Raw genomic sequence first — 70,823 nt, 5'->3', positions numbered from 1 at the left:
CTTTTATATAAATCTAATCTTTATTTCCTATGCATTTTACATCATTGTATGTGTGCTTCCATACTATGATCAGATGGAACATCAGAATCAGTGCAATTGGCATTCAGTTACAATGTAATTTACAAAATAGTCACCCAGAGATACACCAAACAAGATATAGCTGGTCGACTTTCTCTTTCAGTTTATCTTTGGATCACTTGATGATTACCTGTTCTGTTCATTCCCTCTGTGGCACCTAGCATTGGCCACTGTCAAAAGATAGGATACTGGGCTAGATGGACCTTTGGTCTGACCCAATATGGCCGTTCTTATGGTGTTCTGACAGACAGAGCAGTTAAAAAAGTCTCTCTCTGCCTCTCATTGCCCATCCCCTACCTCCAGGTTTCAGCAATACATGAAAGTATTTTGCTCGTCTTCTTAATAAATATATAGAACCTTACCTGTTCCATTTCTACCAGTTTTCAGGCATTGTCCCAAATACAAAGAACAAATTATCAGGCTTGCAAACTGTCAGAGTACTGCCTCTCTCCTTTGTCTGCAGTTCCCTGCAGAGAGCACACAGATTGGAATAATTGATAGCTCATTTGACCTTTGAAATAAAAATGCTATTTCCAGACCCAGATCAGTGTGACTCTCAACCCTCTACTAAAGGTATCCTTGATTCCCTGTGGCAAAAAATTCAGATGCATAGTGAGAACTTAAATTTTGATTTCACTAAGCCTGTATGAGATAGCAGAACCATTTTATGTACAGAAATTATTTCAGGAAAATAGCTTGCTGTTGAGATCTTATGCAATTTCCCTTTCCCTTCCCTTTTGTAGGGAACAGTAGGTGGGCCTAACTAAGGGGGGTGGGCCTAACTAAGTTGGTTAGGTAGTTAATTCTTGTCACTAATCTCTTACATGTAACCCTAAATATCACATAAACATCACTACAGTACAATTAAGTTGCTGCACTTGTCAAAAAATCTCATTTGTTTTTAAGCTGTGTATTTATATCAATAAATTGTGCAGATACTATACTATGGAAATAAGCAATTCCTATGCTAATAGCCAAAATATTTAAAATATAAATCAGATTTATACTATTGACATCTGGGTTTTTTCCTGCTAATTTATCATTTTAAAGATTTGTTGAACGAAGTTACCTTTAACTAAGACCCTTTGTCACATGCAGCACTAGACTAGCAGCAGGAATCCATAGCTTGTACACTGTTCCAGCCCTGAGCCCACCCCTCTTCATTCCCACCCCACTTCAATATCTTATTTTAATATTCATTTCAGTTTACTTTGGGCTATTTTTTCAATATGCTGCAGCATTATTTTTTTAAAATAAAAATTGAAGCAGAAGCACCAGATGGGGTCTGTAATGGAGTTCTAGGGTTTATATGAGGAAGTGGGTCGGGCACAGTGTTATTCAGCTGATTATGTGGCCATTTTGATGTGGTCAACCAGTCAGATCGCAAACCAAAAGATTTTACAGGTGCAAGAAGCCACCTTTGCTCTTCCTCCAGCACCAGTCTCAAATTGAGGGCAACTTTGCTGGAGCAGAGGATTTGGCCTATTATTCATCTGAGCTTTCAGAAAGCTTTTGTCAAAGGGCCAGATTTTTAAAGGTATTTAAGCACCTAAAGGTGCAGATTGGTTCCCAGTGGGATTTTCAAAAATGCTTAAGTGCCTTTGAAATCAATGGTGCTTTTGAAAATCCCATTTGGTGTCTAGCTGCATTTCAGGTGCCTAAATACCTTTAAAAATGTGCCCCCAAAGTCTTTCACAAGAGACTAGTAAGGGAAAAGTCTGAATAGAACTCGCTCGTTCAGGTTTCATTTGCATGACTTCTCCATGGTCATAAACCTGTTAGTTCTCTGGCTATTCATAATAAACAGAAAAATAATCTTAAAACTCAGCTTTCTTCTTTGAGTAGCGTTGCTGTGGCTGCTCCAATGTAGGTGTCGGTTCGTCCTTCTGCCACAGATCGGAGCTTTTCAGTAGCAGTGCTCGGTCGGGATGTGCATGTGCAGTAGTCGTCTCACAGTGCCGGTGGTGCCTCATGTAGCACGCGCATGACCGATCCTTCTGTTTCTTTTTAACCTTCCTTGTCTGCAGACGGCTGCCTCTTTGTTTTTTTTCTCCATAGAAAGAGTTAGATTAGTTGCAATTTAGTAAATTGTGTTTAATTAGCGATACCACCTACCAGCAAACGAGCTGACAGAAAGTACTTTGTCCCAGCTAAGGGGATGGACTTTCTCTTCTCTCATCCACAACCCAAGTCCCTAGTTCTGGAAGTCGCCAATCAACATGGCAAACAACCTTAATTCCAGTCCACTCCACGAGACAAAGAACACAAACGTTTAGACCTTCTCAGTAGAAAGTTATACTCATTGGCTACGCTCCAATTCAGAGTAGCCAATTACTCCGCCCTTGTCATAAATATAAAGGGAAGGGTAACTACCTTCCTGTATACAGTACTATAAAATCCATCCTGGCCAGAGGCACAAAATCCTTTTACCTGTAAAGGGTTAAGAAGCTCAGGTCACCTGGCTAGCACCTGACAAAAAGTACCAATAAGGGGACAAGATACTTTCAAATATGGGGTTGGGGCAAGGCGCTTTTTTTTTTTTTTCTGTTCTGGGTCTGTCTGTTCTGTGTGCTTGCTGGAGACAGATCAAAAGAAGCAGGCAATCCAACTCCATTAGAATTAGTAAGTACTAGCAAGGGAATGCGTTAGCTTATCTTTGTTTTGGCTTGTGTTTTTCCCTGTGCTGAGAGGGAAGGTGTATTCCTGGTTTAGTTTTTTTGTGACTTTAAAATTTTGCCCAGAGGGAAATCCTCTGTGTTCTTGAATCTGAGTACCCTGTAAAGTATTTTACATCCTGATTTTACAGAGATGATTTTTACCTTTATTTTTTTAACAAAATCCGTCTTTTAAAAACCTGACTGATTTTTCCATTGTTACAAGACCCAGGGGTTTGGGTCTTTGATCATTTTGTAACCAATTGGTTAGGATATTATTCTCAAACCTCCCCAGGAAAGGGGGTGGAAGGGCTTGGAGGATTTTGGGGGGAAGAGGAACTCCAAGTGGTCCTTTTCCCTGATTCTTTGTCTAAATCACTTGGTGGTGGCAGCATACTGTTCAAGGACAAGGTGGATTTTGTGCCTTGGGAAAGTTTTTAACCTAAGCTGGTAAAAATAAGCTTAGGGGGTCTTGCATGCAGGTCCCCACATCTGTACCCCAGAGTTCAGAGTGGGGAGGGAACCCTGACAGTCCTTCTAGCCAAGTACAATTTTGATAACTACAGTAAGCTGCAAGAATTCATTGAGGTCTTACTGGAGGAAAAACGCCCTCAATTCAATGCTATCATGATGGAGGGGCAACTAATTGCCCGTACAGCCTTACAGGTTTCAATGGACATACCAGACAGTGCTGTGAGAACGATGGCCACAGCTGTCATAATTCATAGATTCATAGATACTAAGATCAGAAGGGACCATTCTGATCATCTAGTCCGACCTCCTGCACAGCGCAGGCCACAGAATCTCACCCACCCACTCCTACGAAAAACCTCACCTATGTCTGAGCTATTGAAGTCCCAAATCATGGTTTAAAGACTTCAAGGAGCAGAGAAGCCTCCCTCAAGTCACCCGTGCCCCATGCTACAGAGGAAGGCGAAAAACCTCCAGGGCCTCTCCAATCTGCCCTGGAGGAAAATTCCTTCCCGACCCCAAATATGGCAATCAGCTAAACCCTGAGCATATGGGCAAGATTCACCTGCCAGATACTACAGAAAATTCTTTCCTGGGTAACTCAGATCCCATCCATCTAATATCCCATCTCAGGGGATTAGGCCTATTTACCCTGAATATTTAAAGATCAATTAATTACCAAAATCACATTATCCCATCATACCATCTCCTCCATAAACTTATCGAGTAGACTCTTAAAGCCAGATCTTTTGCCCCCACTGCTTCCCTTGGAAGGCTATTTCAAAACTTCACGCCTCTGATAGTTAGAAACTTTCGTCTAATTTCAAGTCTAAACTTCCTGGTGGCCAGTTTATACCCATTTGTTCTTGTGTCCACATTGGTGCTGAGCTTAAATAATTCCTCTCCCTCTCCTGTATTTATCCCTCTGATATATTTAGAGAGAGCAATCATATCTCCCCTCAACCTTCTTTTAGTTAGGCTAAACAAGCCAAGCTCCTTAAGTCTCCTTTCATAAGACAAGTTTTCCATTCCTCGGATCATCCTAGTAGCCCTTCTCTGTACCTGCTCCAGTTTGAATTCATCCTTTTTAAACATGGGAGACCAGAACTGCACACAGTGAGGTCTAGGTGAGGTCTCACCAGTGCCTTGTATAACGGTACTAAAACCTCCTTATCCCTACTGGAAATGCCTCTCCTGATGCATCCCAAAACCGCATTAGCTTTTTTCACAGCCATATCACATTGGCAGCTCATAGTCATCCTATGATCAACCAATACTCCAAGGTCCTTCTCCTCTTCCGTTACTTCTAATTGATGCGTCCCCAACTTATAACTAAAATTCTTGTTATTAATCCCTAAATGCATAACCTTACACTTCTCACTATTAAATTTCATCCTATTACTATTACTCCAGTTTACAAGGTCATCCAGATCCTCCTGTATAATATCCCGATCCTTTTCCGAACTGGCAATACCTCCCAGCTTTGTATCACCTGCAAACTTTATTAGCACACTCCCACTTTTTGTGCCAAGGTCAGTAATAAAAAGATTAAATAAGATTGCTCCCAAAACCGATCCTTGAGGAACTCCACTGGTAACCTCCCTTCAGCCTGACAGTTCACCTTTCAGTTAGGACCCCGTTGCAGTCTCCCCTTTAACCAATTCCTTTTGATCCACCTTTTGATGTTCATATTAATCCCCATCTTCTCCAATTTAACTAATAATTTCCCATGTGGCATGGTATCAAACGCCTTACTGAAATCTAGGTAAATTAGATCCACTGCGGTTCCTTTAAAAATCTGTTACTTTTTCAAAAAAGGAGATCAGGTTGGTTTGGCACGATCTACCTTTTGTAAAACCATGTTGTATTTTGTCCCATTTACCATTGACTTCAATGTCCTTAACTAATTTCTCCTTCAAAATTTTTTCCAGGACCTTGCATACTACAGATGTCAAACTAACTGGCCTGTAGTTACCCGGATCACTTTTTTTTCCTTTCTTAAAAATAGGAACTATATTAGCAATTCTCCAATCATTCGGCATAACTCCTGAGTTTACAGATTCATGAAAAATTCTTGCTAATGGGCTTGCAATTTCAGGTGCCAATTCCTTTAATATTCTTGGATGAAGATTATCTGGGCCCCCCGATTTAGTCCCATTAAGCTGTTTGAGTTTCACTTCTACCTCAGATATGGTAATATCTACCTCCATATCCTCATTCCCATTTGTCATGCTACCATTATCCCTAAGATCCTCTTTAGCCTTATTAAAGACTGAGGCAAAGTATTTGTTTAGATATTGGGCCATGCCTAGATTATCTTTAACCTCCACTCCATCCTCAGTGTTTAGCGGCCCCACTTCTTCTTTCTTAGTTTTCTTCTTATTTATATGGCTATAGAACCTTTTACTATTGGTTTTAATTCCCTTTGCAAGGTCCAACTCGACTCGACTTTTAGCCTGTCTCACTTTATCCTTACATGTTCTGACCTCAATTAGGTAGCTTTCCTTGTTGATCCCTCCCATCTTCCACTCCCTGTATGCTTTCTGCTTCTTCTTAATCACCTCTCTAAGATGCTTGTTCATCCAGCTTGGTCTACAACTCCTGCCTATGAATTTTTTCCCCTTTCTTGGGATACAGGCTTCCAATAGCTTCTGCAGCTTTGATTTAAAGTAATCCCAGGCCTCCTCTACCTTTAGATCCATAAATTCTTCAGTCCAATCCACTTCCCTAACTAATTGCCTTAATTTTTGAAAGTCAGCCCTTTTGAAATCAAAAACTCTAGTTGCAGATTTATGTTTGTTAATCCTTCCGTTCAGTTTGAACTGAATTAGCTCATGATCACTTGAGCCAAGATTATTCCCTACAACCATTTCTTCTATGAGGTCCTCGCTACTCACCAAAATTAAATCTAAAATGGCATCCCGTCTAGTCGGTTTAGCAACTACTTGATGAAGGAATCCATCAGCTATCGCATCTAGGAAAATCTGAGCCCTATTATTATTACTAGCACTGGTCCTCCAGTCTATATCTGGGAAGTTAAAGTCTCCCATGATCACGCAGTTTCCATTAGTATTTACTTGATTAAAAACATTAAAAAGGGCTCTATCCATATCCAAATTAGATCCCGGAGGTCTATAGCACACCCCAAGCACTATCGTAGGAGAGGCTCTACTAGTTTTCTTCCCCAATGTAATTTTTGCCCAGACGGACTCTGTCTTATCCATTGTATCGCTTCTTATTTCTTTACATTCTACCTCATCATTAATATACAATGCTACTCCACCACCTTTACCTTTATTTCTGTCTTTCCTAAACAGCACATACCCTTCAATACCTGTAGTCCAGTCATGACTACTATTCCACCATGTTTCTGTTATCCCTATAATATCTGGTTTCACTTCCTGCACCAGTAGCTCTAGTTCCTCCATTTTGTTACCTAGGCTCCTCGCATTGGTGTATAAAAATCTTAATTTTTGCTGTTTGGCCTCGCTCACATTTTGTACCCTATTAGGCACAGTCATTCTACAGCCAGTATAACCTATTAGACTAGTATCCACACTGCTCTCGCTCCTTATATACATTCACCTACCCACGGCTGTATCCTTTCTTACTTCGTCTTCTTCCCTCTCAATGCTAAAATCTGGCGTGGAGATTACCTGGACATCTCCCAACCCTCTCCCCCAAATTCCTAGTTTAAAGCTCTCTTTATCAGTTGTGCCAGCCTCCATCCTAGAAGTCTATTTCCTTCCCTACTAAGATGAAGTCCATCCCGAGAGAACTGTCCTCTGTCCATGAATGCCTCCCAGTGGCCATACATCCCAAAGCCCTCCTTATAGCACCACTGCCTAAGCCATCTGTTGACAGTCATAATCTTGTCACACCTTTGTTGCCCTTCTCTAGGAACAGGCAGGATCCCACTAATGATCACCTGAGCCTCAATTTCCTTAAGCGTCTTCCCCAGCCTAGCACAGTCTCCCTTAATACTTTCCAGCGAGAATCTAGCTGTATCATTTGTTCCCACATGAAGGATAATTAGGGGATTCTTTCCCGCTCCCTTAAGGATCCTTTTCAACCTCAGGTCTACATCCTGTATCTTAGCACCCGGAAGACAGCACACCCTTCTATTCTCTGGATCAACTCTAGTTACAGGCCTGTCTATTCTTCTCAATAAAAAGAGTCCCCTATCACATAGACCTGCCTTTTCCTGGTGACAGTGCTATTCTCCAGTCTCTCCCCTGTTCCCTCTGGCTGCAAGTTCTTTCCATTCCTATTTTCCCTTATAATCCTCTTCAACCCATCCTGTATCCTCCTGGGGCTCATATTTGGTGTAGTCTCCTTTGACTCTTCCCCTTTTCCTATAGGACTAGCCTCTCTTCTCTTCTTCCTTACCCTTCCACCTTCAGCAACTACCTGCTGAGCCCCTTCTTCATTTTCCAACTCTGCAAACCTGTTCCTAAGTTCTATTGCTCCTTCACTAGCCCGTCTTTTCCTCTGCCTAGTTCTTTTAGTCACATGCTTCCACTGACCACTTTCCTCACCCAGTCTCCCCTCAAAATTCCCCAGCCCTGCTTCCATCTGTAAGTCTGAGCTTTTCCCTTCAGATACCTCATATCTTTGCTCCACCATCTGCTCAAACCCCTTCCTAAACTCAACCAGACTTTCCACCTGCATCTCCAAACCTCGGATCTTTTCCTCCATCAGCTCTATCAGACGGCATTTCATGCAGAAAAAACTCTTACCAGGTCTCCCCTCCAGGATCATGTACATATCACAGCTTCCACATCCAGTCATCCTCATTGTGTCTTCCACTACAGGAGTCACTCCCACAGCTGCCTCCGTATCCGTCATAGTCTTCCCACCTCAATCCTGTTAATCTGGGAAACACAAGTCACACCAAAAAGACCATCCTCCCAGCAAAAACAAACCCCAAACAAGCACCACAAAACAAACTCCTCCAACAGAACTCCCACTCAAACTCCCCTGTTTACAGCTCTGTTTGCTAGCTCCTGTGCCACTGCCTGACTGGCTGGCTACCTTTATAGGACCCCTAGTCAAAAAAACCCCGCCCCCTAATCAGGGCTCAGCTTCTCTCCCAGCACAAAGCCCCTACAAGCCTCTACACACACACACACAAATACTAAAAATACGAAACCAAGTACAAATACCTTCTCTGCCAACAGAACTCCCACTCAAACTCCCCTATTTCCAGCTCTGTTTGCTAGCTCCTGTGCCGCTGCAGCTGTCATAAGCACAGGGCCTTGTGGTTGCAGTTGTCTGGGATCCCAAAAGAGCTCCAACTCAAGGTGGAGGATCTACCTTTCGATAGGGAGAAACTTTTCTCCACAAAAACTGATGACATTCTTCACTTGATGAAGGACTCTCGGGCCACTCAATGCACTTTAGGCATATAGATGCCACCAAAACAAACAAACAATGTCGGTATCAACCATACCAAAAGGGTAGAGACACCTCTTTCCATCACCCACAACAATGGCACTTCTACCGGAACAGAAATAAGCAACACTCACAAAGATGTAGGGCTCTCCAAACTCAGTCCTCGTCTTTGCAACCATCTACCACTAAGCCACAGTTTTGAGTCTTGGTTGACGGCATGAACGACCTTCTCCACAATACAGTGCTGTTAGATACTCCTACCCAACCTTACGGTCACTGCCTGCAGCCATTCTATCATGCCTGGGCAGCAATAACAACGGACCAAAGAGTACTGGAGATTATAAGATTGGGTTACGCCATCCCTTTCCTCTCTCTTTCCTGTCCCTCTTCAGGGACCCCTCTCATGAGCACCTTTTACAACCAGAAGTGAACCATCTTTTACAATTGGGTGCTGTGGAACAAGTTCCAACTCAATACAAAGGGAAGGGCTTTAACTCCCTTATTTTCTCACCACAAAAAAAAAATGGTGGATGGCGACCCATCTTAGACCTTCGGAAGCTCAACAAATTTGTGAGGAATCACATATTCACAACAGTCACACTGACCACTATCATCCTAGTGCTTGACAAGGGGCATTGATTTTCAGTTCTCAGCCTCCAAGATGCTTATTTTCATATTACCATACATCTGGCTCACACATGATGATTTCTAAGATTCATGGTGGGCCTCAATCGCTATCAAGACAAACTACTACCTTTGGCCATTCCACAAATGGGAAATACACGACAGTGTCCTCCAAGTGATATTCCAGGAATGGGACTTTCCATCAGTAGATCTGTGTACGTGAGCAACGAACCACAAGTGCCCACTTTTCTGCTTCAGAGAGGGAATACAACCCCAGTCCCTAGGGAATGTCTTCCTCAACACATGGGATACAGCACTCATGTATGCATTCCCACCATTGTCTCTAATCCCATGAGTCATTCACAAGTTACGGACTGACAGGACCCATATTATATTGATTGTTCCAACATGGCCCAGACAGACTTGGTTCCCTTACCTGATGCACTTGGCAGTTTGTGCTCCACGAGTTCTCCCCTTGAGGGCAGACCTCCTCACACAGAACAAAGACCAGATTCTCCACCCAATTCCAGAGAAACTTCACCTCAAAGAATGTCTTGTATGGTTCCAATGTGGCAAATTAGCTTGTTCAGAAAGAGTGAAACAGGTATTATTAAATAGCAGGAGATCCACCACTCACCATACCTATCTCCAAAAATGGAAGAGATTCTCACTATGGTGCCAACTAAAAAATTTAACAGCAGTCACGGCACCTCTACCAATCATACTGGATTACACACTGGAACTCAAAGAATCTGGCTTATTCATAAACTCAATCAAAGTACGCCTAGCGGCTTACTAGGTGGAGGGAATATCAGTCTTTGCTCACCCAACCACAAGACCAGGGGTTCTCAAACTGGGGGTCGGGGCCCCTCAGGGGATCATGAGGTTATTACATGGGGGGTCGCGTGCTGTCAGCCTCCACCCCAAACCCATCTTTGCCTCCAGCAAATAAAACATGTTTATTTGATAAGGGGGGGCACACTCAAAAGCTTGCTATGTGAAAGGGGTCACCAGTACAAAAGTTTGAGAACCACTGCTCTAGACCAGGGGTGGGCAAACTTTTTGGCCTGAGGGCCACATCAGGGAATAGAAATTGTTTGATGGGCTATGAATGCTCACAAAATTAGGATGCGGGCTCTGGGGTGGGGCTGAGGGTGAGGAGTTTGGCGTATAGGAGGGTGCTCTGGGCTGGGACCGAAGGGTTTGGAGGGTGGGAGGGGGATCAGGGCTGGGGCAGGGGTGTGGGAAGGGGTGCAGGTTCCAGCTGGGGGTGCGGGCTCTGGGGTGGGGCTGGGGATGAGAGGTTGGGGGTGCAGGAGGGTGCTCCGGGCTGGGATCGAGGGGTTTGGAGAGCGGAATCAGGGCTGGGGCAGGGAGTTGGGGCATGGGGAGAGGCTCAGGGGTGAAGGCTCGGAGCGGCGCTTTCCTCAAGTGGCTCCCAGAAGCAGTGACATGTCCCTTCTCTGACTCCTACCCAGAGGTGCAGCCAGGCAGCTCTGCACGCTGCCCCATCAGCAGGCACCACCCCTGCAGCTCCCATTGGAGCACTTAGGAGCCAGTGGGGCCATGCCATGGTTTCCGGGAGCTACACAGTGCGGCCCTGCCCCAGCACCCCAGCTGGAGCACCGGAGTGGCCCCCGACCCAGCGCCGCAGCTGGAGTGGGGCAAGTCCCAGACCCCACTCCCCAGCAGGAGCTCACGGGCCAACTTAAAACGGGTCATGGGCCGAATCTGGCCGCAGGCCATAGTTTGCCCACCCCTGCACTAGACGCTTCCTTATTAGAATACAGAACATGTACCTAGAAGTCTGACAACCTACATCCCAATGGAACTTGAAAAATCTTGTACTCAAATGCCTCACCAGAGCATCTTTTGAACCATTCATGACTTTTTCACTCCTTCATGTGCCTGTGAAAGTAGCAATCACCTCAGCTAGACGAGTCAGCAAAATCAGTGCACTTATGGCTGAGCCCCCTTACACTGTGTTCACTAAAGACAAGATCACGTTGCGGCCACACCCAACTTTTTTACCTAAAGTAGCGACATCTTTCCATGTAAATCAAACCATACACCTCCCCGCATTTTACCCAAAGCCTCATGGGGATTCACAAGAGGCCATCCTACGTACACTTGATGTCAGACAACCCATAGTGTTCTATCTGGACAGAACCAAACCCTTCCAGAAATCCCCAAGACTGTTTATTTCCACAACAGAACACTCCAAGGGCTTTGCAATATTGACCCAGAGACTAAATGGAGCTCTACTTGTATCCAGCTTTGCTACCGGTTACACAACAAGGAACCTCCACCAGGCATCCGATTTCATTCTACCCATGCCATGTCTCCATCCATAGTAGGGGCTCTTAAACTCAGTTTACCTTAGGGCCAGTGCCAGTCCTCAAATCCTCCCAGCGGGCCAATAATGTCAATCATGCCACCCAGAATCTGCCCCTCAAAACTCTGCCCCCAACCTGCCTAAGGTTCTGGGAGGGAGTTTGGGTGGGGGAGGAGGTCTGGGGTAGGGGATTGGGGTGCAGGCTCTGGGAGAGAGTTTGGGGGCTGGGGGGTGTATGGGGAGGGGGTATTTGGGGACGGGCAGGGTCCGGCGCTTACCTGGGGCTCCAGGGTGGGGCAGGCTGGAGGGCCTCCGCATGCCGCTGCCCCCAGGCACTGCCCCCGCAGCTCCCCATTAGCTGCAGGGGCACACTGGGCGGGGGCAGTGCAAAGAGGCACAGCCCCTCCCCACCTCAGGGCCGCAGGGAGGGGCTGGCAGACACGTGGAGCTAGCAGGTAGATGCTCTATGTCAAAGACTACACTAGGCCTTACCGTGCTCTCGGCCACAACACATACAACTGCTACTGTTCACAGAAGGGCACTGCTCTACAGACACCTAAAGTGGAGCACTCACAGGGACACTACTCGAAGAAGAAGAAGTTACTCACCCTGTGCAGTAATGTTGGTTCTTCAAGATGTGTCCCCCTGTGGGTCTCCATTAACCACCCTCCTCCCCTCTACTTTGGAGTTCGTTCATCAAGCTCTGCGGTAGAGAAGGAACAGAAAGGTCGGGTCGTGCACACACTCCATGACGTGTTAACGGCACCGCAGGATGACTACTGCACACACGCACCCTGACCAAGCACTGCTACTGAAAATCTCCGATCTGCGGCAAAGGGAGAAGAGAATTCTGTTTACTTTTCTAACAGTTTTTGTGCAGTTTTTCCACAGAAAATTAAAACTAATCCTTTTTCCACTTATTCATAGTTTCACTTTCAGGCTCTGATGGAGGGAGGAGAGAGAAAAAAGGTGCTTTTTATAAAATAGCATTACAGTTTTAAATAGATTCTGAGTCTAGGAAACAAGATATACCTTTAAATTGTTCTAGGCGTCTAAGGCTGTTCTTGGATGCCAATATATTGCAGTGGGGTAGGATTTGGAAGATCATGTGGTTTATATAAATGTGTTATACACTTATGCATGTTATGTGTGTCAGTATAACAAAGCCCTTGATTATAAATTCCTCATGAAATAAGTTGTGCACAACTGCTTGGTAGTCTGTGATAGTTTAATCTTTCAGTTTGCTATTTGGAGGTAGTGTGGGGAAAAAAGGGAAAGTTACTCACCTTGAATGGTGCTCATGGCTGGGTCTTTGCTGCTTGGCACCAAAAAGGGAAAACTCCCCCCACCTTAAGGTTTTGACCCATGAGGTGGTTTAGGTCTTCTATTGCATAGTGCATACCACTCATGGCCCATATAGTATTTTCTCCCTCCTCGTATTTCAATGATTATTCCTCTGAATGAATGGGGGGAACGAAACTCTTGGAAAAAGCCAGTTCTGGATGATGCGCATTAGATAGACATATGCTGCCTCTAAACTTTTAAGCCAAGCACAAGAGAAAAAGATACATCAAAATCTATTTGAGGGGTGGTAGGCTGGATAGAGAATTTCACAAGAGGATCTCTTCAGCTCAGCCAATAAAGGCAAACGGTTGAGTAAGAGAGAGCCATTATCTAAAGATACTATTTGCATAGTTTCTTTCTCTCCAGAAGTAAGACTCCTAAATAGATTTCTCAAGATAACATTTGCTGCTTGTTGCAGTTTTTGTATAAGGTCACTGCCTAGAGTGCTAATAAGAGGTTTTTTTTATATATTCTGTTTATTCACCTCACATTAAGGGGCTGAGGGCAAGGGCAGTGTTTATACGTGGTAGGAGGAGGCATGTGGTAGGCAGTGGGAGCAGGCTTTCTACTCTGCCCCACAACTGTTGTCTTCCAGGGTAAAACACGCCCCTTTGGGAGTTCTGTGAATCCTGTGGAAAGGAGCAAAGAGCCTGTTGTATGAATCCCTGGAGAGGGTAGTGTGATACAGAGCCCTGTAGTCTAAGCTGTCCAAGCTTACCAAAGCCCAACTCAGCCTGTTACCTACAATTGTTGATAAAAGTCAGCAGCATTCAAAAAACAAAAAGACTGTTACTGGATTGTCTAGGTTAAAAGAACTGGGATAAGGGTTCTTCCAGGCTCCTCCTAAACAGAGTCACAGCTTAATATGATGAACTGAAAGATCCTAAAAATGGGAGGAAAGGCTCAACATCACTGCAATGTGTGTTGATTAATTTTAACAGAATGAGGCAGCCCCTTCCTGGACATGGTTTGTCTGAGCATTGCTCCATGGAAATAGGAGAATAGGTGGACCAGAAGGAGTGAGATTTAGCATCATGGCTGTCACTCCCATGGTGTCCTGAAACCCCTGGAAGTTGCCTTCACTGGTCTGACCTGAAAGGTGTCCTTATCTGACTAGGGCTAAGGGAAACAGATGACATTGGCACTCCAGATACTTCTGCTAAATCCTGAACAATACCTGGAATGTGAGGTTTGGGTTCCTTCTCTTACACAAGGGAGGGTTTATCTTTTTCCTTTCCCCTATGTCCCAATTGCCTCCGTCTCAGAGCCTGGCTTAGCCCTCTGTGTCAACTCAGACTTTTGTAAAAACAGAAGAGTGAGACTGTAAGCAGGGAGGCAGCTAAAGGCAATGCCTCACCCAGCCCACCTCTGGTACAAGTTTGTCAGATCTCAGAGTGGCTAAAAAGTGTTTTTCCCATTAAAAAAAAAGCCTCCATACAGCTAAATGGAATAAGGAATATTGTTAAAATAAAAGTCTTACTTAATACTTGTTTGCAGTGTTGCTGTAGCTGTGTTGGTCCAAGAATATGAGACACATGAAGGTTGAGGCAATATCTTTTATTTCACCAACAAAAATTGGTCAGAGACAAGCTTTTGAGCTCAATAAAGCTGTTCTTCAGGTCTGGAGATTAGTGGGGAAAGTAATCAGAATACAAGGTAGATCAGATTGTTAATCATAAAAGGCATTAACTACATGTTACAAGAAACCATTCAAAATGAAAAGAAAAGGAGTACTCGTGGCACCTTAGAGACTAACTAATTTATTACAGCATAAGCTTTTGTGAGCTACAGCTCACTTCATCGGTATGCAAAATGAAGTAGGCAATTAACACCTTAGCAGTAAGGACAGTTAGTGGGTTGCAGGTTTCTGTAATGAGATATAAAACTAGTATTTCTATTGAGTCCATGATTTTTGGTGTCTAGCAGAATTATAAATTTATCTTTGAAGCCTATCCTTTGAAGGTGTCGCGCAGGTTTCCTTGGGAAGCTTTCAGGATTCATGCTTCCTACACATGGCTGTGTTGTGAGGGTTATAGATCATTGGCCACAGAATTTTGCATCTTTGTTATGGCAAAGTCTGGTGCTGCTTAACATCATCATATCCTGAGAGGACCTGTTCAATACAGAAAATATCCACTGACCACACACCCAGACATAGCACAGAATGTGGTATACCACATGGATATAAAAATGCCCCAACAACTACTATGTGGGTTAAGCTATACAATCCCTATGGTTTTGAATGAACTCACATGCAAAAAACGATAAAAGAAAAAACAAAACACCTTTTCACTTCTGCATGAACTCTTCACTTTGCAAAACGAACACTTCATAGCTGACCTCAGTCCTTGTATACAGTGCCACAGTGGAACCCATAGAGTATCAACAGTTACAACCCATGCTTGTTGGGGACCCTGAATCCTGTCTTCTGGCCTTCAAACAAACAATTTCCCAGCCTCACCAAAGTTCATCATCAGAAGCAAGCTCCCCACCGATTGGGATACAATCGGCCCATAGTAGTACTACCAGAACAACAGATGCAAAACCTGTAGCATATTGGCACTGCTACAATGACCAACAGAAGTTGGTCCAATAAAATATATTACCTCACTGTCCTTGTCTTAATTAATAAAAAGACAAGGAGTACTTGTGGCATCTTAGAGACTAACAAATTTATTGGAGCATAAGCTTTCGTGAGCTACAGCTCACTTCATCCGATGAAGTGAGCTGTAGCTCACGAAAGCTTATGCTCCAATAAATTTGTTAGTCTCTAAGGTGCCACAAGCACTCCTTGTCTTTTTGCGAATACAGACTAACACGGCTGCTACTCTGAAACCTGTCTTAATTAATGTTATCGCATTCCAGGGTGCAATCAGACTAGTGAGGAGTTGTATCACCATCTGTCCTGTAACCTTAGATATCTCACAGTTCTTTGCTGCTCTAACTCCCAATCTGGGCCACTCACAAAACAGTCACACACTGGCTTCCAGCAGCCTTGGTTATTACTTGCAGAGTGACCCCCAGCACAATCCCAGTCTAGAATTTCCCCCCAAACATGTGTTCTACACTGGCCAGCCTGATCCTGGACAGTCGATATTAGAAGTCTGTTGCTCCTGCAAGGGGTCAGTGTACAACAGTTTGCTACTTTAACTGGAGTTAAACAAAAATCAGTTTAAACAGAATTCTGGATGAGTTTTAATTAAAGAATAAAGCAAGTTTATTTAAATAAAAGATTGAGTATAAGTATAAGCCATTGAAATCAGAAATGGTTACAAGATAAACATTTTCTAGTAACTAAGACATAAACTAGACTTGGTTCAAGGTAAAAATCCTTTCAACATGCTCCCAACAATATAGCTGGCCAAGTGCTCAAATCAGCATCTGTCCCCAAAGGGCTCCTTCCTTTGCCTTCTGAGGTGAAAGTTTGAGAACAAGAAGGGAGATACCTGGGCTGTTTTTGCCTCTCACTTTTTAGTCCAGTCCCTATTTAAAGTGGATTCCTCAGAGGATTATCCCTCAAGGCAAAGTTCATTCAAAACAGTATTTATTCAATGTGGAGTCTGGGGATGAAAGTGGCCCCAGGCTGACTTCTTCCCTGTGTCTGGTGAAATGCAGATTTGCCCTGTCTCCAATTTGCTGCCTCAAGACCTCATTTACTACTTGTATGTAAACTGAGGTAAAAGACACATTCCTTTGTTTAAGATAGGCAGGAGTGGTTAAGCAGGTCTAATCAGGGAGGCATGGGTTTGAACATGTGCTCCCAACATCATATAGGGGGAATTTGTAACTTTACATATAATGCTGACACAAACATTTCACCATGGTATCATAGGCTAGCGAGTTAGTTTTCAAATGAGACCTTACAAGAATATTTTGTACAAAGATTATTACAGTGGCATGTTGGCTGTGAATACAGGGGTGCATTTGTCATAAATATTTTACATTTCAGCTGTTTTAACTTTTTATCAAAGACAGGAAAAAAGCCAAACAAAATTAAAATAATGCTTGTTGTAATGGGAGTTGACAGTCAAATTGACATGCAAAACTGAAATGTGTGGTCTGGGGTTTTATTAGCCTCCTATTGGGTCCAAGACACCCCTTTTTCAAATACTGAGCCCTTCCCATACGGCACCCATGGGGAGGGCTAAGTATTTGCTCCCTAAGCCAAAAATTGTGGCCTTTACATCCGCCCTTGTAAACCAAAAATTGTAGATCCAAAAATCTTTCTTGGTATACACAGCATAATTCCCATGAAGCATTAAAAGGATCAGCTGTATAAAAATTGGAAACCTTTATTGTAAATTGTCACCATTATCCACTTCACACAAAAGCTTGTTTTCAATTTTTTGAACACATTGAGCATGTTTGGACTAAGCATGCAAAACAAAAGTTTTTTTTTAAAAAATCATGAAATAAGGGTTTAGCATTGTTTATAATTTTACTCTTAAATGTTTTGTATTTTTCTTTCATATATTTTCAGGTTCCTAAGTTTTCTGATTGCAACATTCATGTAAAGGATAGGCTTATTTTTGTACCCTTCCCCCCCCTCCTTTTTTTTTTTAATAAAAAAAAGCAGTAAAACCTACATTCCTTTAAAAAAAAAAACACAACAACAAAAAAAACACCCCCATAGGAAATTAACACCAGAGGTAACTCCTGTTAACAGAATGCCATCTTGATTCAGATATGCTGCTACCACACAGATTCTGTGTGCAGTCAAAGCACCTGAACTAAAGGCTAGTGCAGCATCAAACTTTTTGTTGTGATTCATTAAGTATTGATTTTATGCATGCAAGTCAGCCTAGTATTGCAAGTTAAGATTCCTGAGATTGGCTAAATTGCCATGATGTCCTCACACAGATGCTGGGGGTAAAACAGGTGAACATCCTGTCATGAAATAAAAATGCCTGCCTATTTTTACTGCCTCTGGTTTTGCAAGTGGCTGATGAATGCAAAAAAATGGCTCCAAAGATCATGAATTTGCTGCTTCTTTTGAAACACGATACTCGGGTAAAAGAAAATGGAGAAATGGTTTAACATTTAACAAAGTTTAACCATTTCTGCATAGAATTAAGTTTGTGTAAGTGTGCAGCTTTAACTGTACAAGCTTAAAAAGGGAAGGGGTGTTATTTCCCACTCTTCCCCCATCTCTACCCATTCTGGACATACAGACCAAAAAAAAAGTGATTAGCCCTGCCATGTTTTTATGCATCTATGAACAGACTGCCACCATTAGGTTAGGGTTTGTGTTTACTGTAAATACAATACATTAAGCTTTAATATTGAAAAGAGCTAACAAGTTTTATGACATCAAATAAGGTAAATTCCAGTTTTGAGAGATAATCTGCAGACCTTAAAATACAAAGTACTTTGTTTTATATTTGTAATTTATGAACCAATATCAGAATTACACACAAATTTAGTTCATAATGAGCGGGAATGTCATGTGGGGCCTCTAATCTAAACTGTCCAAATTAACTTATCTAAAATTGTAAGAATCAAGAACAAGTAGACTGGTACAAATTGGATTGCTTACTAGAACAGGGATAAGGGATCTTCAAGGCTTGGTAGAGGCACTAGTTGATCTAGCAAGCTGAAATTCTAAAAGTGGGAGGAAACATTTATAGTTGAAGTCACCAGTGTGTTGATTGGTTAGTGGGATGAGGCTGCTGCCCCTTCCTAGACACTTAGTGGGTGAAAGGTGATGGGTAGCCCGAAAAAAAGAGTGAACTTTATCATGGCTGCCGCACGCATTGACTCCTGGGACCCTGCTATCCATCAGGATACCTTTGGGGCATCATTCTGATTCTGAAAGGCATCCTGAACCAATCAGGCTAGAGAATGGACGATAGCAGCACTGGCACCAGTTTCAGCTAAATCCTGAACCCCACTGAGAATGTGAGACCTGGGTTCCTACTCTCAACCCAAAAAAGTAATGCAGCCCAATACAGTAAGTCTCCACTTAACATTGTCCCAGTTAAGATTGTTACATTGCTCATCAATTAGAGAACATGCTCTTTTAAAGTTGCATAGTGCTCCCTTATATTGTTTGGCAGCTGCTTGCTTTGTCCACTGCTTGCAGAAAGAGCAGCCCGCAGGAGCTAGCTGGTGGGAACTTGGAACCAGGGTAGACTGGCAGGCCCCCTGCCCCCATCAGCTCCCCTAAGTTCTCTGTGCAGCAGCTGCCCAGCAGGCTATCAATTGCCAGGTAGTCCAGCTGTCCCTCCCCCACTTCCATGTGCTGCTCCTGCCCACTGCTTTGGAGCTGCTCCCAGGAGGCTCCTGCTTGGGGGTGGGGGGCAGAAGAGAGCAAGAGAGGTGCTAATGGCAGGATGTCCCCCTCAGCCCCTTTACCCCATCTCCACGGGGGGGCAGGGGGAAAGGGAGACACAACAAGGCTCAGGAGGGAGAGAGCTTAGTGGCTGCAGCTGCTGTCTCAATTTGCTAATCTACTTTAGAAGGCAGTTTTCAGAGTAGCAGCTGTGTTAATCTGTATTCACTAAAAGAAAAGGAGTACTTGTGGCACCTTAGAGACTAACAAATTTATTAGAGCATAAGCTTTCGTGAGCTAGAGCTCACTTCATTGGATGCATGTGGTGGAAAAAAATAGAGGGGAGATGTATATACACACACAGAGAACATGAAATAATGGGTTTATCATACACACACTGTAAGGAGAGTGATCACTTAAGATAAGCCATCACCAGCAGCAGGGGGGGGGGGAAAGGAGGAAAACCTTCCATGGTGACAAGCAAGGTAGGCTAATTCCAGCAGTTAACAAGAATATCAGCGGAACAGTGGGGGGGGGGGGGGGGGGAAGAAATACCATGGGGAAATAGTTTTACTTTGTGTAATGACTCATCCATTCCCAGTCTCTATTCAAGCCTAAGTTAATTGTATCTAGTTTGCAAATTAATTCCAATTCAGCAGTCTCTCGTTGGAGTCTGTTTTTGAAGCTTTTTTGTTGAAGGATAGCCACTCTTAGGTCTGTGATCGAGTGACCAGAGAGATTGAAGTGTTCTCCAACTGGTTTTTGAATGTTATAATTCTTGACGTCTGATTTGTGTCCATTCATTCTTTTACGTAGAGACTGTCCAGTTTGGCCAATGTACATGGCAGAGGGGCATTGCTGGCACATGATGGCATATATCACATTGGTAGATGCGCAGGTGAACGAGCCTCTGATAGTGTGGCTGATGTGATTAGGCCCTATGATGGTATCCCCTGAATAGATATGTGGACAGAGTTGGCAACGGGCTTTGTTGCAAGGATAGGTTCCTGGGTTAGTGGTTCTGTTGTGTGGTGTGTGGTTGCTGGTGAGTATTTGCTTCAGATTGGGGGGCTGTCTGTAAGCAAGGACTGGCCTGTCTCCCAAGATCTGCGAGAGTGATGGGTCGTCCTTCACCTTCAGCCCCCAACTAAAACCTCTCCAACGCATCATCAAGGATCTACAACCTATCCTGAAGGACAACCACACAACAGAACCACTAACCCAGGAACCTATCCTTGCAACAAAGCTCGTTGCCAACTCTGTCCACATATCTATTCGGGGGACACCATCATAGAGCCTAATCACATCAGCCACACTATCAGAGGCTTTTTTTTTTTTAATAAAAAAAAAAAGATCTTTGTGTGACAAAATAAAAAAGTTAACGGCACCAGTCTTAGAGACGTGGACAACTTAACAAGACTAAGGGTATGTCTACACTACTGGCTGGAACAGTGGGCAGTGATCAATCCAACAGGGGTCAATTTATCTAGATGTGATAATTGACACTGCCCCCCCAGCACTCCCCTATCGACTCCTGTACTCCACTGCCGCAAGAGGCACAGACCGAGTTGACAGGGGAGTGGCAGCAGTCGACTCACCATAGTAAAAAGACACTGCGGTGAGTAGGTCTAAGTACATCATCAACTTCAGCCATGTTATTCATATAGCTGAAGTTGCTTAACTTATAGTTTGATGCCCCCCAAGTGTAGGCCAGGCTAAATTAAGGACTTCAGACCGATTCATTAAAACCATTTTTATTCAAACCAAAAAAACCCTTATACATATATTTACTAGTATAACATTTTAACAAATCACGTGGATTGTCTTTCTATACTGCCAGTGTCTAAACCTTATATAAGAAAAGCCCTACTTATGCAGTGAACATCTTCCATCCAATGAAGACTGGCTGCCTTGTTTTTCCATGTGTTGAGTTTGTGCAAAGAGCTAGATAAAGTGAACTGTATAAGAGCCCAGTGAGTTTAGTATTCATTAAAGGTCACTGACATACCTGGATATGAAAGTCCATCAGGATGTAGGAGCACAGGCAGTCAAACAAGATTCTCAGTCTGTCTGTGCCAATCCTGACCAGAGACTTCTACAGCAATATGTTTTAGTCATTAACCTCCAAGACTGTCAGTTAGAATGTCAACTGTGGTTTAAGGGGGTACGGTCCCTGCTAGGAAATCAACTTTGCAACCTGGATTTCACATCTATTCTGTGGTGTAGGGCGTCGCATGTGAAACCAGACAAATGACTGATCTCACGAAACACTCCTTCCATCAGTAAGCACACGTGAACAAACAGTGAAAGTTTAGCCTAATGTGCAGTCAACTTAAGGAAAAAACTTTATTTCTTGAATTACAATTAAATACTTATTACTTTGTTGAACTTGTTACCCATGTTGAACTTGTTACTTGTACCAAAAATCTGTCCATGTCTGTGGCCATTTAAATCTGCTTTTGGTATTTTGTTCTCTTCAACTGAGACAGTTTAGACACCGAAGTGATATGCCAAATATTTCCCTGCGTCCCAGTGTGAAACAGGCTTTGACCAGAGAACCTTTCTAGTGCACATTGCCTGCTGGGCAATAGGTTTATAACCTAGCATTGTTCTTTAAAAATATTTAAGAAAGCCTATCCCTTAAGAGCTCTTACTGGAACCATCATTGTGCAACCTTGATCCTTGATTTTATAATGTACATATGATCCCTTGAATCTTCTAAGTTAACAGGCTCCTCTTGAAACCAAGAGCAGGTCAGCACTTGTTCCTGTTGCCTGCAATAAAAAAAAAAGCTGTCGTGAGCTTCTTGTAAATGCTTCTATTACTGTAGATAAACAGCAACTCAAAGGTCATACATTACCCAAGACATTATTAATTCCTGCTACTAAGTTCCGGTTCTGCATTTCCCCATATGGAATGGGTAGTTTATACAAACGTGAAGTCTTGTTTTGACTATATTGGAGGGATAAGTGCACACAAGTGTGGACACTTACTCAGACCTCAGTGATTCAGGAGCCAAATTAGCAGTCAGTTACCCAAACAAGCCACAATAGTGTGAATACATGATTTTATATACATTATTCTCACAGCAAAATGACTCAGTATTTTATCAAACCACAATTGGTTAACAATTAAATCACTGTTTTAATATGTGCTGGAGAGAGCCACAGGAGACCCATGTGAGCCTCAATTTGAGGATCACTGACCTGAACTAACATCCCAACTTACCTTCTTTTAAAGGAGTTTTGGGAGCAACATTTTCCTTGCTATCATGTTGGAAAGCTTTAGAAGAATCAAAGCGCCTGATGCCCTGAATTTCATGCAGTTGCTCCTGAAGCTCTCTCTGTGCTTGTTTTTCCTTCGCTACCTGAGCACGCAGTTTTGAAACCTCCTGAAGTAGGAAACCATCAACACTTTAGTACAAGTCTGAGATCACCACATTATGAAGGAAGCAGGCATGAGACAGTTATGTTAAGATAAGAACACGAGCCAAGAGAAGTCTGTAAAAACCTGAAAGATTTTGGATGGATGGCTGGAAACTTTATTACTTACATCTGACTCAAGAGCATGGCATTCTGGAAGCCCTCCAGTCTATTAGTGTCATAGCACTAATCAACCTCCCCTGCTTTCTTTGCAAGGCTCTAGCCAGTGTGGCAATGTGGATCTTGGGATCCATTTCCATTAGGTCTAGCAAGAGGAAAAGCTGAGAGATTTGTCCTCTCAGTTATTACCTGGTTTGTCAAACATTAAAACACTAGCCCAGATATTGATGAAGCGGCTCAGTGCAACTCCAGGCTAGAGAGAATTGTCCCAGATTATTTCAGTGTTAAACTCCGAATACATTTCAGATGTTTATAGTGTCAGCATAGATAGTTTCTTAAACTAAGGTGATGTTGCTTAGTGGCCGGATACATGCATTAGACATGTCAGTTGACAAACCTGTTTGAGCTGGGCATTCTCATCTTTCAGCTTCATAACATGTTTGATTTTCTGCCTCTGATTCTGATGACCCAGTAGCTTAGCATATGCATCACTTAATTTGTTCAGCTCTTCTTGGGCTGCACCATGTTCATTCGTGAGAGCATTCTTCTCTGCCTCAAATGCATCTAGTTGTTGCTGAAAGAGAGTTTTGAGTAGATCTTTCAGTGGCATTGTAATATCTTCCAAGTTAACTGCAACTCTTAAATAGTTGAGTGTTGACCCATAATGATGAATCTTAAGTTTTGAGATGCTGCTAAAAAACAAAAAAAACACACACGCGCGTTTAGCAGAGACTAACCTGAAAAGGCTTAGTTTTGTTGTGCAAGTCTTCATAGAGAGTGCGCCAGGTTTGTATCTCTTCCTCGAAGCCAGCCGCCACCTTTTCATCTACAGTTTTCCTGAACAGAAATACAAGCAGTTTCTTTATATTTAAGATTTTTAAACACCACCATGCGTTTGCAAAGGAAGCTTTTAAGAACCACTTAGTCTAGTCTTCGATATATTCCCATTACTAAGCTAGTCAGAGATCTGAAGTCACCTTGATCTTTCAACTTCAAGCTGTTTCTTGAAGTCTTCAGTTTGCTCTTCCAGTTTTGCCTGAAGTTTAGTTATCTGTGCAAAGCAGGATTCCTTGGTTCTCCTTATTTCTGCTTCTTTTAGTGCTAGCTTTGTTTGGGCATCTAGAAGCATCCTAGGGAAGGGAAAAATTAAAAAACAAGACACCCCCCAAAAAAACAGATGTTATTTCTTTGTGAAATATTTGGAGAGTTTCAGATTTAATCAGCAGTAAGAAAAGCTTGCAGCATTCCAGCTACTATACTTACAGCAAGAATGGTTAGACTGAAACAGCAAGGTTTTCACTAGCAATGTTGTATAAGGCAGCCAACAGAGATAGTAAGGGGCTATCATCAGATTAAGCCTACAATATTTGTAATGTTTCAGTAGTATCCCTTTCTGTGCAAGGAAAGCTTCTGTAAAACCTATTGATCTGTCCAATGAGGACTGTTTTCGCACATTAAGTTAATTCAAGGTATGTGTGTCTTATTCCAGTAGTTGTCTGACAAACAGTTGGACACAACTTTGGGTGTGTCTATTAATAGATTACCCACTCAAGCTGACAGACCTGCAAAGCTAAAACTAAACAGGTTAATACAAGTAGAAGCTTAGACTCTGAAGGACAAGAGCCCTTAAGTAAGTCCAACAGGAATTGTTCACTTTTGTCTCCTTAAGCATTTCAAGGTGGTGTGAACTTGAAAGTGTTTTAATGAAGCTATTTGTAAGACTCTAAACTGAAGAGTTAGCGACTTCTGTAAGTAGCTATTTATCCAAGCTACAAACTTCACTGTACACAGATAGGAAAAAAACAAAAAAAAAAAGTTGAATATAAAAGAGCAGTTGGCCTCTTGACAATCTTACCAAGACTTTTAAAATGCTACTTCATTCACTGGTAAGCCTTTGGTTTACTAGACATATCCTGTTGTAGTCTTAAATACTGGAGATAAAAGGTTAAATACAGTGAACTTGTGACAGCTTTCAAGACCGTTAAATACCATTGTAGTGTACCTTGAGGTCCTAGATTAAAGAGCAAGAGAAAGTTGGGTAGCACAGATTAGTCACAAATGTTTGACTTGGATGGACTTTAAGGCAGGCATCTTGAGGGACAAACCCCAGAATTAGAGCTGTGAGATTTAGGTCATAGAAGGCATTTGGAGAAGCAGTAAGTAGGGGTAGAAAGAGAGAAGACTGGAAGTTCCTTTTTCAGTGTAGCCAAACAGCAAGAAGCTTTTGGGTGACAAGCATTTACATACAATGAAATGGATTGATAGTCCATTAACCAAGTTATGATGAGGGATTTTAAGTGTCATGGGGGGGGGGGAAGGGAGGACCAGGTATTGTCCTTAGCTATCCAACTAAATTGAGTCACCTCCCACCCTGCATTTCATATACTAGTGGATTTTGCACAGCAACCTTTCAATGCCTTGCAGCTGAAGGTCTATTCATCCAACAATGAGCAACAGTTCATAACACTAGTTGTACTGGAGAAATATTCCATATGGTCTGGCCATAGGCATGTCAGAGATGCCTCCCAACCACTTTAAGGAATAATCAGATGGTCCACTACCTTGCATATTCCTCTTTTGCCTTGTCTTTAGCATGTTCCAGCTCCTGGAGTTGCTGTTGTGTATCCTGACCTGCTTTTCTCAGCTCAACTAGTTTCTCCTGTAGAGAAGAATTGTCCCGTCGGAGACATGCCATTTCTTCAGTCATGGATCCCTTGTAACTAGAAGGAAAAAAGTTTTAGAATCTGTTACTTAAACGATAAACTTCATTTTGCAGTGTTCAGTCCTTTTGAAGACAGTAACAATCTACCGTAAATTTGATGCAAGTTGTATTTGAGATCCCCATCACAGAATCATAGAAATGTAGAGCCAGGTGCTTCACGTGATCAATCAACTCTGCCTCAGCATGCAGATGAAGTGTGTAATCTGTTAGAGACCTACAATGACAGGGACTTGACAGCCTCCTGTTCAGTGCTTAACTATCCATATACAGTTAGAACTTTCCTATTATCTAACCCAAGTCTCCCTTCCTACAGATTAAACAGATTGCTTCTTGTCCTAATGTCAGTGGATTGGAGAACAAAATCACTTACTTCTTTACTTTATGACAGCCCTTAACATAAAAGATGATCAGGTTCTCCCTCAACCTTCTTCTCTTCTAGATTAAAGACTATTTAAAGGGTGGGGGGGGGGGGGGAGGAAGCAGCTATACCTTTCCTAATAGGTCAGGTGTTTTAAATCTTTTATCGTTTGTCCACATGTTTCCTAATGTGGGGTGCACATAATTGGAAAGACTCCAGCTAAGGTCTCATCAGCTCAGAGTAGAGTGGGACAGTTATCTCCCATGTCTTACATATAAGACTGAATACATCCCAGAAGGACATGATCCATTTTTGCAACAGCATCACATTGTTGACTCATTTCATCTGTGATCCATTATAACCCCAAATCTTTTTCTACAGTATTACTGCCTAGCTAGTTTCCTGCATCTTTGTTGTGCATTGATTTTTCCTTTCCAAGTGTAGTACTTTGCACTAGTCTTTATTGAATTGCATCTTGTTGAATTCTGACCCAATTCTCAATTTGTCAAGGTTGTTTTGAATTCTAATCTTGCCCTCCAAAGTGTTTGCAACCCTCCCAGCGTGGTGCCATCTACAAGTTTGAGAACCATACTCCAAGTCATTAATGGCACATCAAATATAGTTTACAGATACCTACTGAAGTGCCTGAATTATAAGCAGTGTCTGCAATCCTGTTGAAATTGTACCAAAACTTCAAGATTCAATTAGTACAGATGACCAAATACAAAAAAAAAAAAAAAAAAAAACCAAAAAACAAAAAACCCACCCTCTCTGTTTCTGTCAGAAGTCACCAATGGGTCAGACATAACTCTCTGAATGCCCTTTTGTATAGCAAACAGTTACTCATTGTTTTAAAAGTTAGGAAAGTACTGGCAGACAAGCCAAGTGTTTTTGCTATGTCTGTATCCACTGCCAGTTTTAAGAGTTTAAGGAATACAAGATTACCAGTTCTATTTTAAAATACTTTGCAACATCATGTGCAGTTTCCAGGGATTAAAACAGTATCCCTAATTGGAGATCAGCCTGTGATCTTAATATTCAGCTGGATCTTAACAGAAAGTTAAGATGCACTTGCCAATCCAAATAGTTCTACTATAGTTTTGGTTTCAGGAATGGGAATATCATTTGGAAAAAAAGTGACCCACTAACATTAATAGTGTTGGGTTATAAGTGTATGTATGTATGTACATACACTAGAAGTTGAGTGAAAGATTTAAAGCCTGCATAGGTGCTGACTCCATGGGTGCTCCAGGGCTAGAACATCCTGGGGGGGGGGGGGGGGGGAAGGGGAGGAGATGCTCCCCTCCCCTCCCCCCCCACTGGTCACCTGTTTGGCATCAGGCAGAGCAGGTGGAGCACCTACCTGGAAAAAGTGAAAGTCTGAGCCTGTGAAAGCGCACTTCTCTGTATCTCCCTCCAGCATCTAGAATAAAATTTGCATACCTTTCAAATTCAGCTACACTATCTCCAAGTTTACGCAGCGTGTTGCTGTGCTCTTCTTGCATCTGAAGAATAGCTTTACTGTGTGTTTCATTGGTTCTCTCCAATTCAGCATTCTTCCTGAAAATAGATTTTAAATATTCCATTCTTGAGTCCAAATCTTGGCATTGGTCTAGAACAGCCAGCAGTGGTTGTGCTGGCCATAAAATGATAGACTTGCTCTGTCAGCTTCCTGTTACCTCTGATCCAAACCATTATATTTCTTTCCTCAACACCACTTTCAAGCGTTAAACATTACACTGCCTAGCGGGTTTGATTTTACATCATTTCCTTTCCCCACGGCTTTAATTTCAGTTGTATCTGTAGGATGGGATTTTTACCATGGAAGTAGAAGGAATTTGAGTTCAGATGGGAGGAAGAGCTGCATGCAAGGTGCTTAGCCCAATTAATCTCAACTCTGAGATTAAAAACAAACTTTCTTCCCTGGTCCTCACAGCATGTCTCCTTTGGATAGTTTGATTTCTCCAGAACCCTAAAGTCAATGTTATCTAGTTGGGCTAGGGTATTCTAGATTTTATCTTCATATGGAAGAAATAGCTCTTTAGAGCTAGCAGGCCTAATAAGAGCTTAAATAGAGTACATTTGTGCACAACACTTGGCTTTATGTACTTTTTCATGATTCTGAATCAGTAAACTGTCTAGCAGTTCACAAATTACATCTATTAAATTCTGAGATTAGACACCCTAATGTTGGATAAATCAATTACTATTTTTATTTTTGTAACACCTTTGCTACAGAGTTAGGTTAAACACTTCAGTCCATGGCCCATTTTGGTCATTTACAAATAGATTTAAATAGCTCAATCATGAAATTTTACTGAACTTTCAGTGTTGTAATTGTAGGGGTCCTGACCAAAAAAAGGGAGTTATGATGGAGGGGATGGGAGTCACAAGGTTATTGCAGATGGGATGTGATACTGCTATAGGCAGTGGTGCTGCCTTCAGAGATGGACAAATGGAAAGCAGTGGCTGCTGGTTGGGAGCCCAGCTCTTAAGGCTCAGTCACTGCCAGCAGTACAACTGCCATTGGGGTGGGGAGGGATAGCTCAGCGTTTTGAGCATTGGCCTGCTAAACCCAGGGTTGTGAGTTCAATCCTTGAGGGGGTGCCATTTAGGGATCGGGGCAAAAATTGGGGATTGGCCCTGTTTTGAGCAGGGAGTTTGACTAGATGACCTCCTGCAGTCCCTTCCAACCCTGATAGTTTATAGAATCATAGACTGCCACTCTCTGGCTGCCCAGCTCTGAAGGCAGTACAGAAGTAAGGGTGGCAATACCACGATTCTCCCCTTAAAATGACCTTGCAACACCCCACCCTTCTGCAACTCCCTTTTGGGTCAGGACCCCCCCCATTTGAGAAACATTGGTATCCCCTGAATCTGTATAGTAAAAGCACACCAAAAAAGGACCAGATTTCACAGTCTGACATGTTTTTCATGGCTGTGGATTTAGTAGGGCCTTATTTATAACAGATACGATTGAGTTGCTAAAATTTAAGAGCTGTTTTTTGAAAATACTGGATTAGATCCAATTGCTATAGAAAAATGAGCTGGTGGCCACAGGTCAATTTAATCCTGTGTATTCTAGCCGAGATTTAAAAACAAAAACAAACACCCTAAACCTGGGATTGGCACTTGTATTTCCAAATTCGTTACAAGCAACGGTTAGAGTTACTCTTTTCACAAACCCTTTCAGCTTTGCTTCCATCTGTGCTAGCTCTTCAGCTCGGGACTTGTTCTCTTGTTCCAAAAGCTTTACCAATTTATCAGCCTTTTCTTCCTTAATATGCAGTTTATCCAATTCATCCATAGCTTCTTCCAGTTCTTCCTCCAAAAGGAGCCTCTCATTTGTCATCTCTTCTTGAAACTCTAGCAACTTTTGATACATGGAAGTGGAAAGTTCCTGCAGGCACACACACAGCACAGATACATAGCTATTAGTACAAAGGAGTTTTTAATTAAGTTTACACAGTGATCTTAGTTTTCATGAACAAGAGAAAGGGCTTGTGTACATAAGATTGACTAGCTAATAGTTATTCTACTATAGCTATGCCAGTCTGTTTCCTCTGTGTAAACAAGCCCTTACTCATCAATACATTCACAATGGGTTTAATCTAAACCAGAGCAAGAATTCAATAGCATTTGCTATGGGAGTAGATCAAGTCTGTATTTTGTTTACCTTCTCTTGTTGCAGCCGAGAACAGATCTCTTCCTGTTTCTGCTGAAATTTTTGGTGTTCTTGCTCCTCTAGGAGGAGTCTCTTTTTCAAGCTTTCTATTTCAGCATTCATACTTTGCTCTTTTTCACTGTTCCCCATTAAGAGTCTCTCTATGGAAGAGAAAGTTGCCAATATAAACAAAAAGCTTTGAGGACAGAATAATTATTAAGATCTGTGCCCTACAGTACACTATGGTGCTATTAAGCGATGGTCATATAAACACCACCCTATACTGGAAACCTACAGACTGCTATTCCTACCTACATGCCTCCAGCTTTCATCCAGACCACACCACACGATCCATTGTCTACAGCCAAGCTCTATGCTACCGCGTTTGCTCCAACCCCTCAGACACAGGCAAACACCTACAAGATCTCCATCATGCATTCTTACAACTACAATACCCACCTGCTGAAGTGAAGAAACAGATTGACAGAGCCAGAAGAGTACCCAGAAGTCACCTACTACAGGACAGGCCCAACAAAGAAAACAACAGAACGCCACTAGCCATCACCTTCAGCCCCCAACTAAAACCTCTCCAACGCATCATCAAGGATCTACAACCTATCCTGAAGGACAACCCATCACTCTCACAGATCTTGGAAGACAGGCCAGTCCTTGCTTACAGACAGCCCCCCAATCTGAAGCTAATACTCACCAGCAACCACACACCACACAACAGAACCACTAACCCAGGAACCTATCCTTGCAACAAAGCCCGTTGCCAACTCTGTCCACATATCTATTCAGGGGATACCATCATAGGGCCTAATCACATCAGCCACACTATCAGAGGCTCGTTCACCTGCGCATCTACCAATGTGATATATGCCATCATGTGCCAGCAATGCCCCTCTGCCATGTACATTGGCCAAACTGGACAGTCTCTACGTAAAAGAATGAATGGACACAAATCAGACGTCAAGAATTATAACATTCAAAAACCAGTTGGAGAACACTTCAACCAGAATCTCTCTGGTCACTCGATCACAGACCTGAGAGTGGCTATCCTTCAACAACAACAACAACAACAAAAAAAACTTCAAAAACAGACTCCAACGAGAGATGGCTGAATTGGAATTAATTTGCAAACTGGATACAATTAACTTGAATAGAGACTGGGAGTGGATGGGTCATTACACAAAGTAAAACTATTTCCCCTTGTTTATTTAGCCCCCCACTGTTCCTCAGATGTTCTTGTCAACTGCTGGAAATGGCCCACCTTGATTATCACTACAAAAGGTTACCCTTCTCCCCCCACCCCCACTGGTAATAGCTAATCTGATGAGGTGAGCTGTAGCTCATGAAAGCTTATGCTCAAATAAATTTGTTAGTCTCCAAGGTGTCACAAGTATTCCTTTTCTTTCTACAGTACACTGTGGTGCTCCATCTTCACTTAAAAAAAGCCACCACACAACACACACCTTTCCCACAGCTTGGTGAGCTGCTGAGTTTATCATATGAACATTCTTCCATCCTAGGTGACAAGATCAACCATTAAGACTACCTCCCTTAGCATCAAAGAAAGTGGGGCAGGAGGTAGCATAACCCTCTCCCAGAACAGCTGCTGGGATTAGAAAAGGGTGTGCAGAGATGAGAGTCACTTAGTGAAGTCAAAAGCCAGAAGATACCATGGTATGCAACAGTCAATTGTGACAATGCAATGCTGCTCTGCTGCCTGGAGAATGGCTTACACCCCAGTAGCCACCATATCAGAATATGGAACTAGAACCAAAGTGATTTTTCAAGTGTAATCATGTTTACCCTGGAATTTCCAGAGTGTAAATTAACTGGTTCAGACAACTCTGCATTCCCCCCCACCCGCTGCTGGGTGAAGTTTTTAGTATTTGTTAGTAACAATACTTCTGACTAGAATCTGGGATAATAGGTAAAGAAGCAGATCAGTGCAACTATATACCACAGTTTTGACTTGGGACACACTAGCTGACATTTCAACAGAATCATGTTACATAAGGTCTCAAATGAAATCAGTTTGGACATGGGCCCAGAGTCAGCCCATAGGCCAGAACAATTACCTTTTTCTTGTTTAAGCAACTGACACCTTTCATTAAGCTCTTTGATTAGTTTAGATAGCTCTTCTTCTTTTGTTGTAAAACAATCTTTCAAGGCCACAATGTCCTGGTCCTTTTGTGCCAGTATCTTCTCCATATGGAGAAGATCTATTTTGTACTTCTCTATCTGTTCTGCAACTCCACTAAGAAAAAGAATCCAGATATGTCAGAATTACATTTTGCTTAATTTTTATATTTGTTTTGTCACAATTTGCATCAACATAATCCCCATGTAACATTCAGGTCCCAAGTATCTAAACAGGACTTGGGAAAGATCCTTTTCTAGATGGAAGAGCTCAGGACAGGATCTATATTAATGGGCAATGATGGAGATCAGATCTTTATAGTTCACCTTTAATGCAGCTTCCACTTAGAGAGTTAACTTGTACTGAAGATTGCTTGTGTTAACTAAGACTCAGATCATTCTTATGGAAAAATATTCATGAAGGCTCCTATGAAATTCTCTGAGTGCCCCCCCAACCCCAGCCACTTGGACTGGTTGGGGGTTTGCCCCTTCTCCAGAGAGAAGTGGAACCAGTCTCAGATTTATGCACTAACTGCACAGACCAAGCAAGTCACAATATCCGACTCATTGCGTGAAGATACAAGGCTCTGCTCAAGGGCCTTTCCCTCTCCCCCCAACAGTGCATCTTTGTATCTCTCTCTACCCCTTTAAGGGGCAGGTGGATTTCCAACAAAGAAAGTGCTACAGAATTTACTGCAGCCCAATTCCACACCAATTGTACATATGCCTTCTCTATATTGCAATCTGCAATACACCTAGCTGTCCCATTGATCTTGGAAGGAATCTGTATTGAAGGTATGTCTCCGCAACTGATGTTGAAGCGCTGCTGTGGCTGTATAGTGTTGAAACTTTCCCTCGCAGAAGTAGTTTTATTGCAGCACTGACTGTCAGCACTGCAAAAAAAACCAAAGCCACCACACCTTCCACGAGAGGAACAGTTCCCAGCTCTGTAGTACTGTCAACACTACCACTTTACAGTACTGACACTTACAGTGCTGAAACTTTCTTTGCTCAGGGGTGTGAAAAAAAACAACCCCGGGAGCAATGCAAGTGGTAGTGTAGACAAGGCCCAAGAGGGAAAATCCAGCATTTAAAAAAAAAATATCCACCACATTCCACATAGATAATGTTGACCAGACAGACAGTTTATACATAGTAGTGTAGAAAGCTACTTCCATAGAGAGGTGAAACCTTGCTCAACCTCCAAGAGTCAAGCTAGTGTGAAGGTTTTAAATTTAAGAAATGGACTAGAGATTTCCCCCCCACCTATATAAAGTGAAGAGAGTCAATACTGATGTTGGTACAATTCAAATTAGAAATACTGCTAAAGGCTTGATCAAGCCCCTACAACTAAAGATTAAGTGACACTTGATTTGTCAAATCTAAAATAGAGACTTGTTACCTGAGTTCTGTAATATATTCCAAGAGTTTCTCAGTGTCAGACTTTTCTTCAACCTTGTCTCTCTCAGTAGCAGTTCTAAAAATAAGACATTTAGATGCTGTATTTAACATGACAGTTCTAAAACCAGATACTCCAGAAGAGCAATACAGAGCCAGAGGTTAATAAGTAGCTGCCTGCAGATGAAATTCTGCATTCATCTGTGGATTGCGAGTATTAAGGCATCTAATCATGCACCAGAAGACACCTAGACGACAAGTAATTCTGTACTACACAATATAAAATTACAGCAAGTTTCTTCATGAAAGAGTTAGAGTTGCATTTCAATAGATTTTGCATTGTCAGTTTCAAATATGAATGTTCAGCCATTCACATGTATATGGGAAGGAAAAAAAAACAACTGAGAGCTAATGCTAACTCACAGAATAAGTTAATTCAATCTCTTCCATACCCAGCCTAGGGGCTCTCTGTCCTACAGTCTGGGAAGGAGGTGGCAAGAGATGCCAAGGTCCTGCCCCATCAGTGACTGCTGCTTCTGGTAGCAGTGAGAAAATGGTATTAGGGATCTGAAAAAATCAAGTAGTTTTTTTGCCTGTGATCTTCATGATTAGGGACATCAGTTGTACCACAAACAGGCTGAAGCCTCTCACATCCTGGCCACATTTACAAGTCAACATACTAAGGTCTCCCATGACTAGTTGCATTCCTCGGGAACTATTAACTCTAAGTTTACCAGTAGAAACATCACCACCAGTTTCATGAATTTTACTTTTATCATCAAATTCAAAGTGTAATGTTGGTAGTCAAATGACTGAGCTGAGACATTGAAAAAGTCTTTAGTGTTATGCTTGAGTTCAGGGTGGTATGGGTCACACTTGAGATCCATTTTGAAATGTGCACTGATATAGAAAAGCAGTAGCCTGCACAGTGAGGTGAAGTACACTGGTTGTTGATTGGCTTCAGGGTAGAATTTGAAGAGATGGCTGGAGCCTGCCTCTCTACCCTTGTGATACACTGCCTCAAGCGGAGGCACTTGATTTGCAGTCTTTATGCAAGAAAAAGTTGGTTTCTAGAAAGGCATTCTCCACAATTACAGCAAATTGGAGCGGGAATAGCTGGACCTTCAGGTCAGAAATTCTCACAACACCCTTGTGAGGGAGAGAAGTATTGTTCCCCATTTTGTAGTTGGAGAATGGAGGCATAAGTTTCACTGAAGTGTCTCAGCTGGGCCAGGAACTGAATCCAGGTAGCTTGAGTCTTAGTCCAGTGCCTTATCCTCTAAACTTCTTACCATATTATACATGCTAGTTCACCCGAGTGTTGGGCAACTGGTTACCTACAGTACACCAATAGCTCAAGTTGATACAAAAATTAAAATCTTGCAGGATGCAATCCTCTCTTTTTGCTATGGAATGGAAGTCACCAAAGGTTGACAGATTTTAATTCCAGTCACAACTGGAATACTAGAGGAGCTATTTTGTCTGCTACAAATAGATGCTAAGGGGCAGTGTCATATACTGGGCACCTCTTACAACCCCTATACAACAGGGCCTAAACCTGATTTGCAGGATGACTTTGTATTAGTTTCCTCCTACACCAGATTCCAATCCACTGGCAAGCTCCTGTCAACTCCCTGTTTTCAGTACTTTTCTTCTCCTTGGAATCTTCTGGCACTCATTTAGTTTGCCATATGTTACACCCTTACAGTTAAGTATTAGCAACAATGAAAGAGTTGGTAATTTATACCAGAGGTAATTCCTCTATTACTTACAGTTTTTCTTCTAGCTGTGCTACTTTTCCTTTGGAATGCACTAGATTCCTCTGGACTGCCTGCAGCTTCATTTCCATGTCTTCCTGTTTAGCGAGGACATTCTTTAAAGGGAAAAAAAAAGAAAAAAAATAAATAACCCAGTTAATAGCTATAGCAGTTTCACAAGCATAAAATACAGCCAGCAAGTTATATTCCTATGATGCATTGTGGCAGGCTTATTTATCCAGGATAGTTTGCTACCATAAATCAGCATTTACTATTGGTACAGCCCAGTGCAGCTGGAGTCAGATGATGACTTTGGAATTCAAGATTAATATGAAGTGAGAACATATCAGGAAGGTATATTAATGGCAGTGATTTTTACAAAATAGTGTCATTTAATTCTGTTTGCTTTCTGGAGGCAGTGGGGTCTAAACACATAATTGGATTGTGATCCTGTATGATTGAAGATACCATTTGTATTGCTGTTCTACAATTGCAACAAATCTTATACAAAGTGTATCATGTAAGCGGTCAATGAAAAAGTTACAATTTGTCAAGAATGATTATTCTGGTTAAATCCATGCATCACAGTATCTGAAGTTACAGATCTATATCCAATATTTGTATCTCAAACATATATTGTATGCCTGGGTGACACCTAAGCTAGATGTGTTGGTGGCCCATCAAGGCCTGCCTCTTCCATGGCTCACAATGGGCCACTGAAGAGGCAGGCCTTTCCTGTGGCTGCAGGGTGGGCAAACTTTTTGGCCCGAGGGCCACATCTCGGAATAGAAATGTTATGGGAGGCCATGAATACTCACACAATTGGGGTTTGGTCTGCAGGAGGGTGCTTTGCGACAGAGGGATTCAGAGTGTGGGAGAGGAATCAGGGCTGGTGCAGGGCCAGGAATGAGAGGTTTGGAGAGCACTCTGGATGGAGATTGAGGAGTTTGGGTTGTGGGGGGAGGAGATAGAAGATCAGGGCTGGGGAGGCGATTGGGGCATGTGGGGAGGCTCAGGGGTACAGGCTCCAGGCAGCGGTTATGTCAAGCGGCTCCCGGAAGAAGTGACATGTCCCTTCTCCGGCTCCTATACAGAGGCACGGCCAGGCAGCTCTGCACTCTGCCCCGTTTGCAGGCACTGCCCCTGCAGCTCCCATTGGCCGGGAACCACAGCCAATGGGAGCGGTGGGGGTGCCACTTGGGGCAGCATGCAGGGCCGAGCCCTCTGGCTGCCACTATGCATAGGAGCCAGAGAGGGGCCATGACACTGCTTCTGGGAGCCATTTGGAGCAGCCTCTGACCCTGCTCTGAAGCTGGAGCAGGGCAAGCCCCAGACCCTGCTCCTTAGCGGGAGCTTGAGAGCTGGATTAAAATGGCCTGCAGGCTGTAGTTTACCAACCCCTGTGTGGATGTCTCAGACAGCCAGGAGCCAATGGCCACCCCTGTGATTTTACAAACCATGTAAGGACATGTGATGAAGAGGTGCCTTGCCCCCATCCCCAGAGCTGCTTTAGCAGGGAGAGGCTCCTCCCCCCAGCCCAGGTGCTGTTGTGGCGAGAGCAAGCGAGGGGGGGGGGGGAAGGAATCCTCCCACCTCCCTGTAGCCTGGGACAACCTGCACCCCCAACCCCTCATCCCTGGCCCCACCCTAGAGCCCACACCGTCAGACAGAGCCCTCACCCTCTGCACCACCACCCTCTGCCCCAGTCCTGAGCCCCTTATCTCCAGCCCCACCCCAGAGCCTGCACCCCAACCCTCTACTCCTCCCACACTCCAAACCCCTTGGTCCACCCCTGCAACCCGAATTTTGTTATGTGCACCAATATGGAGGTGATGTGTCACACATCTGATATTGGTGCACATAAAATTCATTCTGCACGTGTGGGAAAAATTAGAGGGAACACTGCCAGAGCCATCTCCATTTTGCCTCATTCCTGCTCCAGTTCTCTGGACTATGGGTTTACAACTAAAATGAGTATTTTTAACTATGGACTGAGGACCTTCCAATTTTTTGGAAGTTACCACACAGACTTTTGCAAGCCAGCAGTCTATTCCATCACTGCTAGGATCCTGATCTATGACCACCGGAAAAAACAAAAAAAAAAAAAGAACCATATACATGCAAGTTTAGCCATTCAATAACTTCTTTTCTTAAATAAAATTTTATAGTTAGCCAATCCTTAGTAAGCTGACAGTGTGATATCTGGGTAAGATCCGAGATACTTATGTATTGATCGGGGGTGTCTGATCCTTCGGGATTAATAGAACCTCACATATATTGAATTGGGTTTTTCCAGCAACCTCTCACTATACTAGACCGGTTTGTCTGGATGGGAACCAATGGCTGGAATGCCTAAGAGGACTGTGTTTGGCTTCTTGGTAGCCAGTGCAGTGCTACAGAAGCTCTTTTGATAGGATTTGGTGAATCTAATTATAGGATAAACCACTACTTTTGGGGAATGTCTGCCTTGTCTCTTGCAGTCTGCCCCAAGTGTGGCCCATCCCAGGCACATGGATATTGTGACATCTAAGGATTTCTAGACGCCTCATTATCTGGGTTCTGCTCTTGTCTCTGCTGTAGACTTGCAGTGCAAACTTGAAGTCATTTGAGTCCTTTGGCTCACTCTTCCCATTTAATAGAATGGTGGAATAGCTACTTCTGACAGTGGAGTTGGAAGAACCCATTATTTGTAAGTTGATTTGTAATTAGAGGCATTTCTATTGCAAGCTACAATGTAGAAGTGCTAGTACCCCGCTTCTAATTCTTGAAGAGATCCAAGTTCCTGCCTTATGAGCATTTACCTTATTCTTTGCCTCCATCTTGTTCCTGAGCTTCATTAATTCCATGCATAGACTGCTCATTTTTTTCTGTGTGCCATCTTCAGAAAACTTGGAGAGAACCAGAAAGCGTTAACACAAAATTAACCCCACACAGAAGAGCAATTCACATATTCATTTAATAAGGGCCTTCCCCGACACTTAATCCTGCCTCCAAAAGATGATATCTGCAGTTCTTACCAGACTTAAGGGAAGCACTTGTAAATTGACTTGGCTTGTGCACTTTGCAATTTAAGCAAAGGCAAATGTACATTAAAAAAGGCATATTTGTGGCTTTAGACTCTTAAATTATAAAGAGTTACAGTAGGGGTTGGTAAACTTTAAGAAGCAGCATGTCAAGTCTTCATTAATTTAAGCTTTCGCATGCCAGTAATAAATTTTACAGGGGCCTCCCAACAGAACTCCAGACTGGCAGTGGGCTGAGCAGGGTCCTAGACTGGCAGCACGGGTGCCAGACGGAACCCCAGACCAGCAGCAGGCTGGGATTCTGTCTGGCACCCGCGCTGTTGGTCTGGGGTCCCGGCTGTTGGCCCCACTCAGCCCGCTGCAGGCCTGGATGGCCAGGACCCCAGACTAGCAATGCGCTGAGCCGCTCATCCCGCTGCCAGTCTGAGGTTCCATCTGCCAGCTGGGGTCCCAGCCACTGGCCCCCCTCAGCCTGTTGCCAGCCCAGGGTTCCGCCCATCCAAGCCAGCAGTGGGATGCGTGGGGCCAGCAGCCAGGACCCAGGCTGGCAGCAGAGTGCCACTAAAAATCAGCTTGCGTGCTGCCTTTGGCACACATGCTGCAGGTTGCCGACTCCGGTTCTACAGTATCTACTATTGAAGCGTTGCAATGTAGCATGAGAAAAAGTGTTGTAAAAGTTTTACTCTATTTAACTGAATCAGTTTTATGAATTTAAACACAGAATAATTGGTCCCATTTCTGGTGAGGGCAGGAACCTAAAGGGTTGAAGTTAGAGCCCTAGAAACCTACTATACCCAAAATGTTTCTACACAAGCCACTAATCATTTCCACTGAAAGTTTACCATTTGCCTATGCATAAATTCTATTTGCACCTTAGGATCAACAGCAGATTTGAACTTGTCACCTGTAAAGTTAACCAGTTTGATGAAAAGAACTCAGCCACATACACTTAATATGGGACTTTAGTCTGAGGATAGGATATGCCTCAATTGCTTATGTCAAGATAATTAAAGCTAATGGGTAAAATCCTGGCCCTACTGAAGTCAATGGCAAAGTTTCCATAGACTTCAATGGGGACCATCTATGAGCTCTGTGTCAGTGTCCTCCAAAGCAAAACAAACAAAAATACATAACTTTCCTTGCAGAGCATCTTGGTTGCTAGTGTAGCAGGAAATTTCCTCTCTTATGCACTGTGTTGGTACAACCCACACAGGCACAAGATGAGAGGACATTTTGCAGACAGCAACACCAAGCATCCCTGTCTACCCAGCAATATTACTTCAACTTTGTTATAACATAATTTGATCCAAATTAGTGAGAAAGTGTGAAAAACAGTGCAATTAAAGTACAGCATAGTACTCCATTCACACAAGCCTGAGCATTAGCTGTACTGGTCAACCTACCAACCTCAATCCAAGGGATCAGGTCCAGTCTTTTTTCTTAACTGGACCAAAAAAAACCCCCAAAAACCAAAACATTAACTTTGTTGCTTGTGAACAAGCTTGCAGATGTCACCAGACAGAAAATGACAAGCCATAGCAAGTCTCTGCTAACTTGATTAAGTGGATCCAATTCCAGACAGATACCTTTGATTTTAGAAATTCATTAGTTCTTGTTAATTCAAGAAGCTGTTTTTCCAAGGAAGCAACATTTGCTGAGAGAGATGTTTTCTCCCTGACTGCTGCAGTTAGTTTTGCTTCAGACTTCATGAAATCCTCCTCTAGAGCCTGGAGTCTTTTATCTTGCTCTCCACGTTCTCTCACTAATGCACGAATCTAGAGGAAACAAGTTGTTTGAATATTTATTACACTTCTCTGATTTCTAACAGAACAAAAACATACAACCACCCCCTGCCAAGTTTGGTTTGAGTGATGCCCATTGTTCTCCTGTGAAGACAGATTATCCTTAGTTATAAACAACTTTCAACTGTTGGAAAGGACATGCGAGTTACTACAGAAAATGAAAAGGAGTACTTGTGGCACCTTAGAGACTAACAAATTTATTAGAGCATAAGCTTTCGTGAGCTACAGCTCACTTCATCGGATGCATTTCAGACTAACACGGCTGCTACTCTGAAACTACAAAAAATGTTTACTTGCCATTAAGCTTAGTGGATTTTGTATCCTTAGCATTTCCATCTGGCTACTTTACCCTACTCAGTTTATTTCAACTGGGGTGCAAGTCAGTAATCTCATGTCTTCTCTAATTTGCCATGTGGGCAAAACTGGCCCTCTGAATTGAGAGGTAGAAAGACACTTACGTCAACACCACACCCTTAACATCCGAGAGACTTTTTACATGAAGCCAAAAATATAGTTTTGGTGGTGAAAGGGAGAAGTTTAACATCCCCAAACTTGAAGTTTGGTATCTTAATTCAAAAGCTACAACTTCAGCAGGTTATCACCACGTAGAACAATACCCACCATTTGACTAGGGGAGGAAAAAAAACAAAAACAAACAAAAAAAAACACAAAACAAAACCACAAACAACCCAGTATCTAAAAGCAGGATTCAGTTCTCTCATTCATTCTGAGATATTTTCCTAGAGTTTATTGCCAGCTTAGAAGATTCAGGTGACTGCATTAATGTTATAAGAACCTATACAGAATAGGTAACACTTAAATCAAAATTTCATGGTTTTGTACACTGACAAACCCAGTAGTTAGGACATGGTTATTTTGATAAAATTTTGCTTTGGTCATTATACAGAGCTATTCATAAGCTTCGACATGTCAGGTTACATATTTTGTAAGGAATTAAAATTGCTAACTAACGTGAAGCCAATAGTGGTCACATTATTTAAAAAATAAAAAAAATCCAAAAAGAAATCTGTTCATACCTCTTTCTCAAGCATCTTTTGTTTTTTCAGCTCTTTCATGATGGTTGTATCCTTTAGATAGGAGAAAATCTTGTAAGGGTTACACATTTTCATACCTGAGAGCACAAAAACTAAGAACTAACAGGTATTCAGTTAAAGCTGGTTATTCCATTGCAGGGTTTCTTGAAAATTACAGGTTAACATAAACTGCCACTATGAGATGCATAATATATGTATGATCATCAAAAGGAATTTTATATTGATTTACATAATACTGAAAACATGACGTTGAAGTTGTGTTAGCAAGACTTCCTAACACTTCACAAGCACTTAATTTACTAGTCCATGGTTTTGTTTAAAAAAAGCCCCCCCCCAGTGAATCCCCTCCTCCCTCAAAACTACAATATATTTAAAATTGATTTTTTCTCTCTCTCTCACACACACACAAAATGGTTCTACCCCTACTCTTCAGAGGGGGTCTCTCCCTACCCAAACATCCTTGGATTTGGGGCCCTCAACCTCTTTCATCCCCATATCTGAGCTTTCTGCTTTTCACTTTATTCTATGTGAAAGGCAGCAGAGGCTCAATAGCTACTGAGTTCTTCACTCCTCTCTCTCCACACTCTAAACAGAAAGAGTAGCACCTGAACCGTCTGTTCCCTACCTCTCCCTTCTCAGGAAAAAGCTGTCACCTCTCCAGTCACAGGCAGAGTTTCTATTGATCCTGAGCAATTGGATTATTCCAAATCTGACTAAGTTACATTCCATTTAAGGGAGGGGGGGGGGGGGGAGGGAGGAAAAAAAAAAAAAAAAAAAAAAAGACTTCCTTCTTAGTCCCTACAGGGCCTGAGCACAAGAATGGGCCTTGAAATAAGCCCAATTATCCTATTGAATGGTTCAAAATTTAGAGAATGCACTGTTTTAAATACCCAGATTCAGGTTAGACTAAATTATAGGTTTGCTCAGAATTAACAGTATGGATATAGCTATACCAGAAAGACAAAGAGTGTCTTACTGTTGATCCCAGAGATTTAAGTCTTCTTGCAGTTTTGGGCAAGCAGTCATTCGTTTCACTATTCAAATTTGGTTGACTTTCCATTTCCCCTGTGGAGACAAAGTTTCACCATACTAATGGGTCAAGATTGAGTGACTGTTTTTCTGGAAAGACTACATTTAATAGAGTTTTTGATCTTTGTTAGAATGCCAACCTCAAATCCCAAGGTTTGATAAAAAAACCCAACAAACACCATCTTCTATACCTGGCACTGTAGAAGAGCTAGATGGACACCATCAATTCATAGTCTATTCAGTTTCCATTGAACTTACCACCAGTCCTGAGACGTACACTCAGGAAATGAAATATTGCCACTTTATAGGTTATGTTATCTCCTCAATTGCAGTGTGAAGGAGAAACCTATTATGTAGGGAGGTGGATAGAATGCATGAAGTAAATGGGGAAGAAGAGAAAAAAGTCCCTAATGTTTCAATGAAAATAATGCAGTGCTGGGAAGAGGGAAATTCAGATAAGCATACTTTTCAAATTGCTGGCAGCCTTTTAAAATAGAAGCAGGTAGTCAATGAACCAATGTGAAGCAGAAGCAAAAGCAAAGCACAGACCATAATCTCAAGCACTGAGAAAGCAAATTGAAGCAGCAGCATATCAGAACCAAAGCCATGTTTACACTACAGTGGCAAAAGGGCTACAGCTGTGCTGATGGAAGAAGTTTTTCCTGTGTATGTAGTTAATCCACCTTTATGAGAGGTGGAAGCTAGGTCAACAGAAGACTTCTTTTGTGTCTACACAGGGTTAGGCTGACCTTACTATGATGCTTAGGATGCAAAATTTTTCCAGCAGCCCTGAAAAAAATGTAACTAGGTTGATCTATTTTTTAATTAGAGACCAGGTGATAGTTTCAAAGAGCTTGCAATGCTGAAACTTTTTGATTTGCAGGACTACTTACCTTTCTGCTTTCTCAACTGTTGGGATTTCTGCTTTCTAAAGCGTTGGGATTTGTCAAAGGACACAGGTCCCTTCAATGCCTCTGACGATTTGAGCTCATAGAACCCTGGTGATGGGGCATAAGCGAGAAATGAGGGAATGAGATGTTCAGCACAGGAGATTATACTAGTTATGAGAATCTGGAAGAAGGGAGTTATGTTTATGGATTGATTGTCATCAAGCAGTTCAGACCTATATTGCATCTCCCAGTTTTTAATCTGCACAAGAGATATCCAAATAGAAGAGCAGAAGATGGACATCGCTTGTCCAAGTATACTGCTGATATGATCTGCAGTAGAGTTATGTCCATAGTAAAGCATTCTTACCCATTTGTGCATGGACCACCACCTTAAACTAGATTTGTAGTGTTCTCAATACCACAGAAAGATTTAAAATTAGTTCATTAAAGTCTATTCAAGTAGTTATTGGAAACACATGAGCAATTAGAAAGCAATCTTGTTCCTTTAAGACTGGATGAACATTTTTTCAGCACAAATTTTTAAAAGTTAGTCCTTCCACTTTAAAAGGGAGGCTCATTTTGAACTCTGCCATTTTTCACTTCCTAACACTAGAAGATGCTGCCAAGTGTGTAATTTTAAAAAACTGCTTGCAAAAAAAACATCTTTGAAGGGAAACAGGAAAGATAGGAGAACACACTGGCATGGATTCATCATTGCTCTTACACTTACCTGACCTCAGTGATCTCAGAGTATGACAAGCTAATTTAAGCAAGTCTGTCAACTTGTTTCAGCTTCCAAGACTGATTTACTGGCACAGAGGTCAGGGATTGAATGGATACGAATTACCACCCTCTGATCTCTCTAAATATATGTTGGTGGGACTGCATGCAGCTGCAGTCAGTGATAAATATCTATCATGAAAGGAAGATCTTAGTGAATTTCTTAAAGCTCTGTATTAAACTCACCGGTTAGGATTTTGTGGGGATAATCTTTGCTTTTTTTTTTTTTATAGCTTGTATTAAGGCTTTAAAAAAAAAAATCAAACAAAGCCACATCTAACTTGGTGCCCCTTTATTAGTGAGTGGCCTGTATCTGTAGTCTCATTTCAAGAAGAAATTAGATTCCACTCTAAGAGGAGGATTGGACAGTTACAGTGACCTTGGTTGACTGGAAGAACTGTAGTCAGTAATATTCAGTGCTTATGACACATTATTGCAAGTGCCTCTGCTTCATGACAAGCACTAAGAAGCCAAAAAGTAGAGATGGAAGAACTGCTGTCCTTGGATGGGCATGATCTACAAAACAAGTTCTTAAATTATTTCCATAGTTTAAACCACCTCCTCTCCCACGTGTTATAAAATTTGTGGCAACCGTAACAGCTGCCTACAGGAGATGGAAGGGCATTTTAGCAACTTTTTTTTTTTTTTTTTAAAAAGCCACCACCATGCGACTTGCCAGCTGATTCAAGGAACATAGTTTGGGAGCCACACATATACATTAAGTACACATGGAGTATCTTGATATTGAAAAGAAATGCAGTGGAATTGGTGGAAAAATCAGAATGGTTTTCACAAGACACTCGTGCCACTGCAGAACTCTAGGAATCCCACCCACAAGGTTAGTTGCATTAGCCCGTTAGAGGAATACTCAGGTTATTTACATCCTAAAATTTAGGATTTATTAGTCCATTTCATAGAGATTAAGGCCAGAAGGGACTGGAGATCATCTGTCTAACCACTTGTTTATCTCAAGACATAACATTTCACATACCCCTATATTGAGACTAACGACTTTAGACCAAAGCAATTTAGTCCTCAGGAGACAAAACAATTGTGTGCCACAGGAAGAGAAGGAGAGAGAGATACCACCAACGCCTGGAAATTGATTAGGTGAGACATGCCCAGATGATCCTAGCTGCCAAACCATGCCCCAAAGTGCAGAGGAAAACCTCCAGGCCAAAATATTCCTGTCTTAACTGATCTTCTGATCAGTTTGGCCCTGAGCATATGACCAAAACATACCAGCCAGGCATCTAAGAAATAATTCTTTGTACCGTCTTGGAGTACTAGTTCACTCTGGCCACAGATAGTGACAGGACACCTGACAAATTGATGATGCTTCAGAAAGGGGGGTGGGGAAGAAGACCAGTTGTTGCCAGTTATACAGTAGGGAAAAATTCTCTCCTGATCCCCACAGGCAACTAGTTGAAGTACACTGTAAATATCCACAAAAAGAACAGGAGTACTTGTGGCACCTTAGAGACTAACAAATTTATTTGAGCATAAGCTTTCGTTAGCATCCGATGAAGTGAGCTGTAGCTCACGCTCAAATAAAGGTTATGCTTATGGATTAAGGTGCAGCCTTACTTGGCCTAACTGCTCAACTTCTTCCTAGGGCTCTGTTGTCTTTACTGGAACGTAAATTTACAGTGTAACTACAGATGTCCTCGTCAAGTACACTTGTGACATACCCACATACTATACTGAGTATTTATGCCTTGTATAGTGGCCATTTACATTCCAGTAAAGACAACAGAGAGCCCTAGGAAGAAGCCGAGCAGTTAGGCCAAGTCCTAATGCATGCAATTTCATGGCTCACAGTCCACAGAGGATGTGGATAAGGAGCTGCACCTTAATCCATAAGTATAACCTTGCTGCCTTACTGAAATAAATCTGCTGACAGTATTAGTGGTCACAAAAATCCAAGAATAGCATTGTTGACCCGAGACCTCTTCGAGCAGACATTTTAGCGTCACACGCAGCCAGAACAAGGGCTGTAGGTCAGGGACAGCTGCCCCCCTGGATGCCAGCACTCAGGGGGCTTAGCACCCCATTTCCTGCAGCGCTACACCAACGCCGGCCTCCAGGAGCTAATTGGGTAGTTAATCAAGGCACAAGGCAGGCAAGCCTGGGAGCCTACCAGCGCCAAAGGGATGAGAGAAACCTTAACTCAGCATCACTCAGCCGGCTGCTATGGCCGGGGAGCACCAGCCCGCCAGAGCAGGGGGAGGCCTCAGGGACACCATCAAGCCCAGCCGCCCCACCACCCAACCGCCTCCCCTGCGAGGCCACAGAGCACCCTTAACCCTCCTACTCGGGCTGGGTGCACCCTCCCCGGAAGAGCCCCTGAACGCCCCGGCTGCCGGGGGCTAGCGACTGCACACCGCACTGCCAGGGCCGCCCCCAAGCTGCCCAGAGCGCCAGCAGGCCCGGAGCGCCGGCCCCACGCACGCTCGCTCGCTCGCTCACCCGTGGCCTCGTTAAAGCGCTTGAGAGGAGCCTTGAGGAAGGCCATGGCTGCACAAGTCCCTACAGCCACTCACGCTCCCAGACACCGCCCTCCGCTTCAGATTCAAACGGCCAACCGCCCTCTTAACTCGCCCCCGGCAGCCAATCACAGAACACCGCCTGCAAGCCTGTAGAGCCACCCAGCCAATCACCGCCTCTGCCTGGAGCATGCGCACCAGATCCCACGGGAAGCCGGTGCTTGAGCGGAAAAGGGCGCAAACCCGCTTAGCCCGCGACGGCGCATGCGTGCCGTGCTGCTGTCGGGGAGGACGGGGAAAGCGTGGAGGGCTGAGCGCAGTGGGGCCCGTGAGTCCAATGTCGGGCCCCTTTGAGGAGCGGAGCGGGGTGGTGTCCTGCGCCACTCCGTGGGGCTGCTGGTACCAGACCCTGGAGGAGGTGTTCATCGAGGTGCAGGTCCCGCCGGGCACCCGGGCTAAGGACGTCCAGTGCAGCCTGCAGAGCCGGCACCTGGCTCTGGCCGTGCGCGGGCAGGAGGTGCTCCAGGTAGCGCTGCGAAGGGGGAGTCTGGCCGGCTCGGCTGCCAGTGGGGCAAGGCCTGGCCTGGGCCGCAGAGCTGAGGGGGAGTTGTTACAGGCAGTCGAGACTGGCGGGGTGCGCTTGCTCTGGCGCTGGTTCACTGACACCTGGTCCTGGCTGCCCTGGGGAACGTGTAACCTCTTCGTGCCCTTGCTCGCATTGCTGAGGAGCCTTGGGGGAGACGCTGCTTCCAGCCCCGTGGTATTAGATTGGGGGGGGGCTGAGGGCCCATGTGTCGTTGACCTGGACCTCTGAGTGGTATCTCCTTTGGCTATAGAGCGTCGAGTGGTTGGGGTGCAGCCCGTGCAGGGAGCTCTGAACATTTTCGACCCGTGTCCTGTGTTAGCAAAGAGTTTGGAATTCAGATTGAAAAACTATGTTTGTTGTAAAGTTCAATGGAAACCTGCGAAAGGCCATACACAAGGTAAATAGGAGTAGGTTGTTTAACACAGAGAATACTAGACTGATAAAGTGGGTCAGGCAATATACAGAAAGCTTTCGAGTTTGCACAGCTCTTCTTCTGGTCTAGGCTGGTCTAAACTCCCAAGTTTGTCTTTTCATCAGCAGAAGTTGGTCCCTTAGAATATATTACCTCACCCTCTTTGTTTCTCTAATATTGTGGGACTGACACAGCCACAACAACACTGTAAACAATTCAGAATATTGTCTCATTTCTCAATCCTTGAGGTTGATTATTTTCCATTTAGGGGAGAGACAGTTCAGTAACTTTATACCCAGGGTCTTAATTTTTTTTCTTTTTTATGAAACCTGCTAGTTCCTTTCTTGTTTGGTTTTGCAGTTTCTAAAAATACCCAAAACAGTTTTGAGGGAATTAAAATACTTCCTTGCAGTGCTTGAAATTCAAACTGTAGTATTCTACTAGTACATGAGAACCTAAGTGAAACTGAGTAGAAATACAAGCATAGGGGTCCACTTGTTCAGTCCTCAAATTAGCATAACTGATTTCATAGAATATCAGGGTTGGAAGGGACCGCAGGACGTCATCTAGTCCAACCCCCTGCTCAAAGCAGGGCCAATCCCCAATTTTTGCCCCAGATTCCTAAATGGCCCCCTCAAGGATTGAGCTCACAACCTTGGGTTTAGCAGGCCAATACTCAAGCCGCTGAGCTATCCCTCCATTTGATTTATGCATTTGAAGATGGAGATCTTACATTTCCCCTTCAGTACAAAGTGCTGTACAAATAATGAAAATACTGTATTGGTAACATAGGTAATGACTTTTACAAAATTTATAAGGAGTCCGGTGGCACCTTAAAGACTAATAGATTTATTTGGGCATAAGCTTTTGCAGGTAAAAAACCACTTCTTAAAGCGTATGCCCAAATAAATCTGTTGGTCTTTAAGGTGCTACCCCACTCCTTGTTGTTTTTGTGGATACAGACATGGCTACCCCCGATACTTTACAAAATTTATATTCGTCTTGGCACTGTCCCTTAAATATTTTTAAGTTACTGTATCTACTTACAAACAGTACATTACAAAGTTTGTCTTTAACGTATTTCATTAGCAAAAAATAAAACACATTTAATGATGATGCATTGTAGAATATACATAGGAATGAAAGAATCAACTTTCTAATTTAAAAAAAATTAGAAATGAGAAATTTTTCAAAGTTGTTGCAGTGTAAATTCCATTTGCTTTCTCATTGGCACTGGTAATTAGCAATTCTTTGCATCATTATAATTTATTTATATTGTGCCATAGATGTGCATGGCACTTTACAGACATACTGGAACCTTGATGGGAAGTCGCATTAAAATGGGAAATCCCCTCCCCCCCACTGAGAAAGACAGTCCCTTTCATTGAATGGAGATACTGAAACAGTGACAGGTATTTTTATTGTATTAAGCAATTATTTTTAATAATTAATTTTGCTTACTTTCTTAGGTATAATAACTTTTCAGTGCCAGGTTGTCCCTTTTTAAATCGTAGGAAGTTTTCAAACTTCTGTATAAACTGGGAGTAATGTTTTGAGATTCAATATCAATCAGATACTGATAAGCTTCCATTTTACTTAACCTTGTAAATGTCTTTTTCAGGGTAGACTCTTTGACTGCACAATAGCTGATGAAGCGACATGGACATTAGGTAACTATCTGCTTCTTTTAAATGAAATTTTGAAAGACAGTTAAACTTCTGTGTGTTCAAATCTTTCTCCACATGAGAGTTTATTTCTTTTTAAGAACTAGAGTGTACTATAATTGAAGAAAGCAGATCATGACACAAACATACAGTTCTTGGATCACAATACAAAAACAGCCTAATGACGTCTTTGTTTTTTTAGTGAGAATCATAGAAATTAGAGATGAAAGGAAAATATTAAGTCATCTAGTCCATTTCCTACCAATGCAGGATTGTTCCCATTAGTATACTTTGGAGTGCTGGTACCATTGATCTAGTCGTAAATGTCGTGAGCAATCAGACCTGATTGAGAGACTGTTGTCCAGGTTTTTTTTTCCCGTTGAGGTTCAGCCTAAATTTTTCTTTTCTTAATTTCATCCCATTATTTTGTTATATCTCAGTATGCTGTCCAAAGTAATTCCTTGCCGCCTTTAGTGTTGACCATTTTGAAAGTTGTTACCATGACCTCAGCTTCATTGTTTTCCCTTCATTGTTTTCCCAAGATACACATACAGTAACTCCTCACTTAACATTTTAGTTATGTTCTTGAAAAATGTGATTTTAAGCAAATCCAATTTCCCTGTAAGAATTAACGTAAATAGTGTGCGTATGGGGGGGTAGGTTCCAGGGACATTCTTTTTGTCAGACACAAGACATTCTATATACATACAGTATACATTTTAAACCATTTTAAAAAAGCAATTTAATACTATACTCTGCAGTGATGACTGTGAAGCTCAGTTGAGGTGGTCGAGTGGAGGGTGGAAGAGGGTGGATTGTGTGGCTGCTCCTCTTGCTGTTCTTGTTGAACAACTAAAAAAAAAACACACGTTTTGAGATTGTTTTGCTTTCCTTCCCACCCCCCGGTAAATTTCTTTATAGCAAGTCATTATATGACCAACTCCCCTAAGCACTTTGGAGCTGCGTTCCCTGTCAGGATCGTCATCACTAAGGATTTGCAAGCCAGCTTCAATAATTTGGAAAGCTTCAGAAGGATGTTTGGAAGTCAAATTTTGATGGATTGGTTCTTCTTTTACTTCTTGGCCCTCTTCCATTGCTCTCATCACCTCTAGTTGCATCAGATCTTCGTTGGTTAGCTCTTTCCCGTGTTGCAGAAGTTGTATAACATTGGCTTCTTCCACCTCTTCAAAACCTGCTTCCTTCGCCAAGCTGAGGATATCTTTCTTCATAGCGAGGACGACATCTTTAAATTATTTTAAATCATTGACACTTTCAGGCCACAACTTCCCCCTCATACCATTCATGCATGCCTGAGTAACTTCAGCCCAGGACTCACCAATGTTATTGATGCATTTCAGGATGTTGTAGTCATGCCAAAATTGCTGAATCGTAGGTTTGCCCCTGATGAGCTGGTCGAAAGTACAGCGTAAGTAATACGCCTTAAATGCAGCAATGGCTCCTTGGTTCATGAGTTGGATGCGTGATGTGGTGTGAGGTTGCAGAAAGACAATTTTGACGTTTTCGCACAGGTCATCCGGTTGATTGGATGAGCCGGTGCATTATCAATAAGCAATAAAATCTTGAAATCAAGATTTTCCTTGGCATAGTATTCCTTCCATGCAGGGACAGCAAAGAGAGTCAGCCATTCTGAAAAAATAGCTCCAGATCTCCAAATGACTGGAAGGTATTCCTTTGAAAATCTCTTGAGAGCCTGTGGTGTTTCCGATTGGTATACTGTCAGTGGTTTCATCTTCGTGTCTCTGGCAGCATTACCACCTAGAAGCATGGTTAGGCCGTCTTTAGCTACTTTAAATCTGGGCGCTGTCTTTTCCTCTCGGGAAATGCAAGTCCACTTAGACATCCTCTTCCAGTAGAGGCCCGTTTCATTGACATTGAAGACACGCTTAGGGGAATAGCCACCTTCCTCAGTTATTTTCTTGAGATAGTCAGGGAATTTTTTAGCTGCTGCCGTATTGGCACTAGCCACCTCACAGGACATCTTGATGTTATGCAGGTGGAAGCGCCTCTTGAACCGATCAAACCATCCCCAACTTGCGATGAACATCTCTGTCTGTGATCCTTCACCTTGGTATCTCTTCAAATTGTCATACGAGCTAAGACAAAAAGTTTGTATCATTAGCAAATTTAGTTTTGGTCCTCTATCCACACTGAAAGAAGATGCTCCATGTTTTCCAGCAAACTACTTCTTGATTGACTTATTGTTGGAGCACTGAGAGAAGATGCTCAATGTTTTCTAGCAAACTACTTGTTGATCGACTTATTGTAGAAGCACTAAGTGGTGTTACACACCAAGCACTAGCCCTGCTCTTGTTGGCATTACTCCGAATTGTTCTCACAGTGGTCGGGGTAAGACCTAGAGTGATACCAGTGTTTACTGCACATTCGCCTGCATCAAAATGCCTTAACATGTCTAATTTAGTACCCAAACTAATGGTTTTCCTGGTTTTCTTACTGCTGGTGGTACTGTTAGGTTCTCGACTATCACTTGCTGGACATTTTTGACTCATGATGCTGGGTGCTACTCCTCTGACTGCGCATGTATGTGCTACTCTTCCCTTCCTTCAGCCTTGAGTGGTTGGAGTCATGCAGCATCAATCAACTATTGAAAGGGAAAGAATTTGGAAAACCCATGTCATTCTTCATGGTAATCTGCTCCCCTGTTGGAAGCCCTGTGGGTTTAGGCTAGGACTAGTTATGCAGTCATTTTCGCTTGCAGGTTCTTACTTTCACAGGAGCCCTGCTGGAGGACCAAAGGCCTGTCTTCCAGGGTGCCCTGGAAAAACTGGTCCTGCTGTACCTCCCATAGTAACCACACACTCAGCACTGGGATAGCACTGCAGCCAATGTAGCTGTGACTGTTGTCAGAGGAGGAAAATAAGGTTTGCTGCAGGGCTGCACTCCTCCCTGCTGTGTGCATGCAGGAGCAGAGAGATGCAGCTGGCACTGAAATGAATGGCAAAGCGATGCTGAATCGTTGGGGGGGTAGCCTGCACGTGGAGTGTGTTTACAAACGTACAGTAGTTGGGAGGTGCCCCTGCCTTACCCTACGCAGGCACAGCCCGCTGCAGACAATGAGGTAGGCAAGGAGGCTGAAGGTGTCTGAGTAGGCTCCTGAGTAGGCTGCAGGAGGCTGAGTAGCAGCAGCAGCAGCTTCCCCCATTGTGACTCAGGTAAAAGCACAGCTGCCAACTTTGCTGGGGGTGTTCAACCCTTGGCTCCGCCCAAGGCCCCACCTATTCCCGCTCCATGCTGTCCCACGAGCATGCTGCATCCTCACTCCTCCCCTGCCCTCCCCTGCCTCCTGAACACTGCAAAACAGCTGATTGCAGTGGGCAAGAGGCGCAGGGAGAGGGGTGCAGGGGAGCTGATAGGGGTTGCCGACCCACCCTGGTTCCAAGCCCCCACGAGGACTGGCTGCTCTTCCAGAGAATCCTGCAAGCTGTGGACAAAGCAAGCGGCCAAATTGCACAACTTTAAATGAGCATGTTCTCTAATAGAACAGCGCGGTAACAACAAAACCGGTAGGACCTTAAGTGAGGATTTACAGTATTAATATTATTAATCTTTCCTCATCAGTCAGTCCCTCTAGAAAGGTTCCACTTAGTTTGGAGGGAGGAAATATGTATACCATGTTTTAAATAGATGAATAAAGGAATCTTTTTTTCCCTTAAAGTTTTCAAGTTTTCTTGCTACACATTGGTCTGGACTTCTGAGTTTGTCTTCGTTTTCAGTGAATGAAATATCTTTTTGCATAGGTTTTAAGAAGAAGTTTCACCAGAAAATTCACTGAATTATTAATGTTGAATTTGGCTGAAAAAGAGTATAGCACTTAAGAAGTCCAATGGTTATTTCTATTTTTCTTATGAAGAGGACAGAAAATTGATACGTATTGTTCTAATGAAAACGAATCGAGATGCTGGAAATTGTTGGACCTCTCTGTTAGAAAATGACTATGCTGCTGATCCTTGGGTACAGGACCAGATGCAGAGGAAACTTACACTGGAGAGATTCCAAAGAGAGGCAAGTCAGAGGAGACTAATTACTGTTTGTGTCTTATTTATACATATTCTGCTCAGGTTATGGCCATGAAACAGAAAAATTCTTTTACATGCATCAGAAATACACAAAGTTAACCCATTTTTACTGTTTTATTTTAACCCATTCTGGTTGATTTGTCACGCAGTCGGTTGAATCTTCATTAGGATACTGAACTTTGCCTATAGGATGCCATTCGGCACTTTGAGAGAACCTAAAACTCTTCTTTTAGAATTTAAAAAAGGCATTAGTTTTGGAAAGTAATGCATAGTTTATTCAGAATCTTGACATTTGACTTCAGTAAAAGTTGCAAGTACCCAACAGCAGGAGAATTGAGCCTTGAAAGAGGACCTGAATATGGTAGTCGCTCTCTGAATGATTACATATCTGTATTTAAAGTTTATTTTTCAAAATCAAGTTTCCTTGAGTATATTTATACAGAACATACAGTCAAAACTTTGTTTGGAAGACAGAGAGTAAACTCACTGGGCAAATAATTCCTCCTTTATTTTGAATAGATTTCATGCTAATCTTGTTTCCCAGTGCTGTGACTATTACTTATAGCACTTCACCATCTTTGTGTACTAGCATTAGTAATTCAGCAGAGCTGTGGGAATAGAGTTTATTAGCTAGCAAATGCTGAATCAGCACAATTTTTTGTTTAACAAAAAACAACAGCATTTTTATAAAAATTAGCTATCCAGTACTGCAGGAACTTCCCCTTTCAGATAACGATTTAAAGGGACACTGTAAAAGTCAACAGCTGTACTATTTAACCCCACTTCCTGAAAACATTTTAAAGATTTTCTTGATATGGAAATCTTGCTGCCTCCTAAACTTGGGATGGCAACAGCCTGCAAACTCACTTCTGCAGCTGGGCAAGCCACCAACCAGAATCCCAATCTCCCTTTGTGTGTAATTGCTGATGGGTGTGTGCAAAAATTTTTCACTCTCCCTAGAGAATTTCAACTGTGCCAATTCCCAGGAACATAAGAAGCAGAAGGTTGTGTGCTTTTATCAGTTTGGGAGAGTGTTAACAAAATTTGATTTATACAGTGATATTTTATTTATACAGTATTAACCTTTATATGAATTTTTCTTTTATCTCTGTACAGAATCCTGGCTTTGACTTCAGTGGGGCAGAAATTTCTGGGAACTACAGCAAAGGGGGACCAGACTTTTCCAAACTTGAGAAATAAACTTCTTTCAGCTGTGTTCCAAAGAACAAGAGAAATAATATGTTAAACTGAAGGAGTGAAATATGTCGTTGCTAAAGATTTCACCTGTCTACAGAATGAATGTCATCAAATACTGTCTCCGTGGATAATTACAGGGGATTCCTTTCAGTAGGATCAAGACAAACAGCAAAGTTATAGAGGCTCATTTTTAAATGTGTGCTAACTTTGATATTAATGGAAAATATGCATACATGGAAAATGTACTTTAAAGGTGTCATGACTGTTTTTAAGCAGTATGGATTTGTGGAAATATTCCACAATGAAGTGAAATAGAGGCACAGTTATAGAATGCTACGTGAATGTCAGCACTCATCCTCTTGTGGAGAATTAATCCTACAGGCAAGCTATCTATCATTATCCTTAACTTTAAAAGGACTATATTTTCTAAGTTTTAAAATGTACTTTGTAGCTCTCACTTGATTAGCAGCCCTCTGACGTGTGTTAGTAAATTCAATTTTAAAACCGCAGTGGCAGAAACAAGAATATTACTCTTAAGTGCAGAAAATAAGGTTTGACATTTTAGTGTTGTGCCAAATGTTGCTGAAGGACAAACTGTGGCAGCAGAAAGTCAGAAGGTTTAGGTTGAAGCCTGGGCTCCAGTACTTGTAGGTCTACTTACAGTATAATAACTTAGTGGAAGGAGAAGACGTTTTGATTTCTGAAAGGGTGGAATACTTTGCCTGTAGGATGCAATTCTGTGTAATTAGAACCTAAAACTCTTCTTTTAGCACAGGGGTGGGCAAACTTTTTGGCCTGAGGGCATATCAATGTTCCAAAATTATAGGGTAGGGTAGGGTAGGGAAGGCTGTGCCTTCCCAAACAGCCTGGCCCCCACCCCTTATCCAACCCCCAGCCCCCACTCCTTGTCCCCTGACTGCCCTCTCTCAGGACCCTCTGCCCCTAACTGCCCCCTGACTCCCTGTAAACTGACTGCCCTGACCCCTATCCACACCCCTGCCCCCTGACAGGCCCCCCAGGACTCCCACACCTATCCAACCACCCCCTGTCTTCTGACTGCCCCCCAGAACCTCACTGCCCCTTATCTAACCTCCCTGCCCCCTTACCATGCCGTCAGACTACTAGGACTGGAAGCTGCGCTGCCCGGCTGGAGCCAGCCACGCCACTGCATAGTCAAGTGCATCTGGGCAGGCCGGCGGCTTTTGCAGCCACACTGCCTGGCAGGAGTTCGCAGCCTCACCTCCCAGAGCACTGGTGGCACAGTAAGCTGAGGCTGCGGGGGTGGGGGTGGGAGAGGAGACAGTAGGGGCGGGCCTGGGGGCTAGCCTTCCCGGCCAGGAGCTCAAGGGCCTCCCCAAACAGGCTGTAGTTTGTCCACCTCTGTTTTAGAATTTAAAGAACTGTTTCAATGTGAGAGCTAACATATTGCATCTCTTCCTGACTAACATACTGAACAAAATGTTGACTTACATGCCATTGTGCAAAAAAATAAATGCAGCTATGCATTTCTATTGTCCCTACTTAGTATACAGTTTGAATTTAAGAAAACAAATTTTAATTACAGGTTTTGGCTGGAGCTTTAGTATTATGTGCTTTGTATGAAAGTTACATATAGAAGACTTTCCTATTTTAATCCTTAAGGTAGCCAGCAGAGACTGAGTATATGTCCAATATATATTATTACAAAAGCCAAATCATCTCCCTGTCTAAAAGAGTAAGCTGCCTGCATAATGCTTTGCACCATGGTATTAATGTTTACAGATAGACTGGTAGACCAGTTCCTGATGTGAATTCCAGAGTAGAGGTCTCTTCATTGACTATGATCTTCTAGCAGCCACCAATCCATTAAAATCTAAGGCTTAATTAAGACTGTCAGCTGATCAACAGTTATGGGTGTAGAAAGGAAGAAGTGAGTGTAGGGTGCAAGAACCTAATCCATTTGTAAAATACTGTCAACACCTTCCATTACACCTAGGAGCAAATATAATAAAGTTACGCTCTTGTAACATACTCCCTGCAACCGTATCAAATCGCCACGCAAATAGGTCAGCTGTTACCTGATCCGCTGGGCTGGGATAGCATTCAATTTCTGTAGAATCTAATCTTTTCATTTTATAGAAGAGGTTCACACCTCTGAGCCATTATTACAGGGAAGAGGGTAGATCTCTCACATTTTCACTAGTGTGTTAATCCAAAGTCTGAGACTCTAAAAATGTCCAGATAATTATTTCTTATTTCTGACAAATAGCATGAAGATAATTCAGTGTGGCTGTATGGAGAAATCCAGGGCAAAGAAAGGAGAGAGGATGGGAAAGGAGGAAAACCGAAGGGCAAAAATTATCTGGTCTGAGGTTAGCATTTTGTGCCAGCAAGTGATAGTGAATGCAACAATGGGGTACTGTGCAAATAAGTTAAGTGAAAGTTTAGTTAATATGTAAAGAGTTTAGGCAAACTGCCTATTTATAGCAGGAGTACTAAGTAGGATAATTAAGATTATTATACTATGATAATTTTATACCCTGGACCATCATTAAAAATGGAATTCTGTATTCTCTGCAGACTGAGTTTGACAATTTGTACCCTTACAGCAAACATTTTTATATAGTCCAGGCTCTGAATTTGGTGCCCTGTGTTGCTTTGGGAGAGTTCTGCAAAGTCAGGCCAAGATGAGCATGCTACTGCAATATAAATGGGAGATGGCAAAACTTTCACTCAACCTGCATGTAAGCTGCAACTGTTTAGAATTGTACCAAGCACAGAGGAGGAAAAAGCCAGTTAGCTGTGATTACGTATCTTGAAGTTAAGAGACAAGACCTTTTAGTAGTAGAAGGAGGCCCTGTTACCATCCACTTCAAGTTATTGCCTAAAAGTAGTTTCTACTGTAGTCAGCCCAGTACAAGACACTGTCTAAGGTTCATTTAGGTTTCATGTTGTACAGCTCCACTCAAGAAATTACCTCTGTAGCTGAGGGAGAAGTAACTGCTTAGTCAACCCTTCAAAACCAATTGTAAAAGCATGAGCAAGGGTATGTAATGGACATTTTAAGAGTCCTTTCTCAAGAATTGCTTATGTAAGAAGGCCACTATAATACTTTGTTCAGGGCTACAATAAAGCTCTCCTCACAGCAGTTCTGGAGTCCTCCTACACTCATTTTATTAGGTATGGAAACAGGTGCCAACACCAAACTCCTAGTTTAGAAATTCGTCCACAGAAAGTGACATCCTGGGGAGGATATGTTTTTATGAGGATTGAAAACTAAGAATGGCCATTCTGGATCAGACCAAAGGTCCATCCAGCCCAGTATCCTGTCTCCTGATGGTGTCCCATGCCAGGTGCCCCAGAGGGAGTGAACCTAACAGGTAATGATCAAGTGATCTCTCTCCTGCCTTCCATCTCCATCCTCTGACAAGCAGAGGCTAGGGACACCATTCCTTACCCATCCTGGCTAATAGCATTAATGGACTTAACTGGATAAATTCATAGAGGTTCTCTTTTAAACCCTGTAATAGTCCTGGCCTTCACAACCTCCTCAGGCAAGGAGTTCCATAGGTTGACTGTGTACTGTGTGAAGAACTTATTCAATATCTTCATTAGTGATCTGGAGGATGGCGTGGATTGCACCCTCAGCAAGTTTGCAGATGACACTAAAGTGGGAGGAGGTAGATATGCTGGAGGGTAGGGATAGGATACAGAGGGACCTAGACAAATTAGAGGACTGGGCCTAAAGAAATCTGATTAGGTTCAACAAGGACAAGTGCAGAATCCTGCATTTAGGACAGAAGAATCCCATGCACTGCTACAGACTAGGGACTGAATGGCTAGGCAGCAGTTCTGCAGAAAAGGACCTAGGGGTTATAGTGGACGAGAAGTTGTTGTTGCCGCCAAGAAGGCCAATGGCATTTTGGCCTGTATAAGTAGGGGCATTGCCAGCAGATCGAGGGATGTGATTGTTCCCCTCTATTTAACATTGGTGTGGCCTCATCTGGAGTACTATGTCCAGTTTTGGGCCCTGCCCTACAAGAAGGATGTGGAAAAATTGGAAAATGTCCAGCTGAGGGCAACAAAAATGATTAGGGGACTGGAACACATGATTTATGAGGAGAGGCTGAGGGAACTGGGATTGTTTAGTCTGCAGAAGAGGAGAACGAGGGGGGATTTGATAGCTGTTTTCAACTACCTGAAAGGGGGTCCTAAAAAGGATTGTTCTAGACTGTTCAGTGGTAGCAGATGACAGAACGAAGAATAATGGTCTCAAGTTGCAGTGGGGGAGGTTTAGGTTGGATATTAGGAAAAACTTTTTCACAAGGAGGGTGGTGAAACACTGGAATGCGTTACCTAGGGAGGTGGTGGAATCTCCTTCCTTATAAGTTTTTAAGGTCAGGCTTGACAAAGCCCTGGCTGGGATGATTTAGTTGGGGATTGGTTCTGCTTTGAGCAGGGGGTGAGACTAGATGACCTCCTGAGGTCCCTTCCAACCCTGATATTTTATGATCCGACTTCCACTTTTTAAAATTATGCTTTTTTATTTCTCACTGCTTCTTTTACATGGTGGTCACACTCAAAAATTGGAGTATTTTTTTTTTAAATTAAAACAAAGCACATAGGAACATGTAGCCTACTAGTAAATAGTACAGTGGTCGGTGCTGCAGCCACTATGGACTTTACCATACACTACATTTCAGATGGAACAATCCTTTAGAAAAAGTCAGGCTATCCTATTTCAGATATTTGTCTCCTGCTTTGACATTTAAAGTCTAAGTAGAAAGGGGAAATGAAAACCAACCCTATCATCATCATCATCATCATCTGTACATCAAGTAAATTTTGCTAGGTTTGTGAGTCTTGTGTGTCACATGTAAACATTTTTTCTTTAGACAATAAGTTGACAGCTGCTTTAAGATAAATGACAAATGTGATCTCTACAATAACTTTTAAACTGTTGGTGTTAAGTTTACTTTCAGAAGAACATTTGGAAGTTTAATTACTGTTCTGTGAACAGTAGTAAAGAAACTGATAGAGTTTTGTAATAGGTATTGGGAAGAAGGTCAAAAGGACAATTACTCATACCTGCATTTCAATAAGTTTTATTGAAAGGTACATTCTTTAATGAATATTGAGACAATGTTACTTCTGCTAAGAATGTCAGAGTGCATCTTCAGCAGTTGCATTCAACTTGCACAGCATGTCCTATCCTTTGCTTCCCTTTCACCAGTTAGCAGTGGTAATTACATACAGCATACCTATCTGCATAGTCAAGGCTAGTAACATTCATCTACAAGTTCATAGTAGAATTTTTCCCTCCTTAAGTTGTTCACTACTTAGCAGTAATTTAAAGTGCTCTGTAGGAAGTCTGACTATGCTTTTACTACATTAGAAGGAAGGTGGAGTGTCTTCCCCCAAATCAATGTTTGTGTACCAGCCCCACATTTTATTTAAATTATTCACAGTTCTTTTCTCCCACTGCCCAAATTAGTTAAGAGTGCATACAGGAGTTCTTAATGATTGAACAATAAGAGGTTCCCATGCAATGCAATGTGGAGCATTCAGAGGTCACTGCCTACATCCCAGCTTCAGGCATTCATTTCATGAACTACAACACTGCAGCTTTACTTGCTCTTAGGCATCCCCTTTCTGAACATCTTTAGAGGATACTACCTCATGTTTGATCATCCTCTACTGCTGAAGAGCTAGCACTGACACACAAGGTTTAGGTCTTTCAGTGACAAACCAGGAATGAAGTAGCAGAGCCAATTCAGAACTCAAAATTAGAGGTATAGATGCAGTTTCCTACTTGGGCAACTTACATTATGGTGGTACTTGCACAATTTCTATTGAGGGCATGCAAACTGCATCTGTGTAATAATCAGAATTTGTCCTTGTCTATAAGTGACCCTAGGGAAAAAAAGCTATTGTCAGGCTCTGTAACTGACTTTAGACAGAAATAGCCAAGTAGTAGTTTTACTGACATTGCAAACTGATATAGGGTGCAGTTTGCTTGGTAAGCCATGCTTCCAATCTCCACCATTCAAAGTTCACAAAATTATACTTTTCACAAAAATGAGGGTAGAAGGATAGCCAAGTTCAATAATGATGCAGAGTAACAACTGCAGGCTTTCCCAGCATTTCTGTCTGGTTTGTATTTTATCATCTTAGCCAGAGTTGTTAACTCTGCACTGGAGGTGAAGTAAATGGACTGCACTGCATCAAAGGACCAATGCCTTGTGCAGGAGGACATGGCTACTCAAACAAACAAAAAAAACCACACACCATGTCACAGAATACAAAACATTTGACTTAGGTAACTGCATCCCAGAGACTATTCAGTGTAGTATCAGGGAGGTATCCCCGAGACAATTTGGTAGCCTCAGCGGTTCTGAAGCATATTATGCCTCCTATGTTTCACGTACAAGTTTTAGGAGGTGGAGAATCAAATTGCATGAAGTAATCCAACTAAACAGCCACAGATGCAGTAAGCCAAAGTTAAACACTAGCTGTTTTATCAGTTAACTACCAAGTTGTCGGAGGCTATTCACTACTATAAAACAGCATTATGATACTTCACTGTTACATATGTATATTTCATTCATCCTTCAGGAATTGTTTACTACTTATTACTCCTGTAGTCAGCACCAATACAACTGCATTTGCTGGAAAGATCTATTAAAGAAACCTTCTGGATGTTTCAGTTTTCCAAGAGTTGAACTTCAGATGCTAGAACAGCTGCTATGTTTTAGGCTTCAGTTTTCAATTCCACAGCTGAATTCTGTAAACCAGCCTTCAGGACAGTCATCTTTCCATTTTAAGATTCCTGTGCAGACAGACAGTACAAGAGACATTAAGTTAACTAAACAGCTGTTACTACAAATGTCTATGTGCTGTACAAATAGAGTACAGTAAGACAATTTCTGCCCTGAAAGTAGAAAGAGGATGGGGTAGGCAAAAAAGGATATTCTGGGGAAGAGACAGTTAATGGCTGTCCCCTCCACCTCCCCAAAAAACACAGCAACTCAGCAGTGAAAGTTAATTGGGTAATAGGCTAAAACAATAATGAACTTGTGTCCTGCTTAGACTCCCCACCCCAGAAATTTATTTCAGGCCTTTAAAGTTTGTTTCAGCAAGACTAGTTTATCATACATTGGTTAGATACAGGCAGTGTTCCAATAAAGTGTTTAAAAAACAGCTTGTTTAGTCAATGCACAGGACAAAGTTAGAGGCTAGTTTTGCCAAATAGTTTAAACATGGTTAAGCTTAATGTAGCTATTCTAGAACCTCAGAGTTATAACCTCAGGAATGGAGGTTGTTCGTAACTCTGAACAAAGTGTTATGGTTGTTCTTTCAAAAGTTCACAACTGAACATTAACTTAGAGCTTTGAAACTTTATGCAGAAGAAAAATGCTGCTTTTAACTATCTTAAATTAAGTGAAACAAGCACAGAACAGTTTCCTAACCTTGTCAAAATTGTTTTTGTTTTTAAAACAAAAAAAAAAAACACCCCAACACTGTCTTGTTTTTAGCAGTTTACATTTAACAGTTCTGTACTGTACAATATTTGCTTTTTTCCAATCTCTGCTGCCTGACTGCATACCTTCAGGTCCAAATGAAGCATGGGATTGATCCGTTTGTAACTCCGGTGTTTATAACTGAATGTCTACTGTAGAGCCTTTGGAAGTGTGAGGGGAACCAATGTCTTAACACATTAAATACCCAATCAACTGAAGTAGTATGTATTTTTGTTGGAAAAAAAAAAAAAAAAACATTGTTTGACATCAGCTTTGTAGACTTCTATGACAAATCTCAGAATCTGTATTGCATGGCCTGTATGCATGTTAGGAACATTGTCCTAGGACTTCAGGACAGCCAGAAACTTGTTACAGGTAAGCCAATTTCAGTAACTTGGTGTCTGGAGGAGGAGCTAACCAACCTTCACTTTAATTTTTGGTGCACTGATTGACACATTGGACTTGCTGCTCAAGTATAGATACTCTTCTTCCTTTCCGTTTTTCCTTGCAAGCATCAGAACATGAAGCAGGTTAACAACTTGGCATCTGTGTCACATCCCACCACTTGCTCTACTCACCTAGCTGTGCTCCAGATTCAGTGAGTGAGATTCAAGTAGCGGACACCACAGTATGGGAAAGAACTGGTACTCTGCTTACAGGAGACATTAGGAGGGTTGCCAGTTTGTATTTTCAGACTCAGGCATTAGTGTTGATGCACCTAAAGGTCAGCAGAATGTGTCCAAGAATTGACAGGCCACTTGGAATGTTTTGATTAAATTGAAGAGTTGCTTTGTTTGGCAACAAAGTTGAATATCTAGGCTGTGCCTAGGGGGCTGAAGAAACCTCCTCCAGTCTAGTAAGCATGAAGGAAGTTTTAGTGGTTTAAGGATTCCTGTTTGTGCACAAATCTAAGTTGAAAGCAGCAAAAGAAAGTTACCCGTTATGAGCCAGTCTCTGGGATTGTGGGGAGGTGTGAGATTCTGTAGTAGCTATGCTTCAGCTGCCGTGCTGTACGTCCTGACACAATCCACTTCAGCTTCTGAACATTTGGTTTTGAACACTTGCTTGATGAGTATTCTGCAAGGCACTTTAATACCAGCTCCTTCCAGAAAGTTAGGTCTCTGCTATTTGTCTGAATGAAGAAAGGTTGAAGCTAGAATTAGGCACTCGTTTCCCAGTTGTAATCCACCCTCACCACCTACAAGGTGTGCTAAATTAAGAAAGGCCTTGTACCACATGCCAATTGGGGGAGGTGTGACAGGGACAAGCATGGGCACCAATGGAGTCCCGAAGGCCCTTAGTTCTAAGAGGTTCCTCTGACTTCCACTGAAGGAGCCTTGCTGCTCCCCCCTACACTACCCCTGACCTGGAGACTAGTATCAGTGTACCCCAGCACATACAAGTTTTTTTTATCCTCAATCAAGGGTCAACCAGAACCAGCCTCCATTTCCTATGCTATTGCAGCCTCTGCAACTGTTTAAGTTGAAACATTGCTCTTTAAAAAAAGAAAAAGAAAAAAAAAAAAAACCTACACAAGCTTAGACAAAATACTCCACATTACTTTTGTAATTTACTGTGCACCTCCAACAGAAAGGACTATTTGTTCCTTATGAATAAGTTTCACAATAGTTCCACAGAATGACACTATATAAATTGTGGATTACAGTAATAGTCAAGTTGAGCAGAAACCTGATTTGTCAGTCTTCCTTCACCGTTTATTTACATCATGGTTACTGTGAGGAACTGTTGTGCCCTTTCATCCCCTATGAGCCAGTCACATGAATGCTGCATAAGAGTTACAAGCAAGTTTTTCAAAACTCTCCATCGGGGAGAAAAAAGTCAACTCCAATTTATCAGTTCAAGTAAAGAATTATTCCAGTTTTAACAGTAGCAAACTAGAATCCTTTCTTTGGAGGAGGCTTCAAGACAAGCAGAATTATGTTCAACAACTTAAATTTGTTCAGAGGCTCTACACTTAGTTGTTGTTAGGGTCATTTCCCCCCCCGACCTACCTTGGAATGTATTTGAAGGCATTCTATTGCCTCCTTCAATTCTAGGAGTTTCTTTTCTTCGATCTCTAGTGCCAATATAGATAATGCCAAAACAGAAGGCTAAGGGGAACAGAAAGTAAATGTTAATACTGACAGCTGAGCCTGTTAAGCTTCAGTAAACTCAGTGCACTTATGGTATTAGAAACCACTTACTTTTGCTTTAGAGAACATGACTCTGCAGTGACATGCCTTAAGCTGGGCTTCAAGTCTCTCAAAATTAAGATGCTTTCTCCTGTAAGAGAATGGCATTAAGAGTTTAGTTAGTTGTAGAGAGCATGCAATTTTCTTTTTCAGTATATAAAATCAGATCAAGACTGCAACAGCCTTAGAAATTTGCTGAGTGTTTAAATACAAGATTACTCAGACATTCTCTTGTACACAGTTTAAGGGCTCTATTAGTTCCAGAAGAATGATGGGCTTCTTTTAAAGTCAGAGGTGTTAGGTATGTCTACACTTAAACCACTACAGCAGCGCTGCTGCAATTCAGTGTATACAGTAATCTATGCCAGTCACAGGGGTTCTCCTGTCAGCGTAGGTAATCCACCTCCCCATTTCTGCTGTTGACCTAATACTTTCTACACTAGGGGTTAGGTTTGCATAGCTACATTCAGGGTGTAGAGTTTTCACACCTGAGAGTACGCCAACTTAAGTTCCCAGTGTAGACTGCACTAGGACTCAGTTTCTGTACTATAAAATTAAGTGTTGCAGCTTAATGTGCTATTTCTTTGTTTTATGCCTAGATATTTTTCTATATACATTTGCAAGATTGCTTTAACTTTGTCGTCAACCATGTTGTCAGTTTTGACTTTATATCCCTGGTTGTTCTGACCCAGCTAAGGTGTATTATAGATTTGATGTGCTTACAATATTTGTTGACCAAGCAAGTTTTGATCTTGGAATAACCAAGGACATTCATAAACCAGTTCTCTTTTCAAAGAAGACGTTTTGAAAGACTATCTGCCAGACACTACTGCTGCTTGATCAGCAATGTATTAACCTGCATCTGTTCAGCAAGGCTGTTTCCCTGATCTAAAACTGTGCTCTGGGTCATTTTTATTTTAGCTGTAAACAACGTTGTCACTGAAGTAGGAAAAAGCTCTGTTCATCAGAGCACAATATCAATCCACAGGAATTCATATCAGCCACTTTTTACCTGTTTGTAACTGTTTACATTCTCACTTTTGATTTAAAATTGTATACATTAAACTAGTTTACTTGAGCGATTTTCCCCACCAGCCCTTTCCAGTGGGCAGTGAAGCTTCAAAGTCATGGTGAAATAGTTGTTTTACCTTTCACAAGGTAAATTCTCATGGATGAGCAAGTGATAGAGTTGTAGAAACTGAAAGGCAGTTGTAGCTTTGACTCTCCAGTATAGCTTCTCTAACACAATTTTCTCCATTCTCATCATGTCAGATACAGTGAACCTATACTGGCTTATTCGAATTAAGTCAGTGGCTAAGGGAATGTTTCTTTCTTCTTCTTCTGTTGCTTTCACAGCCAGGTAGAAGCAGCTTAGTCCAACACAGCCTAAGTGTTTAGGCTGCACCTAAAAGAGAGATCAAGTTTCTTATTGTAATGAAAGCATTTTATAGTAAGTCAGAAAAAACATGTATTCAGCTAAATTAGATGTCAGGCTCTTTTTAAGACAAGCTCTGCAGGTAGCAATCATTTTGCATACTGTAATTTGACCATCCGCATCCATACACCATGATATCAGATGCCCAAAATTACTTCTCACTCTGCCTTATATAAGAAGTTCTTTGGAGGAAAAGTAATGAATAATCTAACTTTAGTGCACATTTCTTTCAAAACACTGAAAGAAACTGGCATGTGCTCAAGAAGCGAGGGTGTTTAGTCCTTTTTTAATCTGATGGGGTTGGAATATGCATGGTCTCCAACTGTGGTATGCTTAAGTTGCCTTAAGACTGAATTGGAACATTTTGAATCGCTTACTTTTGATTATTATACAAGTATCTTTGAGTACTTTTATTGCTGATAGCATACACAATGGCATAATGAGATCCTCTGGTCACTCTGCAATTATAGGAGTACTCTTCAGTCCCCAAAACTATTGAAACACTCAGTGCTGACCTACATCTGAAGTCTGTTGAGGACCTGGCATTTGGACAAGGACCTTACAGATCTAGAATAGTAAAATAAAATATAGCTTATAGGAATGTACATCTTATATTGAAAGGAATAAGAAAGCCCGTGTACAAAGGAGTAAGAGTAGTTTATTGTTTAAGACTAACCAAAGAGGTGAAACTGATATTTCTGCACAAATTGAGATATAGGCCTCATCTACACTCGAAAATTAAGTAGGCTTAACTATATTACTAAGGGGTGTGAAAAATTCCCCCTGCCCCAGCCAAAAGACACCATAGTTAAACTGACCTAACCCTGGTGTAGACAAGCCCAGAGGCTGTGTCTTCACTTGGAATAAAGGTGTTCTTAACTAGAGTTAAAATCTTATTGAAGACAAGCTCTTGAAGACAAGCCTATGTAGTTTTCCACACAAGTTCATAGATACTAAGATCAGAAGGGACCATTCTGATCATCTAGTCCGACCTCCTGCACAGCGCAGGCCACAGAATCTCACCCACCCACTCCTATGAAAAACCTCACCCATGTCTAAGCTATTGAAGTCCTTAAATCATGGTTCAAAGACTTCAAGGAGCAGAGAAGCCTCCCTCAAGTCAACCATGCCCCATGCTACAGAGGAAGGCGAAAAACCTCCAGAGCCTCTCCAATCTGCCCTGGAGGAAAATTCCTTCCCGACCCCAAATATGGCAATCAGCTAAACCCTGAGCATATGGGCAAGATTCACCAGCCAGATACTACAGAAAATTCTTTCCTGGGTAACTCAGATCCCCTCCATCTAATATCCCATCTCAGGGGATTTGGCCTATTTACCCTGAATATTTAAAGATCAATTACTTACCAAAATCCCATTATCCCATCATACCATCTCCTCCATAAACTTATCGAGTAGACTCTTAAAGCCAGATCTTTTGCCCCCACTGCTTCCCTTGGAAGGTTATTCCAAAACTTCACTCCTCTGATGGTTAAAAACCTTCGTCTGATTTCAAGTCTAAACTTCCTGGTGGCCAGTTTATACCCATTTGTTCTTGTGTCCACATTGGTGCTGAGCTTAAATAATTCCTCTCCCTCTCCTATATTTATCCCTCTGATATATTTAGAGAGAGCAATCATATCTCCCCTCAACCTTCTTTTAGTTAGGCTAAACAAGCCAAGCTCCTTAAGTCTCCTTTCATAAGACAAGTTTTCCATTCCTCGGATCATCCTAGTAGCCCTTCTCTGTACCTGCTCCAGTTTGAATTCATCCTTTTTGAACATGGGAGACCAGAACTGCACACAGTATTCTAGGTGACGTCTCACCAGTGCCTTGTATAATGGTACTAAAACCTCCTTATCCCTACTGGAAATGCCTCTCCTGATGCATCCCAAAACCGCATTAGCTTTTTTCATAGCCATATCACATAGGATGACTATGAGCTGCCAATGATCAACCAATACTCCAAGGTCCTTCTCCTCTTCCATTACTTCTAATTGATGCGTCCCCAACTTATAACTAAAATTCTTGTTATTAATCCCTAAATGCATAACCTTACACTTCTCACTATTAAATTTCATCCTATTACTATTACTCCAGTTTACAAGGTCATCCAGATCCTCCTGTATAATATCCCGATCCTTCTCCGAATTGGCAATACCTCCCAGCTTTGTATCATCTGCAAACTTTATTAGCACACTCCCACTTTTTGTGCCAAGGTCAGTAATAAAAAGATTAAATAAGATTGGTCCCAAAACCGATCCCTGATGAACTCCACTGGTAACCTCCCTCCAACCTGACAGTTCCCCTTTCAGTAGGGCCCGTTGCAGTCTCCCCTTTAACCAATTCCTTTTAGGTGGTTACGTTAAAGGCTATAAAGCCTAGCTAATATTTTTTTTTCTTAATTAAGTGAAGGCAAGGCCATAGAAAATTAGTGCATTAGAGCTTATGTTTCCAAAGCATACCTTCATTTTTGACAGAAACCGGTCTAAGAAATTCACAGCTAAAGAAAATGTTTCTGTATTGAAGCCAAAGAATTGAGTTAAGCTGAGGAGATCTTTTACTTCAAAGTCTCGCAACCTTGCAGTCATTCGGAGGCCATTGTCATGAGCAGTTTCAATTAGTCTCAGGCCAGAAGCCTTTGGCTGATATCTTAACTCTTGTTCCAACAGAGCATTGAGCTGGTATAGCAATTCCTGAGCTTCAGTTGTTACAAGCATTTCAATCATCTGTAATGAGAGACAAATACTGAATGCAAGACGCTACTACCAAAAGTCCCAAAACGTCTTTATGGTATGCTGGGGAGTTACAGATTTGCCCCAACCTCAATCAGTGGCCAAGATGCTCTTTCAAGTACACAAAAGCTCTTCAACATTCCCCAGGAGGCCAGAATTACATCCCAACATTAGCTAGCTCTACTTAGCTTTATAAAGACTCTCTCCCTCCATTGTTCTAGTCAGACATTGTCTGCTGTTATATTTCTGGACTTTTGATTTTTATTATTTATGGATTTGGGTGGCCTTGTGCCATGGCCAGCAAGCAGCCTTCCCCTTGAGTTCACTCCCTGAGACGCCCACGTTATACAGGAACCTGGGCTGGCATTTTATGTATGCCAGGAACCCAAACTCGAGTTCAGAAGCATTCCGGAGAGAGCGAGAAGGGGCAGCACTTTGCAGACAGCTGAGCCGGAGCGCCGACTGAAGAGCACAGACACACGGCACACGCGTCAGCTGCCCGAGCCCCTCCAGTCACTCGGCACCTCCCCCTCCCCGGGGACATGCCTGGGCTTGTCCGCCCCGCCGGGGAGAAAGGGGACTCTAGACCCCGAGACACGCTCTTCGTGCGGGCGGGGGCTTCAAGTCCTCCCCCTCGCAGCAACCGCAGCCCCAAGCCGCACCACCACAGACCGGCTGGGTCATGGGGAAGAGAACCGACCGCCCAGCCTGCAGCCCCTGGTCCCCCCAAGCGCCCTGCCCAAGACCGGATCCTCCCACCTCCCCCAGCCCAAACCCACAAACGATCGATGCCCCCAGCCAAGCCCGCACACGACATCCCCCCGCCGACCCCTTACCGTGTGACGGGGGCAGGCGCCGGGTCCTGCTCGGGGCCGCGGGCACCTCACGGAGAACGACTTATCAAACGTTACTTAAAACCCCCAGAGCGGTTACAAGGAAACACCCGCGCGACACCCCCACTGCTGCTGCGGCGGCGGCGCCGGCCCCTTCCCACCCTCCGACCCCAGCCCTTATGTAGCGAGGGAAGGGCGAGTCCCGCCCCTACTCGCCTCCGGTTGGCTGCTTCGGGGCCGATCCACCAGCCAGTCGGCCAATCAAGACGCTGACTGAGAGGGAGGGCGAGGCTGGAGTTTACCGGCCTCTGAAGAAGCCTCGGAGGCCGGGTAGCGGGGGCCTCAACGGTCCGAAGCGCCGCCTGCCGTGGGCGGGAGGGAGCAGAGGCAGCTCCTAGCACCGTAGGACTGTCAGACTGAGGCCTGATGAAGTCACCAGTGGCACCTTGCTTCCCTCCCGCCCGGAGGCCCTGGCTTCTGGGCGCTTTTCTGCTCGGGCTGTGCCCTGGGTCAAATGGCCCACAAGCCATCACGGGCCCTGGAGGGCTAGAATCCGAATCTTTCCAGCACCACCAAATAAGTCTCCTGGCTCCTCTTTGTGCGTGTTTTTAAGTCCCATAAGCTTTCCCCAATCTAGATACCATTTGACAGAGGGATTCTTTCCGCTGGCACCTTTTACATGTTTCTCCAGCTACCCAACAGATGAATGAAGCCAGAGCATCAGCTTGTAGGGTCCTGATGTTTCCGGCTTCTCTTCCAGAAAACTTTAGAGTTAAATTGTTGAACTCACACTGTTTGGTTTTAAATTTAAATTTTCCTCAGGTATTTGCTTTTGAAGGTATTTAGACATCTGTCTATAACTTTGGTGGATTTCCCGCTTGCCCATCTGAATGTCAAGGTAGAAACAACATCTCAGTTGAAGCTTATTTTATCTTTTAATGAAAGCTGCGTTTCTCACCTAATTATATAGCTCTGGGAGCTGGGACTTTAGGAAAAAAAAACCCAATCAAATAATGAGAGAGTCAGGCTGAAATGACGAATGTGGGCAACACAGCAAGCTCGCCTGGCTACATCTAAGCAATACTGTATTATGAGTAGGCTTGGCAGAATACATTTTAAAAAATAATTTAAAAAGGATAATACTGATTTATTTTTAAGCTTTTTAAAAATTTTATCTATTTAAATTTTCATATTTGTGCAAAATCATGGGTGTTTTAAGCATAGTTTTCTATTTTTATCTATTTATATTTTCACAGTTATGGAAAATTATGGGAGGGATCAGACAGTTATTTAATGATAGTAGACACTGAGATTCAAAAGTTAAAGCTTTATAGACCATTAAAACAAACACATCAAACTATACAAAGTAAATATCGTTAAATCAACAAATCATACCTATTTTTACTATTTATTTGTGAGTTCATTGGTAACAAGCCTAATCTGAAAGTCTAAATCACTTAATTTTGACTCTTATAAATTCTCAAGCTGCATTTTTCTTACTTTATCTATCTGTACATTTCTGTTATTACCTTGGAATTTTTTTTCCATTGGTTTGTGTGCATATGGCACAATCAATGTTTACCAACATTTATCAACAAAGATCTAATTCTTCCAAGCCTAGCTATGAAGCATCTTGGCCAGGCTATGTCCAAATAGCAGTATGTTACAAGGTGGCACCACTCAGCCATGTCCTACCACTTTCATGACTGGAGGCATATAGTGTCGCTTACTCTCAAAGTTTTACTGCAAGTCTCATGCTATTTGGCTGTGTTTTTAAAGCCCTAGTTCCTAGAATAATGTGAATGTTTGAAAATCTCAGCTGTCACAAAAACAAAAAACAAGTTTATAACCCCCAGGTTTGCAAAGCAATGTTTAAGTGTACCCCAAAGGTCAAAATACAGAAGGCTGATAAAAGGACCCTACATTTATTTATTAAATCTCATTAATTTTAAAACCAATTTTATGACTTTTGAGGGCCTAACTCATGCTTGTTGAATGCTTGGGACTGAGAGTACTGAGGCAACCTTGGCTGATTTTGTCCAAATGCTATCGTGCTATGAGACAACCTCACTTAGTCATTCTAAAGCACCACCATTCAAGAGGCAACCTGGTCCAACCATATCCAAATGCCTCCTCTTCATCAGGTGACTTGGCCTGGTAGTATCAAAGTGCCATCACATCAAAATTCAATTTTGTTCAATTGTTACCACACTAGGTCATTACAGTTGCAAATTATGGACTTGTAAACTGCAAAGTATATATAGTACAATATCATTTTGAAAGCAAGTATTTATAATGACAGAAATTTTTATGTCCCAGCTCTGCCCTAAGACACAGTTAAAGCTGTTTGGCAAACAGATTGATCTACCATGAAAAGAGATTCCATAGTGAAG

At 42.5% G+C, this 70,823-nt stretch overlaps 3 protein-coding genes across 6 annotated transcripts; 1 reads left to right on the top strand and 2 right to left on the bottom strand.

The window, feature by feature from the left end:
• Positions 1-20,909: 20,909 nt before the first annotated feature.
• Positions 20,910-45,954, bottom strand: HMMR (hyaluronan mediated motility receptor). 3 transcript variants are annotated; one of them, XM_043520276.1, is made up of 18 exons: positions 45,811-45,954; positions 42,563-42,687; positions 41,617-41,705; positions 40,623-40,673; positions 39,370-39,558; positions 37,562-37,648; positions 34,776-34,876; positions 33,008-33,082; positions 31,545-31,723; positions 29,470-29,618; positions 28,979-29,193; positions 27,237-27,353; positions 25,275-25,433; positions 23,691-23,843; positions 23,451-23,550; positions 23,111-23,287; positions 22,400-22,562; positions 20,910-21,945 (listed from the first exon to the last, which is right to left on the bottom strand). In XM_043520276.1, the coding sequence occupies exons 1-18, from the start codon at positions 45,852-45,854 to the stop codon at positions 21,926-21,928; spliced, it is 2,193 nt and encodes a 730-aa protein (XP_043376211.1). In that variant the 5' UTR covers positions 45,855-45,954; the 3' UTR covers positions 20,910-21,925. The 3 variants fall into 3 exon arrangements, with proteins under 3 accessions (XP_043376211.1, XP_038270441.1, XP_038270442.1); XM_038414513.2 differs by having other exon boundaries at positions 42,563-42,667; positions 45,809-45,948; XM_038414514.2 differs by lacking the exon at positions 42,563-42,687 and having other exon boundaries at positions 45,809-45,949.
• Positions 45,955-46,162: 208 nt separating this feature from the next.
• Positions 46,163-53,995, top strand: NUDCD2 (NudC domain containing 2). The gene is made up of 4 exons (XM_038414668.2): positions 46,163-46,351; positions 48,445-48,493; positions 52,377-52,528; positions 53,659-53,995. The coding sequence occupies exons 1-4, from the start codon at positions 46,163-46,165 to the stop codon at positions 53,740-53,742; spliced, it is 474 nt and encodes a 157-aa protein (XP_038270596.1). The 3' UTR covers positions 53,743-53,995.
• Positions 53,996-58,807: 4,812 nt separating this feature from the next.
• Positions 58,808-68,639, bottom strand: CCNG1 (cyclin G1). 2 transcript variants are annotated; one of them, XR_006283146.1, is made up of 8 exons: positions 68,434-68,608; positions 67,328-67,591; positions 64,579-64,835; positions 63,443-63,521; positions 63,251-63,349; positions 62,176-62,370; positions 61,817-61,956; positions 58,808-60,547 (listed from the first exon to the last, which is right to left on the bottom strand). XR_006283146.1 is itself a non-coding variant. In XM_038414430.2 (7 exons), the coding sequence occupies exons 2-6, from the start codon at positions 67,589-67,591 to the stop codon at positions 62,179-62,181; spliced, it is 891 nt and encodes a 296-aa protein (XP_038270358.1). In that variant the 5' UTR covers positions 68,434-68,639; the 3' UTR covers positions 58,808-60,547; positions 62,176-62,178. The 2 variants fall into 2 exon arrangements, 1 of the variants encoding a protein (XP_038270358.1); XM_038414430.2 differs by lacking the exon at positions 61,817-61,956 and having other exon boundaries at positions 68,434-68,639.
• Between the last annotated feature and the right edge of the window lie 2,184 nt (positions 68,640-70,823).

Source organism: Dermochelys coriacea, chromosome 8 (genome assembly GCF_009764565.3).
Source record: "Dermochelys coriacea isolate rDerCor1 chromosome 8, rDerCor1.pri.v4, whole genome shotgun sequence".
Taxonomy (NCBI): Eukaryota; Metazoa; Chordata; order Testudines; family Dermochelyidae; genus Dermochelys; species Dermochelys coriacea.
The sequence above is the reverse complement of the archived record's forward strand: the minus strand, read 5'-3'. Positions and strand labels throughout refer to the sequence as shown.

Excerpts from the sequence above, each read along its gene's own strand:
- HMMR (XM_043520276.1), bottom strand. The coding sequence starts at position 45,854 with ATGGCCTTCCTCAAGGCTCCTCTCAAGCGCTTTAACGAGGCCAC. Across the intron at positions 37,649-39,369 it reads ATGAATTTCTAAAATCAAAG|TTTTCTGAAGATGGCACACA; the intron begins GTATCTGTCTGG and ends GTTCTCTCCAAG. Across the intron at positions 27,354-28,978 it reads ATGGAAGCAAAGCTGAAAGG|GAAGAATGCTGAATTGGAGA; the intron begins GTTTGTGAAAAG and ends ATCTATTTTCAG.
- NUDCD2 (XM_038414668.2), top strand. The coding sequence starts at position 46,163 with ATGTCGGGCCCCTTTGAGGAGCGGAGCGGGGTGGTGTCCTGCGCCACT. Across the intron at positions 48,494-52,376 it reads TGAAGCGACATGGACATTAG|AGGACAGAAAATTGATACGT; the intron begins GTAACTATCTGC and ends TTTCTTATGAAG. Across the intron at positions 52,529-53,658 it reads TGGAGAGATTCCAAAGAGAG|AATCCTGGCTTTGACTTCAG; the intron begins GCAAGTCAGAGG and ends ATCTCTGTACAG.
- CCNG1 (XM_038414430.2), bottom strand. The coding sequence starts at position 67,591 with ATGATTGAAATGCTTGTAACAACTGAAGCTCAGGAATTGCTATACCAG. Across the intron at positions 64,836-67,327 it reads GGTTTCTGTCAAAAATGAAG|GTGCAGCCTAAACACTTAGG; the intron begins GTATGCTTTGGA and ends TCTCTCTTTTAG. Across the intron at positions 62,371-63,250 it reads GCCTTCAAATACATTCCAAG|ACAAATAGCAGAGACCTAAC; the intron begins GTAGGTCGGGGG and ends TTCTTCATTCAG.